Genomic DNA, 72,089 nt, shown 5'->3' on the forward strand with positions numbered 1-72,089 from the left:
TTATTTGTCCATAGGTAACAGAATAAAGTAATGAGGTAGAAGTTTGAGGAACATTGATATATTAAGTAATGTAAGTCAAATGATTACAATATGACCCTTCATGTGTTTTATGTGTTTGAATGACGCACTACAGCCTATTAGGAAAACCTAAAGCCTCAGTCACAAAGCTTCTTACGAACAATGGGTTCGTATGAGTCCTGGAGTACGTAGACATTCATGGAGGGAGCAGTAGTTTCTTACGACTGTCTTATGAAGTCCGTATGGCTGCTGCAAGAGTATCTTGAGGCCTCTGTGAGAAAATAACATGATTTTGTGTCGTATGAACACCGTACAGTTGTCATGGTCTTTGTAAGGGTGCCTTGGGACCTTCCTACATCAGACCTATGGCCACTTCACGAATTATTGTGTCGTAAGGTGAATGAACGTCAGCCCTATGTGAAACTCACAGCGCTCTCAAGTCGTTGGTAGGAAGATCTTAAGCTGTTTCAGAATATTTAGGTCAGTATATAAACAGTGGCCGTGTACTCCATCCTGTGTCATGATCATTGCATTCAAGATGGTAATAATGTCCACAAGACTGAAACTTCTCCAGCTACAAGATGAAGAAGAGGAAGATCCAGCGGTTGTTTTGGCTGTTTTGGTCTGACAGCAGCGGAAGAAGAGGGACATTCTAAAGCGCTTGATATAAAAAAACAGATTAACGTAGTTTAATTCCACAGAACAGTGATCAGTCATCACCAAAGTTCATGTGGACATCTATAGTTATGTCCACTTTCACCTCTGTAAAAAATTTAACATAGTTTAATCTGACAGTGTTGTTTTTTTCATTCATTCATTCATTCATTCATTCATTTTCTGAACCGCTTTATTGTCCAGACAGTTGCAGAGGCGCTGGAGCCTACCCCAGCATTAGCGATGTCCACGCATAATTTGATGATTACTGATGCTCATTAAACGACATTAAACTCTGTTAAGCCTTTTTTTTTTTTTTTTTTTTTTTTTTTTTTTACGTTAAAGGTTTTAGAATGTGCATTTTCTGTGTTTGGGATCCTGCGCTGTCTGTGGTGCTAAAACAGCATTCCTGTGACATATTCAGGAAGACTGACCTGTACTGTTAAAGATTAGGAGTCATAATAAGGCATCAAATTAAGAAATTTGAAATAGAAGGTTTAAGAATAAAACAAAGATACACAAGAATAATAGAGGGAACTGAACGTTCAAAACACTAACTGTCCGTCATGCACATTGTCTCCATCAGCATGATCCTCATCACCTGAGTACTGTGGACTGTGCATTATCTCTCTGCAGGTTTGGTGTTGTTTTTAAGCTTATTTGTCTGTAAATAAAAGACTTTAATCTTTATATGTTCTGCACCATGCGTGTGTTTCCAGTCATTCACTCCATCTTGACAGTTTGTATTCTACCACTTTAAGAATACCACTAATGTCGCACTATTGCCGCACTGCACCTTACATCCACCTCAAGAATGCCATGTGAATCTCCGTCTGTGCGTTCATTCATATGAACGCCGTAAAGTACCCCTAATAACACTGTAATGTGTTCTTGAGATCTACTTGCGGTCACTGCAGGAACATGTTGGTCTCGGAAAGGCCTTCTGATCCATGATTGTCATGCGTTGTTCTTACATAGTTCATAAGGCATTCGTTAGTGCGCCGTGCGAAAGGGGGTTTCGTAATGCGTTAGTAGAAAATCTTGGACAAGATTGCTCATCTGGCTACGAACGTAGGAGCAGTCCACGAACACTCCATGAACATTCCATTCTTATGCAGCCGCCTTGAGAAGGTCATACGAAATGGTCCATAAATCGTTCGCACAGTGTTCATAGCCATTCATGATGGCATTTGTGACTGAGACTTCACATCCACCTTAAGAACGCCGTGAGAATCTCTGTCTGTACATCCGTTCATGTGAATGCTGTAAGTGGCCCCTAATAACAACGAAATGTGTTCTTGTGATCTACTTACAGCCACTGTAGGAACATGGGATTCTGGAATGGCCTCCTGATCTACAAACGTCGTGCATTGTTCTTAGGTTGTTCCTAAGATATTCTTTAGGATGCCCTATGAAAGGGGATCTTGTAGCACATTCGTAAAAAATCTTGCACAAGATCATCCACCTGGCTACGAACTTAGGAACAGTCTACAAACTCTCCATTCTTATAAGGCCACCTTGAGAGGGTTGTATGAAATGGTCTGTGAACTGTTTGTACGGTGTTGGTAGCCATTCGTAACAGCACTTGTGACTGAGGCATAGGTCACCAACAAGGCAGACATCAAAGCTTCCATTTGACCTGAGATCTGAATAACAGAAGAAAAATTTAAAGCTCGACCAGATCACTTACTAGAGGTACCAAATAAAACTGATGACAATGTAATGAGCCCCGCAAAAAAAATGAACAGTATTTTTAGAGAAAAGTTCAATATACATCTAATGGAGCCAGTTGGAGCCAGTCCAGCATCCGTCAGCTCTATTACAACTTTAAGATAGTTAAAAGACTTCGGCTCAAAAATGAAGCCAAGGTCCTCGGCCCTTGAATTGATCTCATGGCTCTTGATATTGTAGATGATCACATAGCACATTGTATTTTATGTATTTATTTTCACTATAGAATTTTGTACAATCTGTGTTCCTTTCTAAAACCACAGGACAAAAATACTGTACATATGTTGATATTTACTGCCAAGGTGTTGTTTGGTTAGCTATCTACTTATATCTGTTCATATCAGCCTATTATCCTATCACACCACAAACTATTGTATTACTGCTCAAATTCTTCTGAATTTTTCCAGGCTGATCCCAGAGCTGCTAAAGTAAAACTGTCTCTTTTGATGCACCATGCCTTTGTATGAGCTGTAAAACACCAGTTCATGAGAAACACTACATGTTGCTACTTTACATAACCTCTGCTGACTGGTATAAATTATAGATTTCTCTTGCATGGCCTACGCCTTTCCTTATTTCTGTAAATGTCTTTTATATTTAGAATTCAGTGTGTTTTATAGCTGAAAATGAAAGATGAAAGCTTTTGGAGGAACAGAGCCTTCCTGGGTAAATAAAGAATAAATAAATGGGCTACTGTCTGGATTTGTCGGCTTTGGTCTGATTGGATAACATATGATTAATTGGGTTTGACTAAACTTAATTAGAGTTGAATGAACTGACCTGCCTTCCATTTACCAAATCTGCCATAATAGATTTAAGTGAATGTGTGCTTTAGGTTGTGACTGAGTCAGAGGTTGTTCAGGAGCTTTACCTTGAGAAGGCCCAGCTTGTCTAAGGTTTCTAGGAATTGAAAATGGGCCACTGGAGCACGGCGTCCACCCCTCAAACCTCTGAGAAAGAGGCCCAACTCCACCCAGCCCTTCCCTCTTCCCGAGCCTTTCTTTTTCTTTTTACCACAGTGTGAAAGGGAATACCCTGCCCCATCGAGTTGGCCCCACATTCCTCCATTACAGATGACAAGCTACCCCCCCCCCCCCCCCCCCCCCCCGCCACCTCAGATGCACATACCTCGGCCCTAAAGCCAGTCCTGCCGACTGCAGCCTGCTGTTTCAGATGCCTCAGGTTTCACTCAGGGACAATCCTACCTTGGCAAGGTATCAAATTCATCCCCCACCTTGTCCACACACACACACACACACACACACACACACACACACACACACACATACGCAGTATCCACCTGATGGTCTGTATTTTGCCAAAGTCTTTCTCTGTCCCTCTTTCCTTGTTGAAATCTTTCCAAAACCCATCTGAGGTGCCATGATTGATGGCACAGAGTGTTCATTTCCGATTGGTCCAATTAGGCCAATCGCTCCAGTGAGGCACAGCAACTCTCCATTAGTCTGTCCAGTTTTTTTTTTTTTTTTGTCTCAGACCAGGTGGTAGAGGGTGTTATTGCAGCAATTTTTTTTTCTTTTTTGACTGCAGCATTTTGGTACATTATGACTTCTTAACAAGTACATGCACGGGCACACACAGTGCCGACTGGGAGTTTACGATTGACAGTCTAATCAATCAACACTGGCCTATTTAGTCTATGCTTGTCTTCACAACAAGACGGCTGCCTGCTACTGTTCAGGAGACTGATGTTCACATGAGCATTTTTGGCATTGTTCGAAGTTAGTCAAAGATTAACAACTGGAAAAAGCTGCCTGTGTGTTTAGATTTAATGTCCCTGTCCTGAAGTCTCATTTACATATGTGCTGCAATAAATAAAGTTTTGTTTCATCGGCAAACTTGTAATCACAAGTCAATTCAATTTACAGTGCTGTTAATATGGGGATGTGTGGAGGCATGAGTCAAGAGAGACATCAGATGATTAAAAGAAAGAAATAAAGCCATATAATGACTCAGCTCAACAGTATCAATGTCAATAGCAAGAGGCCTGTGGTATGAGGTGACTTATTTATGGCCAAATGGAAGTGCAATAAAAGCTAAAATGTGCAACTTTAAGCAAAAAAAAGATGATGAAATGTCTAATCTGACACTCGTGAAATCACTTTTTTGGCTTACAGTACTGTATATTGGCACACAGTGAAAATATAATCACCTGACCAAGTATCACAAATACAAAGATGCACTTACATTCAGAAAATGTACTGCCAAAGTACTTTTTTATGTTTTTGTCAGATTTAGTTCTATTCATAGACTAAGTGGAGAGAGCAACTTTTTGTTACCATCCACTGGTTTCTGACTTGCTCTTTTGAAGCCAGGGTTTTGGGTGTTGTCGTGTTGATCCTTTGGAGCTGTAAGTTACCATATTTGGATGAAAGGGGTGGAGTCAAGGGAGTGCAAGATGTTTGCAAGGGGTTGTAGGTGACCTAATGCTAAACACAATTACTGACCTGGTTAAAATGGTAAAATTCATCAAATATTTGTGTCACAAAGTAATTTGCGAGTTTTGTTAGTATAACTTTTTAATCACAGCTACAGTTGTCTGTCAATCAAAGGCTGATGCAGGAGGAATCAAAGCCTTTCATTGGCCCAAAAATATTTTAACACAGCAATAATTGAAAGATGAACTACTAAAAAAGAAAAAAAGAAAAAGTGAGTCTATGGCAGGCCTTTTTTGAAGCAGCATCTAGTGGCCAACAGCAGTATTGCGCCTTGGGATTTTTGAGAAGAAGAAGAAGAAAATAAATAATAACAAACATAGTGACAACAGAAGAGGTAATACTAATGTGGACAGTAATGTTGATATTAATGAGGGTAGTTGTCATAAATATGTCAGTAGTTTTTCACTCACACAGTCGCTCAACTCAAGATCCCCCTACCTCCACAGTTCCCGGTGGTACTGCTTCTCCATCTGGGTACACACAGAGCCTTATATAAAAGATAATATGATGATCTTTATATGGCTTTGGGTATGCATTCGCTAACACCCAGAAAATGGACAGAATTACATATGGAATGTACACCGAGGACGGACAATACGCTCCATCCATATCTGTCTGTGTCTTTAGCGTAACTTGCAGTCAGCATTACTTTTGTCTCGGTTGTTTATTTTGAAAAAACTCCACACTGTTGACTACTCCTCCGCCGCGTACCTGCTGTACTGTGAACATCACGCTGGCGTAAAGTGGTATCGATGTGGTTGTATCAGAGCACTTTTACAAGTACAAGTATAAGTACACACGCTCAGTATCGGACTGATACCCTTTACTGGTATCGGTATTAGTGCATCCCTTAACAAAACCATTATAATGAATATTTTTGTGGTGAGAGCATCTTAAATTTCCCTAAATCTCACACGGTGGAACTTTAATTGGTATTACATTCCCTCCCTTGTATAGTTTCCTCATCTGACACACCTGCATTCATTTTGTAAGAAGTAATTGCTAAAGCAGAGATTAAAACATGATGCTTTGCAGTGGCTGTACATACACAAAACCTCTTTACCGTACCATCAAACTCTGGAGCATTGAGGTACAGGTGCTTTGTTCTCTTTTCATTGTCAGAAGGCAGCATGAATAAACCTCCCAGACCCTGAGATCTCTGTGAAGGCTGACAGCCACCAGCCACCTTTATAAAAAGCTCTGTGAATCTTCTAATTCATGAGTACTGGATAAATCATGTGGATGGAATTTTATATATATATATAAATATATATATATATATATATATATATATATATATATATATATATATATATATATATATATGTACCAGTGGCGATTTCTCATAGACTGCAAGGGAAGCCCGGCTTCCCCTAAAATTACAAAAATTAAATGGTTAAATATGTACGGTTGTGTTGACATTTCATTGACTACAAATGTGTTAGAACACGTTCATCTCACAGACAAGTTCATTCAGAATCAGCTTTATCACAAATCAACAGACTCGATGTTGTTCACTTCTCATACATTCCTGTTGCGCTGTTTTCTCATACTATCTCTGTTCAGTGCATTTGTCTGTAGACGCCGGGCGTCTATGGGGTTCAATGGGATTGAGTGGAACAGTTTTTTTCATTGCCTCAAAACTGGATGGTAATTGGATAAATGCCACGATGTTGTCCCGCCCCCGGACGCTGGGCGTCTCTGGGGGTGAATGGAGCTGTGGGCGGAGCTCGGCCAGGCTGGACGCCAGAATCCCACGTGCTGATGGGAGGATCAGTCGAAAGGCTGAATCCCGTTTAATTGACAGCTATTTTGAGATCTACTCCTTCACTGACACAGTTCAGTTTAATACCGTTGCGTATTCTGCTGTGAAATCATGAGAGAAATCACTACGAAATTACTAGTTCATTTCTTGCACTGTAAATAAAATACACTCATTGTACTTCCTTGTTTCAATTTAACATAATTTCAGCGTTTTCTTGTTTCAGTTACATAATTTAATCATTTCTTGTTCGAGTTTAATATCGTTTTGTAGATAGTTAAATCAATCAAACTGTCGGTCGGAGTGAAAGGAGCATCTGTTGTTTAAAAAGGCTGAAGTCTTACACTTGCAACACAATGGGCCAAGGCAATCTAAGCAGCCCAGCTCTGCTGGACATTGAGAGGACACTGGTCCAGTCCCTGGAAAAGACGCCTACTTGGTACGGTAAGGTCACTGACCATTTTCTTAAAAAGGAACGGAATTTATGTTTTAAATAACTTGACAATTTTTTTTATTTTATTTTTTTTTTTTTTTTATGTAAGCCGACAATGAGCTTCCCCTGTCTGAAAGACGAGCAGCCGCCACTGATATATACTCTGTGGAGCAATGGAGCGTTGCATATCTACCAGCCGTTCCAAAGCAAACACAATAAAACATCCATCTGCATATTGCTGTTGTTTCTTTAGTTTAAAATTAATGACATTTCCCACTCTTTCTTGCAAAAGCTCAACAGGAGCAAGGGAACCTGACTGTCAACCTTGACCACACGTCATCCTCTTTATCTCCCATCTTTTCCCCGTCTTTTCCATCTCCCCCCACAGTACACAACACAATAACTAAAAAATGTCATAAAATTCCTCATCCATCTCTGGTGCCACAAGGAGTGGGACTTGCAGGTCGCCTGAGGACACTTCCATTCATTAAGCCCCCTGCACCCCAGAGGAGGAATTGGACCACGGGCTCCCAAGTGCATCACCATGTCACCTTGAACAAATCCAGATGATTAAGTGACAAGCACTCCCACGTGAAGACATTTTATTTCCCAGGAAACCACAATGCTGCTCCTTCTATACAATTTTCAAGATGCAAATCTTGAAATGTTGTGCTAAGGAAAAAAGAAGAAAAAAAAAAACATGCCATCTCGTCTGTCTTTCAGCGGCCCTGTAAGCAGTACTAATTGTCTTTCATAATTAGCCCAGTGACAATAATTGCTGAACTGATAAAGCTGAGTCCTGTGTGTGTGTGTGTGTGTGTGTGTGTGTGTGTGTGTGTGTGTGTGATTCTCACTTCCTAGCTTTCTTCATCCTTCCTCATGAGCAACCCGATAAAGTGGGTCAGCAATGAAATAACCCATATTTAGCATTTAGATCACACAAGGACAATTCCTCTACAGATTTCCTGGCAAGTTTTCCCATTGTTTCCCTGCTCCACCGCATCTTCTGTGTGTGTGTGTGTGTGTGTGTGTGTGTGTGAGTGCATGCACAGAGTGAGAGCAAAGAATCAGAGGAGGGGGGAGCATTTTATTTTGTAGGATGCATCCCACCAATGGAGCCTCTGCAACCTCACAGACAGAAGCTGGCATGTAAATTTGAGGAGAGCAAGACAAGGAAAAGTTTTAATTAGCCTGGTTAAGTAGGCGCTCGTGAAGCCGCTGGGGCTCACAGTGGGGATTACGACAGATTTATTTAGCCAAAGCTGCAGGAGACGCTGCGATATGATATATTCTAACAACAACAATAGCTCTGTAATCACGCTCCAACCCCAGAACCCTGGCTAATCTATTCCAGTGTCTCACTCATTTTATTCCCTCTCATGTAGAAGTCAAGAGTTTTGCTGTTTTTTTTCTCTCCTTCTCTGCTCCCTCCTCCTCTTCCTCCTCCTCTTTCTCTTCTCCTGCGTTCAACCCTTGTGGGCAATTTAGTGAGGCACTCAGACATGCTAACACAATCAACAATCAGGTCGTTTGCTCTCTCTAATAGGCACTCTGGTTTTCAGTAAAAGAAGCCGTATTGTTTATTTGATTGTGTTCACTGGGGGAGAGTCCGCTGGGGAAGTATTTGTTACATGTTGAAGGCGGAGGTGGGGTTGTACCAGCAAAGCATTGTTACCTTTGTTTTGGAGAGACTACAACAGGAAGTCTGAACATTAAGGCACAATGCAAAACCATAAAAAAGTTACTCTCAATTCAGAGCCAAGCTTTGAGAGCTTTGTGTAATTTTGGGATGCTTGTAGTACACTTGTTGAGTCAGTACACTCAAAATTTAGCCACCCCAGTGTCTTGAAGGGCACAAGGCTTTTTGATAACTTTATTCACATTGAGGTTTATTTAGACATGAAGTACATTTACAGAGAAGCATTCATAACGAGTGCATTTTTTATGATCAATCATTTGTATGATAATAGTTGCATCTTATTGGCCTTGATGTGGTATTGAATTGTGCACATGAAAAGCAGGATTGTGTTTTTGATGTTCAGAATAAAGTATGTTTTTTTGCATCAAGGCCCAGAACTCAGACTTCTTTACATCTTCTTCCTATCCACGTATGCAAAGTGAAATCAAAGAAATAAACACAGCAAGGCAATGTTTCTCTGTGGTGAAATGTAACCACTGAAAAATCAAATAGAAATCCCACGATGTGAAATAGGACAAGCTAGTTTCGATGAGAGCAATACGTTTCTTGAAAAAGGCAGCCCATGTGGGAATACGACAGACCTGTTGTTTTTCTTTTAAGAGTTTTTGACATGTTGTCACCTGTCCAAATAACGATCAAAACCATATGGGACCACACACACACACACACACACACACACACACACACGCACCCCCCCCCCCCCCCACACACACACACACACACACACTTCACCACTTGCACACAAAGAGTTGTGAGAGGAAGAGGTATACACAGTAATTATTGACAACACATAACACCTGTTTCTATTCCGCATGGGTAGAGCACTTAGAAAACCCAAATGAGACATGATGTTTATCACAAAAAGCCTCCAGAAAACGAACACACAGTCATCTTTGTACAGGATGGATGTGGATTTGCAAGACTCTTCTTTTTCTGGCAAGGTACTGGGTGTGAAGTAGGGAATAAGATACAGTGTAGGTGTTTTAAAAGGCTAAAAACAATACAGGGCACTGAAATTAATTATTTAGCATCAATGTGACAAGTTGAGCTCGATGCTGTGTGGGAAATAGAGACTAATTACCTGAAAAAGGTTCTGAGTATTAATAAACATATTGGATTTTCTCACTATTTTTATCACCATGCAGGGAATGCATCTCATCATAATGAGAGTAAATGTGACAGATGACCGTCAACCAACTCATGCCAGCACCAGAACCTGTTTATGGGCCATCGTTCAGTAATGGCAAGGTCCCAGTAACAGCACTGCCTGGGTAATGTGGCAATACAAGTGTAGCAGCCAAATGTGGAAAAAAATGGCTCACATGATACTCCCAAGCAAATAGAAACTAAAGGTAAAAATGGACGCTATTTTTAAGATTTCACACACTGTCAAACGTTATTGGATGCATTCTATGTTTAATAGTGATTAATAGTTTAACAAATTCTTCATTTATATAGTCCATATTTATTCATTTGCAACACAATCACATTGCGAAGATTTGTTTCTGCATACAATGTCTAATCTCAACATTATTTGTCAATTACTGATACTTTTTTCCTTTTTTTTAGCAGCAGGAGTTGGGGTGAATATAAGATCGAAATTAATCTGTGGGTAAAAATGAAGGACTTGTACAAAGTATTAACACATGAATAAAAGAAAATATTGGAATACTTTGAGTTGATCAGAGCTTCAGATCACTATAACAAGTTTATAGGGTTAGTCAAAAGTATTAAGACAAAAGATTGTGATATGAACAGTTTAACCATGGATGGAAACTCACCATCTGACCTGCAGATAATTAACTTAGGCTTTGGTGAGGTTTATCTCTGAGTCAATGGTCCTGGTTACCTTTATGTATTTACAATATTTAGACATTTATAACAGTTAATTAGTTTAATGTTCGCCCACGAATATTTTGCACGAATACTATTCACTATAGTGGCGATGGAAGTTTGTGACTGTTGAAACGCTTCATATTCATATACTTTAATATATTCATGACAGGCCATTGGACAGAGATGACATGCCCAGGATGCCTTCATTAGTATTGTGAAAGCTTGTAAAATATGATCACTTGTGACCCTAAAGAGTCAACATGTTGATGACCAAAATGCTAATTCAGTTCAAAAACCAATGGGAGATGTCGTGGTGGCTCCATCCATTTCTTATACACAGCTTATGGTTGTCTGCAAACAATTTACCTGTACAGTCATGCTAAAATCAAGCAGTTAAGATCAATCTAAAAATGTTGATATGAAATGTATTTTTGTTTCAGGAACATAAAATGGCCAAATTTTGTTCTGGCATGTGTGTTGTGGTTGGACTGTTCAAAAGGAACTGCTAAAAACATCACACTGTAAAAAGAACATACTTCAAATGACTGAAAAATCATTTCCAGGTAATGTTGATCCTCCTTAAAAAGCTGTCAAATTCTCACACACTTACACACACATACTTTATAAACTCACATCCGTGTGGAAGACAGGCCACAACACAGATATGCTCCCGGGAGAATAGTGAAGCTCTGCAGGCAGACCTCACTCCCTTCAAACAAGCCACAAAGGAAAACATGAGCTTAAAGTAAACAGGAGGCAGACGGAGAGGGGGGGGTTATACAAGACAACCACAATTTAACTACACTGTAAAGTCCTCTGTATGGGACTAGATATATGTGCAGTATGTATGTACAATAAGCACAAATCTATGTCCACCTTTATGTTTTACATGTTCCCTTGTTGTCTAACATCAACATGTGTGTGTGTTTGTGATTCTGTGTGAGCGTGTTTGTGCTCACCATAACAACCTCACAGAGACTCACAACAGCCTCCTACATTGCTGACAATACAGTGTGTGTGTCCATTACTGCATATGTGTATGGAGAGTTAGGATTACATATTTAAAGTGAGTTTGGGGTGTATATCAGCCATATATTAAACGGAGAAAATAGGAGACGTTTGGCACAGTTGTATTGACTTTACACTTCATCTGTTGTAACTGTGCATTTCATTATAAAATGTTACCAGCCACTAGGTCACTGTTTAGTTACATCTGAGCCATTTTTGAAAGGTCGTATTTTATGTTGCATTTCAGCTACATGCCAAGCACAGAAACTAGAAGTTGTTCCCCTTCATTTGATGTCTAATACATGAATATTGTCCTTATATACCATCTATTCTAACCCTGACGATTAGCCTCATGGAAAGAGCAAATGTTAAAAACAAAGGTATTAAATTAAATCGTTAACCTCCGTCTCCTCTTCCCTGTCCTAATCAACATCTCTGATCTGCTTTTGTGGGTGATATCAGCAGGAAAACGTGGACAGTGGACACACTGGTCCAAAATCACACCCCCACATTCCTCTGATGCCTCATTTACTCACAGGCCTCATTTCATCACAGCTGGCCTTTTTAAGAAAAGAAACTCTTCCCAATTTGTATTTTTTTGACTCAACACCCTAAATAGCATGATAAATGACATGACATCTGGATGGGGCTTGACCGTAGGAAGCACTTTTCTTGATCTCAACAGTTTCATGTGCATACGCTGCACATTTTGGCTTGAGTATAATGCACGGAGGTGATTTATCAAAATGATGAAACTGGAGGAAAACAGCTGTTACCTTTAAGAAGATGCTGGCAGTTTTTGATTCTTTAAAAGCTACGAAACAAAACTTATTTGAATTTCCAGTTTATTTATGAACAGGAAGATAAGGGTTCTCTTTTGGCTATTTATGGAAAGAAAGGGGTGGTATTGTGGAGAGGGTGGGGGAGGTGTATCTGAAATAACAAAAAAAAAAAAACCAAAACAAAAAAACACAGACGGGACAGACTGAAAGCACACACAGGGAAACTTACAAATTAGTCTCCGCTGAGGATTCTGACATGCCTTCTGAAAATGAAAGGCCACGACAATTAGCATGAACCTCCTGTCCCGGCTCAGCCGTCTGCCAAGCCAGGCTGAACTTGAGGGGGAGCAGGCATTTTTCACACTGTTTTAACATTTTCCCTTTTCTTTTTAATTAACACCTCAGTTACTTGGGGTGTTTGGGTTTTTCCTCAGAGAGGAAGTGTGCAGTAGCCTGTTTTCTCTTCTGGAAGATTGTCACACCTGTTCAGTCAGCAGGTGTTTGAGTCATCTCCACTGAAGGAAGAAAAAAAAAGGCAGAGAAAATTCCAGAAATAGGAAGTGCAGGAATCTGAGACGGGAATGATTTGATCAAAAATGACATAAAGTATGAATGCACTGTACAAATCTGGTTTAATTTGTCAATTTATTTCTAAACTGTTGGTTTTTGTCAGGAATTCATTGTTTTCCTTGTGCTTTTACCAATATTTGTAACGTTTTTTTTCCTCCCTCTCTTTCAGGCAGGCAACAAAACAAGTCAACACCATTGTCAGGTACATTAGCTATTCAGTTATTCTCTTTTTTCCTCCTTGCAGAATGCTTGAATGTCTGAATTTGAATATCGACCAGGACTGTCACACAGCTTTCAGGTGAACGGAGAAGTAGCAGAAAATATACAACCCAATAACAGTCCTTGGCAGCTGCTATATTTTTCTTTTGTTTTCCAAACTAGAGATGAACACATATTTCCACTGTTAACTCTTACGCAGTATCATTCCATGTCAAAGGAGTTGTATTGCCTTCATTAATCTACCCCCACTTGACAGTTATTTGGTCCAAATGTGATTTGCAGCTTTTGGTTTTGATTGCTGTCGAATTGGGAATGATTTGAAAGCATTATGCCTCTCTTGAATCCATAATGAATTTATGGCGCTGTTATGGAATATTGCAGTGATGGGATTTGTGTGCTTTAATATTCTGTCTATAGTCATATACAGGCAGGAGACTAATTCAAGATGATGCCTGTTCTTACTTTGCCTTTCAATTTTCTTTTTGTCTCTTTTTCCTATTTCGGCTTTTGTCTCTTGTCAGTCCATCTCTTTAAGTTGCTTCCCTTCTATATATCTAATCCTCTAAAACGTCTGTCACTGTTCCAGCACATTCTCCTCCCTCCTCCAATTAGACATATGAAATCATCCTCGCTGTATCAATTGGTGACTTTTACACCCATTAATTTGCCATAATTATTTCATTTCAGATTGATCTGACTGTGCTATCACAGATGGTGTGCTTGGTGAAACCCTGTTCCCTCCACTGATCAAAGGGAGTCATTTTAATTGGAGCCTTTTCAACGCTAATTGTTCTCTCTGTTGTAAATCAGTGTCTGTTAGTCTCCCCAGGTCTTTGTTAGCAAATTGTCTTGGCAGTTTCCTTGTTTCATCTTGGATTGAGTTTTATTGCGTTGCATAACTGAAAGATTGACTATAATGATTGTGATGTGCAATCTGATAATTTGAGGATTTAGACACAATGCCTGTCAGTTAATTTAGCAGCAGTTTAATCTCAGAATTTGCGTATTAGAAATATATATGGGTAAAGTGTAATTTCTCCATTTAGTTCCCTGCAAACTTTCAAGACAGAAAGCTAAATATACAGTGCTAAACAAATATATTAGACCACCTCCCAATGTAAGGTTTATGCCACAGCTGCCTTAAATTAACAGCATTGTTAATTACTAATATGATTTTTTTTTTTTTTTTTTTAAATATACATTTCTGTCATGGTTAATACATCCATATGTAGAAGCTCTTCAATCAAAATGATATTTTTAATGCTAAAAATATAATTATTATGTGTATTTTTTTATTCATTTAGTGGTTGAATGTAATGCTTGATTAATTTCTGACTTCTTGGAGAAGCCCAGTGAGCCAGCTCAAATTTGGGAATAAAAGGGTGAATTCAGTCTGAAATTCCTCATTCCTGTTCAAAATGGTAAAACCTCCACATTACATAATTTCATGATTATATTATACAATATTAGATTAAATTAAGTTAGATTAGACTTTACTGATCCCAAAATGGGTAAATTCAATGGTCAAGGCAGCAACAAAATAAAGTGCAAGAAAAAGTGTACAAGCATAAAGATAGTGCAAAAAAACAAACTATATGAAATTAAAAAAAAAAAATACTCATAGTAATTAGAAAAACTATACAGACTATATGCATATTTACAACAGAGAGGAACTGCAAAAATGTCAGACAGTATAAATGAGATAATGCTGGGTGGCCTCTGAGATAAACAGGTAAAGGAGGTCTATAAATCTTTTAAGCACCATATTTTAGAAATTAACATCATAGGCAACTAAATTGTAACAGCTAGAGTGTGTTATTGGTAGTTTGAATGTTAGCGAAGGAAAGTCTGTCACTTCATATTGACACGGAACCTGAATTGTTTGTCCTTCATATCTGTCCAGATGGTAGTATGATAAAACAGATCTTTATAGACACGTGTCAAAAACAGTAATTACCTCAATATGGAAATGAGCATGATGACCATATAATGGATGGTGGTTTAAAGAAAAGTATCTGTGTTTCCCTTTCGAGTGTGTGGGGGCCCATTTATAAACTGTCTGAGGGACAAGGATTCAATACATCGCTGGATGAGGTGAGGTAAGTCTTTTTTTCTTCTCTCTTCCTCTCCCTCTCTGTTTTTGTTGCACCAGTATTAAATGCAAATATAAACTTCAATGTGAATTCTCGAGATTAACGATGAATACTGGTTAATGTGATGTGTACTGTGAAAGTAAAACTAAAAGAAAGAGGTGTGTTGTATGTCACGTATGTTAATGCTGTTGCGATGCTATGTTGTTGTTGTTTTTATTACACCCCTTTTTTTTTTTTTACAACTTTATTTATCATTTTTCCATATCAACACTGACATCATTAAAGCATTTCTTACAAAAGTTGTGAACTTGCCCCCCCCAGTCCAGGTGGCATCCCCACAAATACACCCACATAAACACAGACGTATCAAATGGGCAAACAGAACACCATAAGAAAAAAAAAAGAAATATACACAAATACAAAAAACAGACAGACAAAAAAAAAAAGAAAAAAAGACTCAAACCAATCTGTGTTGATCATTCTGGTCATACCACCAACATTCTATACCCCTGGCATAAGAGAAAAGTTCCAGCAGTCAGAGTGTAGGCATTGAAAAGACTAGGATGGCAGTCAAAGAGCAAGAAAGAAAGAAAAATAAATACATTAATTAAAAACAAGGAGTCAGGCAAAAGACAGGCTCTTGATATTGCACCCCTTTTTTGTCAATTTTATTATTATTAACTACGTAGTTTACACAATATATGTGTGCATACACATTAATTTTTGATGCATTCTTTTCAAATTTTTCTGCCTTTTTAAATACTTTAACTTTTTTGTCATGTTGAAAACTCAATATTGCTAAAAAGAATTACAATAAATTCTGAAACTTGTGAAAGTAAATAGTTCACAGATAATCCATCGCTGTCAAACCAAAAGAAACAAACATATCATGCAATTCAGAAAGAACCTGTGAAAACTGAGATTCACTGCAAACCAAGATAAAATGCATCACAATGTGCCAGCTCCCTTTGTATGGTTATGAATTAAGGAATGTTCATACTTTTAGTGCAAAATCAGCCCCTCTCTATAGAAATAAGCCTTGTTACTACAATTAATTCCCACAGGGTTAATTCAATACATGGATGCTGAGATACATTTTTGGAGAACAGTGTATTAATTACATAAAGTTCACTCTCTATCTCTGTCAGTTTCTTCAAATTTCCAAGTTTGTGAGATTTTGAGTGTTATTGCATTGTGACATCAAGGGTGAAATCTTCAGACTTCCAGTTGTGACCACCAATCATACCATTATAATGACTTTACTGTTTCCTTTAGCATCTTTAATGTTTCCTCCCAGATACATATACATGACAATATTATTTTAAGATTCTGATATAGCCTATTTTGATGGACACAGAATGCATGCTTCCTCCTATGGTCCAGGTCTTTGAATATATCTGCTCTCCACCCCAACCATGACCTGCATAAAGTAGCCTTCAATGACAAATCATATCATGTTGCAACTAAATCCAGGTTCTAATCACCATTTATAGAAAACGTAAGGCAGACAGCAAAGCATCTTTGTTTCTTGATGTTTCCCCAAACAGCATTGTGTTTTGTAAGTTGTACAGCTGTAAGTCAGTAGTATACTTTCTGGCTTTTTGTTCAAAGCTCTGGCCAACAAAAACAGCACCTGCCTCTGAATGTCCATCATTGTCCCATTAACTTGTGTCTGGTGGAGCAGACTCTTTAAAGTGACCAGAATGTGTGGACTTTAAGCTTCTACTCAACCAGGCCTGTTGATGTATGGAGATAAATGGACTCTGGCCTGTATTGTCCTGCTGACACGCCCGCATTCAGTTTCATTGGTCTTTGTGACAGGCCAGTGGTAGAGAGATGCAAATGAGACAGGGCATTCAGAGGAGGGACCCACCAAAATATTTTCATGTTCCTCATTAAATATACAGCTAAGTAGAATTTGTCTTCCTGGTTGTAAAACGTCAGACAAATATTGAAACTACTAGATCTTTTTGTTTTAAATTAGCTGGGTATTAATTCTTTGTGTTTGTGTCTTGCATGAATGAATTCTGACCTGTGACCTTCCATAATGGGACAGGGTGAGGCTTTTTCACTTTTAGGATTAGGTTGGGGGTTGGAGGACTGCCTGGCCGAAGGCAGGAAGTGTAAGCTGATACACATCAGACCATCATTTAGATCAGAAGTGACGGCTTTTCACGCATGACTGCAATGAAAGCTACACTTCATATATATATACTTGGTAAGGCCACAGTACAAAGATCATTAAAGCTGAAATAATCCTGCCGTCTGACTTTTGAGCCTGTATAACACAACTAAAAATCTAACCCTACAGACCAGCTGTTCAGCCTTGTGTTTGCAAACTGCTTTGTGTGCCTGCATGTAGATATCAACAGCATGAGTGTGTGTTCCTAGCAAATTCACATGTGTGTATAGGTGCTTTGTGGCATGTGCGTCTGGGAATGTATAGTAAAAGACTTCTCAGCTCCAATGTGTTAGCAAGAGAAAGTGTTTTTTGGAAAATCCCAGTTGGCCAGTTGGTATTTCTGTTACTATGAGAGCTCAAATCAGTGAAATCTAATAGGCCTTTAACTCCCTGTGGAATACTGAGAAGGACTCAACAGATTAAGACCTGTTGACTGATGGCAGCTTAAAATATAGTGCCATTACACTCCCATCTCTTTGGATAAGTGTTACAAAAATGATACCAGAGAAAAAGTGGAGGAAAAAGAAGATAACATATGTAGTTGTAGTACCTGGCTCATCCATTTAACTTGTCCTGAATCGTTTTAGATTTGTAACAATACAATATAAAAAAGTTAAAATGATGCGTGAATCACGCTTTGTCTTTGTTTTTGGATTTAGCTTCTTTGTTTCAAAACCACATCAATCCTCATTTTCATGTGATTATACACTAATGAAAACATACAAATGAATATTATTTTCCATTTCTGATATTAGATCCTCCTAAATCCTCCAAAACCTTAATACAAAATGACAGGTTGGTCTGACATTAAAACATTGTCAAACACAGTCAGAAATGGAATGCATACTTTTCCAAACAATATTATGCAATTACGATGTACTTTAATTTTGATGCAGATGTGTTTTTCACTCAATACACAGGGCACATTTCTGTTTCTGGGTATTTCTATTCTCCATGACTTGCTTTTCATTAGTCAGTTCCAATTATGGTCAAATACATATAAGCTTGCAGTGAAAGCAGCAACCAGTGCATTTTGGCATGTGTTAATGGGCTTCTTTTCCACACATGGCGCTACAGCAATGAAGTCGGCCAAAAAAATCGTAAATATTTAATACCACATTTGATCCCATATTCCCAGAACCCATTAATAAATGAGACCTTTTTTTAAAATCTTATTTAGAAATATTTAGCAGATGAATTTAAGTCAAATTGTTTGAGATATTTCAGGATAATTTGCTGTGGTTTGCAGAGACATCCGGAATTCATGTCATGGTTATTTACTTTTGATGTGAATCTCCCACAGACTGGGAAAAAAAGAAAACGTCTTTGAGCAAAGCAGAAGCAGATTCCTGTCTTTACCCCCCACTGAGGCCTAACTTCCCCTCAGGGCTCAGCTCCCGACTGTATATGGTCTGGCCTCTCTCAGCATTCATCAATCCAAGCCTGCTCTGCTGCTATAGAAAGTGTAAGCACTCGGATATTGACCATCTGAAAAGTCGAAACGCTGTGTTCTGCCAATAGAGTGACAGACAATAGATGGAGTAGATTCTATATGTGTGTATCTGTGCTGCATTCATGCCCACAGTCATTGCAGTATTTTGTGGGACTGTATTTTTATCAAGCTGTGAATGTTTCAAGCTCGCGGGTTACAGGAAACCACGAGTCAATGATCATGCCATACATGGAAACCAATTGACCTTCCATGACTCTGCATCAAAGGCTACATTGACTCTTGTAAATTATTCCACATCTGCCTGAGTTTTACTATAACAACCAACTGTAAAGACATTGATTTTCAACAGTCAGCAGTGAATAAAAGAAGACACTGTGTGAGCATAATGGAGAGACAATGGAAATGTTCCTCTTAACGTAAGCCTAACTCTGAGCCAAGGTTGAGGTTAAGGTAAGGGTATTACAGAAGAAATGTAAGGCCAGTATGCATGGATTACCCTTTATTTGAAAGGGAACATGTTTTTATGTTCTTATTTTAACATGTATTTAACATGTGGCTCAGATTCATCAGTTTAAACATGACTCAACCTTAACCCTAAAATGGGTTATAGTGGAGAACTTGTGGGTGTTAGTAAAGGGCTACAATGAACTCTTTCGTTATATTAGAAACCTTAAAACCCATAGAAAATAAACCAATTGAAAAAATAGAAGAGATGATAGCGAAATCAACAATAGAAGAGATGAATACCAGCACAAATCAGCATGGAAAGTACAAAAGCAGACTTTTTTTTCCCTGTTTTATTTTATTTTATTTTATTTTATTTTTGGGGGGGGTGGGGGGGGGGTACATGGATTGGAGCACAAACACCATCTTGAGAACCATCTTCTGTGTTTTGGCTTCATTAAGTGGCAGCAAATGCCAAGATGTATGGAGGAGAAGAGGCCTTGTCCAGGTGCCATGCCAATGCCCTAAATGGTTAAGTGCCCTGAGTGCCAGTCAGACCTGGCACTGAGACAACTGGCAGTGAGGTGGTCCTCCCTGAATTACATTACTGACAGCGAGAAAATGAACAAACACCAGACAAAGATTATTTTCACTTAAATGGATGCTTGCATTTTGACAGTAGTTACAGGAGAGGGTGTGTTTATGGCCTTAATAAATCTGACCGTGGCCTAAAGTGCAAAGTTAAAGCTATAATGTATAACATTTGTGTAATAAAACATTTAGAAACAATTAGGCCTATGCTGGCCTCTCTTTTGTTCATTTGTGTACTAACATTATATCAGATGAGTCCAACAATGTCCAAATTCTGAGAAAATTTTTAATTGTATTCGATGAAACAGCCCATGACATTTGATTCAGTGGTGTCAAACATGAATACCAGAGACAGACTTGCAATCAGTGACTTCCATAAGCCAAGGAAATTGGTACACTAATATGTTAATGTTAACAGGTAACTTAACGTTAGAAAGTCAGCTCATCTGCTGCCAGACTCACTGGCCACTATATTAGGTACATCTGGTACACCTAATGAAGTTACCAGAGTGTCGATTTTTATCTGAAATGGTGAACAAAACAACTCCCATGATCGCACGCGCATCACAATATCTGTCTTGATTGAGATGGCTTTTGCTACTTTCACAAAAACAGTTGATGGGCTTTATGTGGGGAACATTTAAATCACATGACTTATCAATTTGCTCTCCAGCAACTTTGCATATGTTCACCTAAACAGTGGAAACGTGAAGAAGTATAACCACCTTCTGACAACTTCAGACATGCTACTTTATTGGCTTCTAAAGGGCTGTAGAAGGCAGAAATTAGGGGAAAAAACATTTTGTTAGTGTCTCTCCTCTCTGTCAAACCAAAAAGACAAAATATAGACAAAAGATATGGTCTAATTTCACGTAGCTGTGGAAAAGGGAAGCCAAAATGTCAGAGTTATGAGAGTTTTTACATTTTCCTGCAAACCTCAGAGTAGAGCAGCAGAGTTGACTTGACATGTAACAGTGACTGGTACTTAAAGTTGTCAATTACATATTGAATTAAAGACTGCTTGATATGCGTTAAGATAATTATGGAAATTTTGCCAAATGACACTCTGAAGCTTTAATGGAAACTTGCCTAATTGCATTTTCTGTTCTCACTGTTCTGTAGGCTTTATGGAAATATGGATAATGTGAACAGTGTTGTTGCCTTCAAACAGTTGAGCAGAGATGCCTGTCTATTGATTATTCCAATTATGTTCACCCTTCAAGTTTATAATGAGAACAGATTAAATTAGTTACTTCTAACAGAACAAAACAACCTAACCTAACAACCTAAACTTTTCTCAGTTTTCTATGCTCACACAGCAGTGAGGCTCACAGATGGCCAGTCGTGCATCATTAGTCCTATAGTGCTTGGACTGCACTAGTTTGCTAAACCAAAGCAATCACCTCCAGCCCACAGCTGCACGGGCCATGGAGTGTCTGTGTACATTTGCGTGTGCTTCTATAATCCACAGGTGCACAGGCCCTGCTCCGGACGGAAAAGAGCATTACCCCGGGGCCATGGAGGCAGGCATAGAGGCAGAAAAGGGGCAGGCCACGGCTGTTTCAAATGCAAATAGTCTGCCCTGTTCCTCACAAAAACCTTCTTCCAGTGGCACAGCTTGTAAAATATAGCACCCTATGGCTTCATTCAAAAGATACACCCACCAACCAGGGACTGCAGGGCCACATGGCCCCCTGAAACCACTCAAGCATATCATGAAGAAAAGTGAGCTCTTTTTCAATGACAGTAGTCAATGAATACACTGAGGCACATTAGCCGAACAAGGTCTATGTAATGTTTTACCTTTTGGGCTAAATGCTCCAATGCCCCATTATGCTGTATATTAACATGTTACTTTTGTGATTACATTCATTTTGATAACACGAAACAAAAATAATGATTCACTGGAGGGGATATCTGGGGACAACTTTTGATAAATAAAAAAGTAAAGTATGCTGTTGCAATAATAAATATAAAGAATGGAAAGCCTCATGGTTTACAATAATAAAAAAAACAAACAAGACACTTAAAATTTTCGATATGAAGAATTATTGAATTATTGTATAATCATATTCATGCTACTTAAAAGTTGAAGTGGTGGGGGAAAAAATCACCACTGAACAGACCTCATAGTCATTATCAGTGATTTAGTGCATGTATCACATTTGTCCATGTCAGCAATACACTTTCAGAATTTTATCGTCAACTATAAATTAAGGATAATTAGAATTTAAAGAAGCAAAGAGTAAATAAAAAAATATCGGATGATAAAGGGTTTCTACGCTGGAACTACATCAGTACCTGGACATCAGTGAAATTCTGGAAGGCTGAGGCTTTAGCTGCAGTATCCTCTCCCTTGGCTGAAATGCTATTTTTCATTGTGTGGATTAAAACATTTCCTTACAAATTTGTTAATGCTGCCTACATCCAAAAAAAGGCCCATATGTTAATTAAACAGATACTCTTAAACAGAGAAAAATCACATTTTTTCCCCTAGTGATCCTCTAATGATCCCTTAATCTTCAGCTTCTAAAGTTACAGATGAAACTTTGCCAGCAAAACTTTGTGTTCAGATGTTTTATCATTACTCACACAGTACTGTGACTTCCCAACATTTAGCACTCAGGAGGAAGTCCAGGCAGTGTTTACACATCTGCAATGGCTATCATACTCTTGCAGTCTATGGCTTTGTGAAATGTGCCTCCATGTTTAGGACTCCCTCGACATGCCACTCACTGATACATAAACGACGGGAAAATGTTATTCTAGGCATGCGAGAGAGATAGTCAGTGGCTTTCACATATACATATATGACACATATGCACACACACAAACAGATTGTGGTTAGGGTATGCTGCCTGTCACACATCACATCATGAAATATTAGTACTGTACAGACCATGACTTAAAACTAAAACAGCCTCTCATATGGTTAAACTAACAAGCTACCAGTGATACACATATATGTAACATGGTCAGTCATACACTGTAACTCACATACATACAAAGAGAATCCTTTTACTGCAGCAGTATGACTGTCATGAGACAACAAAATGATGTGAGTCAAATCTGATGGAGTACACAGATGCCTCAACTCTATCTATCTATCTATCTATCTATCTATCTATCTATCTATCTATCTATCTATCTATCTATCTATCTATCTATCTATCTATCTATCTATCTATCTATCTATCTATCTATCTATCTATCTATCTAAAGGCTACAACCAACTGTAAGATTTCAGCAGGGTTGTAAGTCATGCTGTGTGACATGGACTAGTACACCTGGGTAAGAAATGTTTGTCCTGTGGCTGAATTTGTGTCATCCTCAAATGCAATCTAAAGGTCTACCATTCAAATAAGTCACATGTGAACATGATCCAGAAATGCCATTGTCTTGTCTGGGCCAAATCTCATTAAAAATGAAGTGAGATAAAGTGTAAAATTGTTCTGTGGTCATAAGAAATTTAATTTTAAATTCTTTTTGAAAACCATAGACTCTGCTAAAGAGGAGAGGGACCATCAGCACTCAATGTTATCAGCACTGGGGCTGCATAAGGGCCTATGGAATGTGCACCTTGCACATTCATATGTAATACATATACAAGTATTTACTAGGGCTGGGCAAGTTAACGCGTTATTCCCACGTTAATGTATTCATTATAACACTGACAATTTTTTTTTTTTTTATCTCCCATTAATGCCGTTTTATTCTAACTCATTATTCTGCCCCTGCTTGTGTGTGTGTGTAGCGATTAGCTCGGCAGATAGACAACAGATTTACCAAGAAAAGCCGGATGCCGAAAACTTCTGTCCAAATCTTTTACTTGAGACTCACTGTAAAACTGCAACATACATACAAAATATGTCTTAGTTCTGTTCATTGCCTTAGTACATTTACATGGCATTATAGATTTAAATGAATGGGAAAAAGACCGCTAGCTCGATGCTAGCTTGAATGGGAAAATCCATAGACACACTAACGATTAGCATTTACAGATTAACTTAAGATTTATGTCTTTTTATCCAGCAACAAAGGTTCACATCAGAGATATTTTATACTACTCATTCTTACAACAACTGAACATAAAATACTCACAGGCAAACGTTTTTGGGGCCATACAAACAGAGTGAATGAAACGTGTCTGTTAGTTCCTTCTTATGGCCGAACTGGCTACAGGAACACCGCAAGGACAAAACATACGTTAGTGTAACTTATTCTGACCACTAGAGGGCCCCCTTTGCTTGCTTTGAACAACTGAACATCACATATTGGGCTTATTAGTATTAGTACTTATTAGTGGGCTTAAGACTCCTGTCAATCACTCACAACCGGAAATAAACTGGTGTGGACATAAACATGGAGAAAAGTACTGGTCTTTTCCATGGACATTTTCATTTTAAATGTCTTCAGATGGTGGGGTTGAGAAGGACACAGTTGTTTGTAAGCACTGCAATGTGGAATTATTTTTTATCACCAGAGTACTTCAAGTCTGAAATATCACTTAAAGGCAATACATGCTGTTGATGCCGGCAACCAACCCCCCATAACTATGCCATTAATCATGATTAATCGCAGAAATCCATGCGATTAATCGCAATTAAAAATTTTAATCGCTGCCCAGCACTAGTATTTACATATACATTCATATGTATACAAATCTTAGAGCAACATATGCTCCTATCCAGACAATCAATGTGTACAAAAATAATTTTCAAATAGGAGGTTTTGTTTTTCAGCCATTGGCACTACATCATGAATTGCTCAACTCATACATGTACTTAGTGGTTGTGCTTAGTGAGTAGTGATGGGCAATTAACAAACGAATCATTCAAAATATTCGATTCATTTAAGTGAATGAGTTGAATTGATTCGCAAACGCAAATGAATCGATTCATGAGCACTTTGCTAATATTTTGTTTATTATCACATAAACTAGTCAGAATCACTCATTAAGTCAGAGGCAGAAGTGCTGTGTGACGCACCGTGCAGCAGGTAGTCGCCACGGCAAGATCTCTGATTATATTGCAAGACTAGTTGCCAGTGACGGACAGACCGAGCCAAAGTAGTGAACTGCCGAATGAAAGAGTGGCCCAGTAGGGCTGAGTAGGGCTGAGTCGCTGAATCATTCATGAAACGATGACTCGCTGAATTGCTTTGTGAGTCACTGTGTCTATTGAACCACTGAACAAGACTAGATACTCCGACCATAAGTAGACAGGACAAAAGCCATATTAGATCATGAACAAACAAGTCGAATGTAGCAATCTGAAGTCCACTGTTACTACTATTAGATAGATAGACAGACAGACAGACAGACAGACAGAAAGACAGACAGACAGACAGACAGAAAGACAGACAGACAGACAGACAGATAGATAGATAGACAGACAGACAGACAGACAGACAGATAGACAGACAGACAGACAGACAGACAGACAGAAAGACAGACAGATAGACAGACAGACAGACAGACAGACAGACAGAAAGATAGACAGACAGACAGACAGACAGAAAGACAGACAGACAGACAGACAGACAGACAGACAGATAGATAGATAGATAGATAGATAGATAGATAGATAGATAGATAGATAGATAGATAGATAGATAGATAGATAGATAGATAGATAGATAGATAGATAGATAAAAAGTCAAAAGCATCAACTATTGACTACTATGTTGATATACTAGTGGAAAATCTTTAATAAGTTTTGCAATTTTCTAAATACATTATTCATAGATGGACAGAAAAGAGAGATATTTAGGGTTAGACTTATTGCCAGTTTTGCTTGTCAAGTGACACAGTGGACTAAGCATACACTTGGCTATTTGGCACTGCCAGTTCACAACCAGTGCCTGCTAGATATTTTATTGGTGAATCAAATGAAACGATTCAGAATCGATTTGCAACAGATGAACGAACCGACAGAATCGAGTGAGTAAAAAGAATCTGACTTCCTGTCAATATTAGTGAGTACATGTAGATCAAAGCAGCTTAAGACTGTGAGATGGTCTAACTAAATTGACCAGTCCTAGGCTCTCTTTGGTTCTGACTGAGCTTTTATGAGATGTTTCACATCCTCACATCTTATGTTTGATTTGTCAGCTCTTTATCTTAGCTGTCCAGGGGATGATAAAGAAACTATTTAATCTATGTCAACACTTATAGCTGAGCATGACATGAAGTGATGTAGGAACTTAAACACCATTTAAGACAAAATCACAGTAACCTGCAGGTAAAACACTGATTACTGAAACAAATAATAAGTATTTGAGTTAAATAAATGAAGTTAGCCTCTTCTGAGCCCTACCTGGTGTCTCACTAAAGAGTAAGTTGTATCCTATGCTACACTATTGTTGACTGTTTGGACCAGTTCTTGTGCATCATACCTAGTAGAGTTGATACTGCTGTCCCTGTGCTGATACATTTAGCAGTGTCCACTGTCATTTCAGAAAAGGAAAAAATAATCTCAATGGATTGTTTGGTTTGGTTTTATTTGTTAAACAAATCTGTGTCATCTTGGATGGAGCTAAATGTAGGATAATGTCAGGAGTCAAAATGCAAAACAGTATCAGGAGGAAGATGTTTTGGTAGAACATTGTCACATGGGGAAGTGAGCTGTGGTATTAAAATGGACTGAATCAGCCCCAAAGAAAACAGCACATAAAAAGATGTTGATGTCTTTAACAAAGACTGTCATTTTCAACATGTAGTTGTTACACTGATGTTGTTGCTGTTCATTCACCTGGTGATGGGAACTTTCGGTGAATGATAACTGAAAGAGCCGCCCAGTGGAATGATCATTCCAACGGAGTACATGCTGTGAGCCAGACTATGCTGTACCTGGAGGATAACCATTAAATAAACTCCTGGAGCTCAGTTTGTTGATGAAGTCCATCAGTAGAAATGTGAAAATGCCCTTTATTTTAATAGACTTACAGAAAAAAAAGAGTTTAACTCAAAAAAACTGTATGGATAAGGTATAAGTGTGCTGAAACAGACAGAGATTTAATTCATTTAAAATTAATGCAGACACAAACTGCACTGAGGTTGATTGAATGATAATTATAAAGTGGGTTTGTGTAAATAAGTAGAAAAAAAAACAGGTAAAAGAGTTCTGTTCCTGTATGAAAGTGAATTGTGTGTGGGAGGAGTGGGGAGACTGCGGGTCGGTGACTGTGCATTACAAACTGAGAAGATGGCATTTTAGTCTGTGACAAATGAAGAGGAGCTCCTCGGCCATTTGACTGGAGAGCGAAAGGACCTCATTATGTTAAAAGTGACTTTAATACAGGTCATCAACACATTTGAAGCTAAGTGCTTTTCAAATTTGGTCTTGAAAAGCTGATGTGTGTGTAAAATACAACACCCTCCTATGTTTATTTTCTGCTCATCTGCTCTTTTTTTTCCTTCAGTTTGTTCAGTTTCAATACAGAAAATCACTCTCCGCATGCATTTTGTTTACAGTTACACTCATATATTCACAGAGAAGCACTGCACTTATGTTCCTGTAAATACCTTCACCTTAGTAGTGAAGGATGAGTGAAAGGCATGGGGGGAGGTAAGAAAAAAGCTATTCCAGTTAGACACCTGCAGCAGACAACACACTGTATTTGTCTTACAACTGATGGCAATGTGTATGTTTGACCTTTCCAGTACACCTGTCTTTAACGAGCCACTAATTAATTAAGAGTCCCATTAGAATCTGTAAACTTGCAATTAGTAAGCCCTTCTGCCTTAAATAAAAATATTTAGGTCTCTTGCATCACACTAAGATACTCAGCAAACATTGTGAGGCAAATGTTACATAATAACATATAAAAGGGTGTTCTTGATACAGAAATAATATCAAAAATGTTATGCCTTTCTTTTACAAACTTAGAAATGAGTTGTTAAAAAAAGGCACAAAATTAAAGTGTCGTTATTTTCTATCAAACCCTCCAGTTTATGATGACAATCCAGCTTTTTGAAGACCTTAGACCTTAGAGTTGAAGATGCTTTTACCTAACCCTAGCCAGGTGAATGTTTTCTAGTTTCTTTGTTTATCATTTGGTTCAAACTATGTTAAATCCATGAGTTTAAACCTGGCTTAAATGTAAATCCTAACCCCAAGAGGTGTTATAACCTACAGTCTGTGTATCTGTGTAAGGAAAAAAAACATCCTGAAGTCTGTAGTTGCAAATACACCAAAACTTGGAAAGGCAAAATTTTTATAAAAGCAATAGTGACATTATGTGTAAACTTGAAAAAGCAATGTCTATTTGTGCTCATTGTGTCTGCACCAGCATGTTTCCTTAAGCCTGAATACATCACTGTATCTGATATTGACTTTTCTTGGGCTTACTGACCTATCTCTGGATAAGCTGCAGAATCTCTCCACCCAAACAACGGGTCAAACATTGACATTTTCTTTTTATGCTCAACTAGAAGAAAAAAAGAAAAAAAAAAAAAGATCAGCACAAATGGTCTTCCTCCTGGCCATACCAATCAAAAACAGAATAAGTTCTGTTCTTCCTCAAATCATTAGTAGATAAAGCCCCTCTTTCTTGCCCTTTAATCAAACAGGCCATAGCTTGACATGGCTGGTTAGCTCCTCGATAGAGTGCTCATTGTGCCCGTGTTGAAAAGAGCTATAGAGGAGCCTGTCTGCGAGCAAATCATGGGATCACTAGATGTGGATTCCTCCGTTCCTCCCCCATCTTTTCCTCTTTCTTTTCCATCTCTCATCCCCTTTTGAAAGCTATCATGTTTAAGACTTGAGCATGTATTGCTAATTTATGCCCAGACATCAACTCCGGCCTGCACAGAGCACGCTACCAAAACCCACATAACATGTATTAACAATGCATTTGCAGACAGTTGATATTCTTGTGAAATAAATATTTTCCTTTAGCAACTGGTCCAGGTACATGCCAAAGGGGTTTTTACCCCTCAAAACAGGGTTAAAAAACAATAGGCTTTAAATGCAATGGTTCTTCATGCTCTTTGTCTACTGTGTGATGAACCCTCAGGGGCCACAGCTCTGGAATATTACACTCTCTGACTTTTTTTTTTCTGTTTTTCTTAAGATGATCCAGAGGCAGATGTGCTAAGCTCAATTCAGACACAGCTGGAGATGAGACAGAAGAATATCAAGGGGTTAAAGTCTGGTGAGATGGAGTGGAGGAGGTATGAAGACCTAAGGGGATGGGACGATAGCTTGTGAAGGAAATAAGAAATAGCAGATGAGAGAAACAATGAGACACGAGCAAGTGCGAGGCAAAAATAACAAAGATGCTTTGACGCAAAGCATCGTCAAGCTTTCAGGCAAGGCGGTGTTATAAGGTGAGAGAACAAAAAGAGTTGGAATAGACAAGGAGGGAAATAATAACAGCAAGGGAGGGACTGAGGCCTTAAACTTAGAGCTTAAGAGTGTGAAGATGGATCGAACTGCTCATCTTTCCATGATGCATGTGAGAGAAGAAGAGACGGTTGAGAAATAAGACATTGTGGTTTCCCTGATCTAAATATAAGTGTGCGGTTAGACCCACTAACTGCTGTGTGTCTCTATCAAGTGTGTTTTTTTCTTCCTTTTTTGGGAGGGGGACTACAACTTAAATAGCCAAAATGTCACAGTAAACACTCAGTGAAACACTGTATTGCATACATTTTTCTAACACTCCTGCATGGCTTCATATAAGACATTAATGGGATGCCTACTTTATCATTTATTGAACATGATTCTACAAGACAGAGCACTTGTTTTGAAAAGCAGAGGTAAAACTTTCTAAATATAACAACATAACCCATATTTCAGTCATTTAAATTCATAATGCGGAAAAAAACTATAAAAGGGTTCCTCAGGAGAGAAATAAACATTTACATATTTTCATTTCTGGGATATCCGTCTGTTTCTTTATTAATTACCATTTTAATGTTCTGATGTTTAAATGAGCTTCATAAATCCGTCTTCTTTGTCACCATTGTAATAATGATGTAGAACAGCTATTTATTTTGGGCTTCTATTCCATGAGTGCATTTATTCTCCTTGATGTCTTTTTGTAAAATATTTTCACATAGTTATTACATTAAAAATGTGCATTTTAATGTGAAATCAGCTATACTAGGAGAATAACAAGTGCATTATGTTTGTCTTCCCTGTCATCCTATAAGCAGAAGTGGGTTTTCTTAGTTTTGATTTTAGGGGGGTGGCCGTAGCTTAGGAGGTAGAGTGGGTCGTCCAATAACCAAAGGGTTTGGCAGATTGAATCCCGCTCTGTCATGTGCCGTTGTGTCCTTGGGCAAGACACTTCATCCTCCTTGCCTCCAGTGCTGCTACTCACACTGGTGTATGAATGCATATGAATGTGCAGTGGTGGTTGGAGAGGCTGTAGGCGTTTCCATCAGTCTGCTCCAGGCTACATATGTAGTTTACCAACACCACAGTGTGAATGTAAGAGTGAATGAATAATGGATCCACTGTACGTGCTTTGAGTTTGCATAAATAAAAAAGTGCTATGTAAATCTAATCCATTATTATTATTATTATTATTATTATTATTGTTTTTACACACATTACTACCTACATGCCGCAGTCTTTTGTGGTTAAGCATCTGACTGGTCTGACAGAGCTATATCATGCCGACAGACTGCTCAATAAACCTGACAAATCATAGGGCGGTATTGATATCTTGAATTTGTAAGTGAATAGATTTACACTGTAATCGATCATGGGGAGTGAAAAATAGTTTTAAGTCAAAGTGCACTTTGAAAAGTTATATACAGTTTACGTATGGTACAGCTTAAGCGGGGTACACACATAAGGATTTTCAAAATCTGAATAGATTTTTCCATTTGTTACAGACCCCACACATGAAGACCAAAAATCAGGCATTGAACAGTTTTGATCGTACTGTGTGTGGTGTGCTCTGATAATCTCAACACAGCACACCTCACACAAAACCATTTTGTCTCACCACCAATCTAGAATCTAGTCCCCCAAGAAAGAAATCTCAAATGTCAACTCAAATTTGATGTAACAAAAACGAACACCCCCCCCAAAAAAAAGGGTGGGTAACCCACAAAAACATGCGGGGACGGGTAAAAAAAAAAAAAAAAAAAAAAAAAAAAAAAAAAAAAAAAAAAATATATATATATATATATATATATATATATATATATATATATATATATATATATATACATATATACACATAAAAAATAAAGCCCTTAAAAGTAACTTACTGTGTAGTCAATGTGTTTAATCACGGGTTGGGTCAGGTTGCGGGTCTAAGGTACGCAGGTATGGGTAGGTGTGGGTTTGCAAAAGTGGACCCATGCAGGACTCTGCTTGGGAGTTGTCAGCTTTCCCCACACACATGAAGATTTTTCATCGTAAATATTGAACAAGCGCCATCACTGCTGAGGTTGGATGCAGTAAGACAGTCATTTTGAATTTCTTAAAAGATACTGAGGGCTATGGAACAAAAAAGTCAAGTGTTAGACCCAAAAGAATTTCACTGGCACTGAGCTGGAGGATCTGATTGGCTGTCCGTCAAGACAAAATAAGGCCATTACTGGTGCCAACTGCAGCCCAATAACCATCAGACACCATCTGAGAAGGGCTTTAAGAACAAAAAACATCTTCAAAGGCCTCATCTCCGTCAACGCCACAAAATTGCCCGTCTGGACTTTGCAAGAGAGCACCAAACACAGGACATTGAAAGGTGGAAGAAAGTTTCATTCTCCGATGAGAAATTTTTTTTTACCTTGTCAGTGTCTTCCAACGTTACTGGCATGGCAAAGAGATCCCACTGGAGATGTTTTCTGTGCGGCACAGTGAAGGGGGCGCCATCATGATCTGGGGTGCTGTGCTCCCCTTCAGGCATTATGTTAATTGGACTTTTATTTTGAAATGACTTTTATTTTGACGTTTGTTGACATGCCTAAGTCATATCCTGTTGGTCATCTTGGTTAAAGTTAGATGAGTGTTCTGCCTCATCTTATTGTGCACTTCAGAGATGCAATGTCGTAAGTAAAAATATGAATAAGTTCATTGTAAAATTGATAAGTTAAAGTTAGAAATGTTAATTACATTTAATAATATTTGTTGTGTCTTAAAACTCTTTCTTTTACATGCAGATGCACAGTTTAAGAATCACAGAGGCATCTAAATGTTGATAAATTGTGTTTGTATTTGCAGTTTTCACTCCGCCTTTGTACGAAGCTGTAAAGGGAGGAGTTAATTGTCACCTCATCAAAATGCAGTTTTAGTGCAACAGTTCATATTCCCATTTCCAGGTGGCTTGGCTCTGGTTGTAGATAAAGATAAGAGGAAAAGAGGTGACTGAACAATGCATCTGTTACTGTAGATACAGGGTCAAAGTAGCTTGAACACAAAAAGCAAAGAGCAAAATTACATACACATACACGGATTAAAACACCTGAACAGCTGCAAGACATGGGAAGGAAGTTATCAGCCCACATTCCTCACATTTTTACTGTGCAGCCTGGTAAAGGAAGAAGTGGAAGTGGCAACCCAAGCTTATTTGAGGGCAACCCCTCTTAACAGAAAACATCTGTCACTGCTTCTGCAAGTCATATGTGTTGCTTTAAGCCATAAAGGAAAGTGAAATTGTGGGAAATGACAACTTTCAAATCACGGAATAGAATTTTGTCATCACCATTGAAGTTATTTGCATGTGCTTGCATTTAATTTTATGTATTTTTGTGAAGGAAATAGCGATGAATAATCATGCATGCCTTTTTCTGCAGAGTGAACTGTAGCCTAGAGTGTATGAAACACACTGACTGACAGTTTGTACAATTCCAACTGCATTCCTGTCACTCCTCTCTCTAAATGTGAAGAAAGCATGCCAAAGTGCATCTTATAAGTGAGATTTATGAATATGAGACTACATGCAGTGTATACATAACAGCTGTTGCTGTCAAGCTGTGCTGATTATTTAATTGTTATGTACACAGTGACAAAGATAACGCACCAACAAGGTAATTGAAATGTTATCCCAATCTTATCTGAGATGATTACTTAAACACTACATTTCTAATGCATGTTGAATTAGGCAATTACATGCGTTTAACAAGAGCTGGTGAGTGAGGGAGAGCAAGCGAATGAGGGGGAGAATTAGCAGACAATGGAATGGGAATATTAAGTGTTTCAGCCAGTGAGTGTGGGGTCAAAGATCACACAGCGCTTATAGGCATATTAGCCACTTGGTTATGATAAATTATGACTGTGTTGCTATGGTGACCAGCACACTCATAGTCTGGATCGAGCTGAAAAAAAAAAAAAACTATGGCCGTAAAGAAACAGGGAAGTGAAACTAATGTAGTACTCTGACATGATTTGGAATTAGGTTAAAACTTAAGTTAATTATTTTGTCTTGTCTTATTTAATTTTACATATTAAGACCCACAGGATAAATAAGAACAAATGTTTCATTCTAGGACCAATGATAGAATTTTCTAGTTAATAGTCAGCTGAAGTCCAACCCTGTCTGACTTAAGAAAAAATACAAATGGTGGTCAAGGGTGAGAGACAAATACTTTCTTTGATCCTATTTCAACTGAGGCATCGTTAATACTTCTGATGTTTGTTCAGTTCTGTTCATTTTTTATACAGTGCCAACCAAAATACATGAATATTTCAACGCAGTTTACATATTAAGGTCAAAGCATTAAAAATACTGTACTATGAAGAGGAAACCCAACAAATCCTGCTAGAGCAAGCCCAAGGCAACCATGGAGAGGTATTTTGTCAAACAATTTTTCGGCTCATTTTACAAGTCAAGAAAATTATAGTTTGACATAAAGACACTATTTACCATTTAGTTTAGTGTGAAACAGCTCAATGATCCATATCTGTCATCTTGTGTGATACATATAATTTCCAAAAAGGCTGTCATTTTGATCATTTTCTTCCTTTAGAAACAAGTGAAAAAGTATCAAAAGAGGTGGTCATGTTGAAGCTGCCTAGACACTTCCAACGGTTGTGAGCTGACTGTGGGGAGACAAAGGATGATTTGACTTATGCAACTTTTTGGTGTGTTGCTGTTATAATTTTCAGCCTGATACTTCAATCTCATGAAAAACTGATTTCTTGACTTGTAAAATAATATCTTTACACTGACATAATATGTCTAATTTTCAGCATTCAAACTGGAACAAAAATGTATTTATTCCTTGTCATTGATTTCTGTAGATATTGTTTCAGTAATATCCCATGGGGTACAGGGGAAAGGGTTACAACTTGACCTCGATTGGACAATACTGATTACCACATACTGAGCAAAACATGTGATCATTCTTCATGAAATCCATGTACAACAGCTGCCTCCAGCCTTTTCTATCAATAAGGCCTTGTGCTTGTAGAATATGGTTGTGCAAGAATAAGGCATTAATAAGCAGTTTCTAATAACTATAGTGTGAAAAAAATTACCACAGTTTTCTGATACAAGGTCTATGATTCAGGTTTCATTTTTGCTCTGGGAGAGTTAGAAATTGCTGCAGGACAAGTTAAATATTTGAGTCAGTTGCTGGGGTATACATTATCCTTTTCCTTCACTTTTTCTATGGTGTCATTTTGGAAACCTTATCCAAACATGGGGAAGTGTAACGGGACAATGTGCAGGATTAAGGCATTAATCAGTGTTATAAAGACCCAATAGGCTGATGCAATATATTTGAAGGTGAATGTATGCACCTTAACATAAAGTGTTACTGAATAATTTGCTCATGATTTTATCTTCATGCTGTAGTTGTAATTAAAAAAAAAAAAAAACCTTACAAATGCAATCAAGAAGACAAGCACCTTTTTCATTCCTTAAAAAAAAAGTATCTGTGTGTGAATACATCTGTCAAAATCTGGATTCCTCATGATCTGCCATATTACAGTGATTTGCCACTTACTTGTCAATTAGATGCTAGCAGCTGGACGCTGATTTTTGGGAAATCAGTGGGCGCTTGTCGCCATAGTCACGTCACCCCCCCCCGTGAGCTCATTAAGAATGTGAGGAATGACTGGCTGATTGGCTTAAAATACCCAAGATGAACAGCTTGGACCAGGAAAACAAGAGAAACATGTGGATGGAGATATACAAAGAAAAAAAGGTGTGGAGTGAAAGGGAGTAATTAGCTGAAAGTGAGAATTTTAAACCTTCCGCACTGCCCCATAGGAATTTTTTAACCAATATCGTGTTGCCTCTGAATATTTCTATGTTAACATGCAAGTTTGTACATGTACATACACACGTCTGCGTATCACATGTAATGTTTGCCATTATCCACCCATCACAGTGTCCATATGTCTACACATGCACACACACAATGGCCCAGACACATATGTCACATGCTTTATAATTAGCTGATTGAGCGCTAACTTCATTACCATGGGTGCGTCTTCTGCACACAAATCAATTTCCACCATCTAGTAACGGCTTAGTGTGCAGTACTTGCTGTCAATGGCAAAATTAGCTCCAATGCTACAGGGACAGAGCACGTGGCCAGCCAGCTGTGGGAGGAAGGGAGTGTAAAGTATGATTAGGAAATGCGATATGTTGGCCCATTTGCATGCAGTCTGCATTTTCTGTGTGTGTGTCATGTACATCCGTGCATGTGCTGTGTGTCCATACCTGGCTGTTCTCCTTTCATACTCGCACACAATGCTTCTGCCTGTTAACACTGGTATTTTAACAATCTCGTTTGACTCTAATACAGACTCTCAGTCATTTCCTGTGTCTCGCATCCCTGATCCCCCCTCCCCCTAAGTTCTTAGATTTTACTTTTTGACCCCACATAAGTGGGTGTAAGACTTATACAACAGATAATAACACAACAAAGCTGAATTTCTCTGAATTTCTCTGATAACTGTTTCTCGTAAGGCAAGTGTTTGCTCCTTATTCAAATGTTTTTTCTGTCTCAAAAGTCTATCTTCCCATGATGACAACGTTACAACCCTTAATGGAATGACTGTGTTAAAAAGTACTGTAATCTATTTCCAAACCCAACTCATCGACTCATACTACAGGAAAAACTCAAGTACTCTCAGATTTTACATAGCATCTTTTGTACAAGGTAGCAACACAAGGTGCTGTGAAAACACAAATAAAACAGTGTGTATAAGGTGCAGCTAAAATAATGAATGAAACACATGAAAAGTAAAAAAGGAGAGAATGCCAGGGTTTTGATTAAAAAAAGGAGGAAAAAACAAGACAAATTAAGAAGATGCTAGGCTAGAAAAAAATGTCTTGAGTTTTGTGTCAACAAATTGCAGTGTCCTCAGGTTCACTGAAGACGGATCCACGGATGCTGAACGCAGTATCTCCGTGTTTTACTCATATCTAACTAGAAATAACAAAACTAAAACTAAATATCAAAATAAAAACTTCTTTTATCATGATATCACAATAATAATACAAAGAAATCGTGCTGTTTATACACAAGTAAAATAAGCTGCAACTGAAATAAAAAGTAATAACAATTAATAAGGAGTAAAAGAATCCCACAAGTTTAATAAACACATTGTCATTCTGAACATGTCAACATGTTGCTGTTAGCATTTAACATTGCAGATAAAGTGCAATCATACTTATTTCAAGATCCACATTTAGGAGTCATGTTTGTCAGATTTAACTCTGACCAGAGGATGGCACCACAGGGGGCCCTGACAGTGGATGGTCTATCTTGTAGCCCTAAGGCTAACATGTCACACACATGCACCCACAAGGAGTCCCACCAGGGAACAATGAAGGACAAGAAATGGAAATGAAACAAAAGCCAGGTAACAATTAGATATCCATGTGACACATTTAAGTCTACATTCAGCAGTAAGGAGATGGATCAATTCCAGATGTTAACACAAATCCAGAGGTTTGCTGAGGATGTGCAGCCCTACATAAACAAGAGACAGAGAGGTAGATGATGGTACATGGGAGGATGTAAACCCTGAGGGGAAAACCACCACTTAAATTTATTGACAGCTGTTAAAACTGTCAAACCTCAAGATACAAGAGGAGGATATCTCTCAAGTGTTGAATGCGCATGTGAAGGCAGTGTGGGGTAGAAGCAGGAAGCTTCTTCCAGCTCCAACCCAGTCCAGCCACTGGGGCCCCAACGCCACCGCCACCTCGATCCTCTCATCACCCACACTCCCCCCTCCCTTCATTGACGATCTTCTCTGCCACTGGACAAAAGCTGCTTCAAGTCAAGCATGAAAGCAGGGGAGGGGGTGCTGCAAATAAATTAGGGGTGTGTTGGAGAGAAAATAGCAGGGGGCATGAACTGCCAGCTGTTGTGCTCAGCGCTGCACTTATGGAGTCTCTTCCTGGAGGAAAGAGTGCCAACAAATCCATCTTGGACTGGATCACAAGCCCAAGATTTAAGTCAGGTGTTGTGGTGTTGTTGCATCTTTTATGAGCCTCTCTGCCCAAGGCTCTATTTGAATCTACCGCAATAAGACACTGACAAATTATTGTGATTTATACCTCTATGATATAAAGTCTACTACATAAGTGATGCCCTGAGGTGCTACTTTTAAGCTTGCTTCCAGGGAGATCAGAGCATAAAGCAGTGACCCTGGAGTCGGCCGAGAATTAATGCCTTTATCAAGGACACATAAGCACTGAATCCACTGTTGTTTCAGCCTCAGCCTTGAAAGAAAGTAAATTATTCCTTGAAAGAAGGATTAACTATAGGGCCAAAATTAAACAGCTGGATTTGCTGCAGGACCTGTAGCTTTATTAAGTCAACACAAAGTTCCTAGTGTCGTAAAACTGTTAGTGAGAGGGTTGGGTTCTAAATACTCATCTACTCTGTTGTTCAGCTCTGCCCTCTTTCTCACACTGCTCATTGGTGATTTATGATGTTTGCCTGTACTACATTAATACTATGTTTCGGTGGGTGAGGTTATCCAAATTTTAGCTCCCCTACCCATCCTCTAAACCAGTGTTTCCCAGACTTTATTGGTGGGACCCCATATTTAAAATGCTCCCTTACGTATAAACTGTGTTTCGTTGTGTACAAACTGTGATCATCTCAGATAAGATTAGTATAACATTTCACTCTGACGTGAATTTGCATAATTTAACATTCCTAACAATTTTATATTATAAGGCCCACACTATTATTTTAAGCAAATGTTCTGAACATTCTCAGGTCACTAGCAAACAATTTTAGAGCTAAAGATTTATAGATTTATATTTGACAATCATGCCCCTTCCACACTAACATTAATATTTTCTTCATCGTTGTTTTTTTTTTTTTTTAGTTCTGTTCACACTACCTTAAATTTATGAAATATCACCCACATAACAATATACAGTTTAATGACAACAAACTAGTACAAACACTCAGAGAAACCATAGTTAGTGTTGTTCAAACTGTGAATACCATGGATAATGGTGGACATAGCAGAAGCAAAAGCTTTAATCTGTCATGAAGGTGAGCAGCAACAACAAGTTCAGTTGTAAACTTAAGTTACCTTAAGTGTTGGTTCTGGTTGTTGAACTGTACTCTTTATATGATGTGGATTTGTTCATAACATCGGTCCGGTCCATCTCCTACAGGTATCTGTACTGACCTCCATCTACTCATACATTGGTTTATACACCTGGATTTGATGTTTCAGATGCAGCTTCATAACAAAAAGCAATAACAGATATGAGCAAAAATGGGGTGTGATGCCATTGTTTCCCAATATTTCCATTTTCCTTGTCCAAACAGATACCAACAAATCAAAGTTTTTCAAAATCTACACTAAAATGCTGCGTATATGTGGACAAGAGCCCCAGATGTAGAGAAAAATAAAAGTTTTTGCAAAATATCCAAATTGGTGTGGACAGGGTATGAGAAAGACTAGTTTTACTTGAACACAAGAGTGTATAATAAACAAACTTAAAAAATAAAAAAAAAAAAAAGAGAGAGAGATGAAAGAGACTGAAAAAAATTGAGAAGAATGGGAGGAATATGTTAATTTTTATGGCCTGCTCTGCATTGTGCACTGTCTTCTGTTAATGTTACATTCTTAATTAGTGTGGTTCCACTCAAAACCTGTGGCAACATGGGCTGGTTCACTAGATGGAACCAAGAATCCAAGAGCCATTGAACAGAACCAGTTCAAGATCCAGAGCCACTCTCATGGGAAAAATACCTGTCAGAGGAGTTATCAGGCTTGTTTCTTTCCCCTCAACAGGAAAAATAAAAGGCAATAGCCTTTCACACTAGTTTAAGTGTTAGTTACATCAGAATGATCAGAACAAGAACATACATTTGTAGACATCTTATGAATGAATTGCAGACTCTTTTATTTTTTCCCAATGCTGAGCTATCTGATAATAAATACACTGTCATATTAAAGATGACCAATAGTCTGGCTGTTGACAGTGACAGATAAATAGCAGCTCATTGTGAAGTCCACTCAGTTTATAAATAGAGTAATATGATCTGGGATCTGGTTGCATAGATGAAACTGTAAAGATTATTAAAAACAAACAAAAAAACCTCCTTTTAACTAGTTGAAAAATAAATTTTGGATGGGTCACAACTTCATGAGCAGGAGAAAATGTTTTCAGAACCATTTCAGAAAACAACACACATCCCATCCAAAGTTCTACAGTAATATTATTGTTATGTATGATTATGTTTTATTGGTTTTTCCTCTTTCTCCATAATGAGAGCACATCTGATTACAACATAAGAGGGTGTGAAAAGGCAACAAGCCAAATCAGCCCCCTGAAGTGATATGTATTGGCTGGGGAGAGGTGCTTTTTCGGCATTCTCTCCTCAGCTGTAATCAGAGGGAGTGGCGCTCTGACTGTGACTCCCACCACCAGAGGCTAATGGCTAATCAAATACGAGAGCTGCCAACTCTCTATGGCTTACATTACCTGCCCTGCACTTTCTCATTTTCTCTTTTTGATTTATTCAAAAGATCAAAGCTCAAAATTAACATGCATGCTGTTTCCTACGGGTAAGTGTTTCTACTGTTGCTACTTACCAATTAGGAACATAAGACCTTTAAGTAAAGATGTTAGAATCATAACTTTGGTTGGTATATGTTATCTCCAACTTGTCTTCCTCTTTCTATTTCTAATTTCTTGCACTCAGTGATGCTCCTGCCATGCAGCTCAGGAGGTGCTTTTTTTTTCTTTCACGCCTCTTTGTCTCCGGTCCTTTGTGATGAGCCACAGTTCAAAGGTCAAAGTTCAATGGCTCTCTGACCTGAGGATCTTTTGAAACGCCACATCCCATCAGTCCTTTGGAGCATTCTGGAGGAGGATTTGTATGATCAATCAAAAGGATTTCACCCTCCCAGTGTCCCAAACAAGGCACTGTCCCACCATGAAGCCTTCCAAGATGACAAAGAGTCAACACGACAAATTAACTCTGGAACACTTGTGGATTCATTGTGATACTACTTTTAATTTTAATATATTGATACCAATTAACAAAAACTTACAGCATTAACCTAACAGTTTGTAGTTTCTATATATTTTACATGTTTTTAAATGTTCAATTCAGGATCCCATGCACATCTGTTATTAAAACTGCTATGTAAATACAGACAAGTGATCTCAATAATATACAGTCTCATCTTTAATTTCATAATTGTGTCATAACAATATGTATGCTATGGTAATTCATATGTCAGTGTACTGGACAAAGACACTGGTTTAGATCTGGAGTTAATCTTTGAGTATTAGGATAGGATAAATGCAAGGGTTGGATTTCCCCATGGGGCAATAAAAACACATTTTAATGTGAGCATCAGCAGATTTCGTGTCCCTGTAACTGTCTGATGCAAGTACATTATACAGATTATGTTCACACTGATTACATGGATTAGTAAGTAAAGATAAATTTGCTCTCTGTGTCAACTACAGAAGGCAAACAAATGACAAAGTGATAAAGACTAATACCTTCTAACATGAAGCCATGTAGTAAATGAAATGTGCTTAAAATTTGATTCTAGCAGCTCCTTCATTGGATTGTGAGACTACATATGCTACCTGTTTTGGGTTCATCAACATCTAACCAAAGTGTTCACAGTCTGGCTAATCTCAAACTAACTTGTCAGGGTTATAGGTTAATAAATACATGTTCTGCTGCTGGAACTGCTGGAGTTTCTGTCCCAGTTGCAAGACAGCCTGGATTCACGATAATTTGGCTCTTTTACTGTCAGGTTGTTTGTATTTAATGCCTTCCACCCAACAGATGCTTCTGTGGCAGTATATTTTAATGGTCTAGCCTTGCTCCGGGCCAAGGAGGTTGGATGAAATTGGAGAGTCTGGTGAAGACTAGAGTCAGTCTGTTAAGGGAAAAACTCATTATTTATCGATAAAACTGAGTTCACAAAGGTATAAAAATAAAATAGCAAATTGATAGGGTGGTTAATAAAATATCAAAAACAAAAACACATTACTTTCATGGTTTTCAGAACCACTTTATGCCATTTTACACCATTTCACATGTGCTGATTGCTTGAATTCTTTTTCTTTTGTTCCTTTTCAGGTATTCAGCGGTCTCCCTCTGACCAAAACACTTACACACACTGAGTGGCCCCAGGCCTGGCATGTGGGGCACAGTAATGTGGTGAACAAGTTTCAGGACACTCCCTGCTGGTCTTAGTCTGCGGTGCCGACTGCCTGTCGGCCAACCTCTGGCCACCATCTGTATCCCATTAAAGCCACAAGAGGGCCATGGTGCAGAACACATGAAAAAAAATCAACTGTGCTCCCCTCAAAGTCATCGTGCATTATTTAATTACAGAGCACACTCCATAAACTTCATGTTATTAACACAGTGGGAGCACATAAAAATATATTGGATAAAGCAACACTGAAGCTCAATCAGCTATTGGCCTGGACAAATGGGGAATTCAAAGAAACAATGGTCTGTCACTTTCACAGTATTCTCATGGGTTAGTTTGTGCAATTAGTGCATCCTTTGGATGTCTAATGGTCTCAATTATTTTTCCGCCTTTTTGATTAAATGTATTAGTTTATACAGGAGATTATGGATTATGCAAAGCAGTAAATATGCAGCTTCTTTTTCTTGTTACATCCACTGAGCAGGTAATATGATCATTCTCATTTGCCTGTCACCAGGATTATGCAAAAACCACTGAGCTGATTTTCATGAAAATTGGTGCAAGGTGAGGACATGGACCAGGGATGAACTGATTACACAACTGTAGTTTGAAATTCAAAATTATGCCTTTTATTATAAAATGAGAATCTGTCACGTTTCCACTGAAGCTCAAACAGGACCACCTTTACCCCTCATCAGGACAGTTATGCATCCAGGGTAAAGATGCATTACCATCATAGGTTAAATTGGGCCAGAGCGCACCGGAGCTCAGTTCCACCTCCTTCCACCATGGCGCTGCACCCCTAGTCACGTGATAACTGTGATGTTTGTGCAAAGGGTCAATAGGCTGCTCTTTGATAATACAGTACACCATTGTATGATTAATGTGCTTCACGAGCTCCAGCCTGTGAATATTTTTGTCTTGAAATATGTCTCCAAACATTTATGCCTATCTAGGCTCTACCGCTTTGGCTGTGAAAACTGTACTGCTGAACCATGACTGCTCTAAACATTAGAAGAACACTGGATGATCTCAGACAGCTAATGCAATTTGATCACAATGATACACATGACTGAAGCTAAGCTAATTTAGCCTCAGTTTAACTGTTATGTTTCATCAATGGTGAAACTGCAAAAAATAGAACAACTTGTTATTAATTAGAATATGTTTGTTTACACTATCCAATGGCACCAACTGACCTGACTGGCTTAATAATACTGTGGAAGGAGACTCAATGAATGAATGAATGAATTCCTACATAGGTATGCATTCTCTGAGTGCACTCCTAGTTACATTTGTACATTCGTTAATGTATTCAACTTTCATTCTTCAAAGTGAAAAGTGAAAAAGTGTTTTGTTATTTGACATTTTTGTTCTGCCAAAAATAGAAAAGAAAAGAAACATCAGGATACATCTTTATTCAGTGAAGATTCTCACATGTCTAAGATCATTGTGCACTTCCTGGTTCTAAGCACTGCAAAAAAAAGTCTCTGTGCCTGTGTGTGTGGAAACTTTATACCAACAGCCAGATGACTACAGAGGGGATTAGGGGTCACAGGTTTTGAGGCCTCACTGCCTGCCCTTAATCAGCGCTGAAGGGGACATACCCAAATAGCTAAAACTATCCAGATGATGACCTTTGACCTCAGCATTGCACCCACCAATCACTGAGTGGAGTGGACGTTGCCTCTGGCTTTAGAAGACCAAACGCCTCTGTTGTGGCCTCAGATTGGAGCAGTGTGTAGACTTGGGGACCAACCATGCTTACACACACACACACACACACACACACACACACACACACACACACACCTACACACACACACACAGAGACGCTGTCTATTTTCATCTAGCACTTTTCTTTACTTGTTTTCTCTCACTCCTCTCTCGTGCTACCCCCTTCCTCCTTCTCCTTTCCTAACAAGCAATAAAGCTTTTGTGCTTCACTAGCTCCCGCAGGCTGCTCAATTGGGGAAGTTGCCTGTCTCTAACACTTTATGTTGTTTAGGTTTGCAGAAAAATAAAACATAACCTGCCACCTGCCTGCTCGTGTGCTGAGAAGCGGGCCAAACACAACAATTAGCCAGCACAGAACTGCTATAAAATGCTATTATGAATGTGTGTTTGTGAGTGTGTGTCAGGGAGAGAGACAGAAAGAAAACAAAACACACAAACACTTGAGATATATAAGCACATTTCCACTCTAGATGAATTCATTGCATGAGGGAAAAGCATAGTGGCCTGACCTGAATAAATTCTGGATGGGTGTTCCTGTCCAAAAATGGAAATCAGCCAATTGATTTCAAGATAACAGTGTGCATATATTCTGAAATGGCTTTTATCACTGCCTCTGAAAGTCACATAAGGAAATCTAATGTCTCTGTAATGTAAATATAATGCACTAATCCGAAGGTGCAAGGCAGCTTGAAATCTCCTCAAGCAGGCGTGCAGAGGCTCCTAAATATGTAATACCGTTAAATCAAATTATAATTCCAATGTCTGACCAGAATGGAAACATGCACCTCGCGTTGGAAGATAATTCAACAAGCACACACAGGGAAAAGCAGATTAATTTGCACCAGAATTATCCAGTAGATTGTTTCAGAGAACATTTCCATTTTTCTACAAATTATTCTGTTTCTCCCTCTGCAGCTTTGCCCGCAATGCAGAGCAGAGTCTATCACACCTCTTTTGTCAAACTAAACACATTTTTGTCATTTGCTTTGGCAGAGAAGGCCTTGTACATGACATTTTCACCACCATGCCAACCCCTGCAGCAGACGGGGGCATGCAGCTTTTCATGGCACTGTCTGGGGTTCGGAGGGGCACAGATGGCCTGGATTGGTTTTGATACTCAGCATCAGATTTTGTATGTGTGTGTAGTTGAGATTGCGTCTCTGACACCGAGGGCACAAAAGGATTTGTACACATAAACCTCCACAGTCTTCACATCAAGGCTGCATGTCAGTCAGTTTTCCTTTAGACTGAGATCATGATGGAGCAACCCTGGATCAGCTGAAAAGCCCTTTTAAAGCTGCTAATGTTAGAGTGTTAGAGGTCATTGTCAACATAGAAAACTTTGTTTGCTGTTTTTATTTATTTATTTTTTTCCAAAGAGTTTTTTTGGCTATGTGATAATAGACAAAAGACAGAACAAGGGCATAGCAAAATAGTGCATATGGCAGTTATTCTTTTTACATTAAAAATCTTTTTTCATATATATACATACATATATATATATATATATATATATATATATATATATATATATATATATATATATATATATATATGTATATAAATTATATATATACTAAAGAACAAGGGCATAGCAAAATAGTGCATATGGCAGTTATTCTTTTTACATTAAAAATCTTTTTTCATATATATATATATATATATATATATATATATATATATATATATATATATATATATATACATATATAGTTCCTAAAAGCAGTGTTTGGAAGAAATAGAGTTCAAAGATGTCATTGTATTGTATTGCATGGATATGAACTGAACTTATCTCCAGCCATGGACTGACGCGTCACTGTAAGTGTATGTGACCACTAGAGGGGGTGTCGGTGGTGATGAAAACTAACACCAAAGTCAAGTTGGGGAGCATAACAATCATAACAATCAGTCAAACATCGTGACTAAGTGATAAAAATAGAAACTAGAAAGCACTCAGAGAGCGCAGACTTCCGCCAAGGCAGATCACCCCCCACACACACACACTTCCCCGATCACCATCAAAATTTTATCATTTGTTCCTTGTGCCAGTATCAACATTTCCTGAAAATTTCAACCAAAACCGTCCATAACTTTTTGAATTATCTTGCTAACAGACAAACTCCAATGAAAGCATAACCTCCGCTGATCCCTGGCAGAGGTAACAATACTGTCAACTGAGCACTGAACACAGCTCTAAAGTAAAAAAGTGAAGTCTGATGCTGAAACCTCAACATTTGTCTACACTGGAGAGTTTGATTATCTAGCATAGAAACAGATAAAGTCACTGTGATATGTTATTGTATTTGTTAAGCTCGGTGTCGTTTGATCCATAGTTAAGACCAAACTATGACACTTGACAATTCAAAATGGATCTTTAGTGCACCTATGGACAATGCAAAACTGAGGTGTTTTGGGGTTGATGCAACACAATGAAAAATACTGTGACTAGGATGAAATTACTAGTAAGTGAGTCAACAAAACCAAATTATAGGCCGGGGGGGTGTTAATGCATAATATGCAATTTCTACTTTTAGGGGTCTCGCAACTAGAAAAAAAAAAAAAAAAAAAACTGCAGTGAAAAAGTTCGATGGTGTCATGAATCTGTGCAGGATCATGGGAGTTGCTGAAGATACAGACAACTTCAGTCTCAGAGTGAAGCTTTGCTTATAGTTACAAGTGTTTGAAACTAGATTGGGAGGCAGGCCTTTCAGGTATGAAGCACATCTTACTTAAAACCAGCTCTCAGGTTGGGTCCAGGAGGCATGCACCCCTACTTTTGAGACTAAACTTAAAACTCTCTTTTTTGACAATATCCAAAGTTAGAGCTAGTTCCTTAGTTCTGCTGCCTAGTCCAAGGCTGAGGGGTGATAGTAATGTAACACTCTATAAACACTGTCAATACTTTTCTCTTTCCTTTTCCACTATTCCCAGCTGGTTGAAGTTAATGGCTAACTAACTGGAGTCCAGTAATGCCTGAAATTTCTTCCTCTGCAAAGGACGTTTTCTTCCCTGCTCTTGGTTGGGTTTACTCTTCATACTACCTTGAAATAATAATGTATTGGGATTGGAGCTTCATAATAAAACTTAACTGAATGGTTTTCAAGAAACTTTACTGATGAAAATCTATCTGATTTAAATGATTTAAAATCTAATCTGAAATCACTCAGAAATCAATTACAGACAAGGTAACAAACCCCAGTTGCACAACTGTTGAAACACTTTCTTAAAAACCTATATCTGTGATCTACAAAATGTGTTCATTTAAGTGACAAAAATACAAAGAAGACATCTTCAGTGTTTTCACTCACTGATGTAATTATATATTTTTTTAAAAAGTAAAATAATTTAGGTGTTGATGTCTGTAATACATTGTCAAAAAGTTTAAGACAGACACATTTACTTTTTTATTTGCTGCACGTTGCAAAGTGCAATTTTTATCCATTCACTAGATAACACTTCAAGTCAGTGAATATCAGGAATTTGTTTCACAGTTAGTTTATTTCTACGATGATATATGGCACATGTCTTTAAGTATATACCAGTTGTGTTTTCCCAACAATACTACCTGTTTTTCTGCCCATCACTTTAGACTGTAGAGGTTAAAAAACAAGGGCGAAAGGTTTTACACAACAATACTGGAAACACCACACAGTCATACATACACTTCCTTAGGGCTGGTCATATGCTTCCTGTCCTCTGCACATCTAGATGTCTTTTGTGGTGAACTTTGTGTCTCACCTCCACAGCCCACTCACACTCCCACACACAGAAACAACATGCAAAGAGCTGCACAGATAAGCAACAAATAAGCATCCCTCACAAACACACTAGGGCTTGAGTTACCACATTACAGTTACAATTGTTTATGCAAATACATTTTGAGTGTGATTATTTACAGATATTTTATTTCATTTCAGTTTAAGTAAGAACATTTCCATGATCTATGCACTGGTACAGCAAAAGACAAGTGATCTAGAGAAAGCAGAGAAATGGACACAAAATTCAAGTCAGTGTTTAGCAGATGCACCTTTGGTTATAATCACAGCACTGAGTCTTGGTGGACATCTCTCAATAAGACTTGGACTTCCTAACACTGCATTGCCTCTGCTTGTTTGCAAAATTGCTCAAACTCTGAGGTCTTATAGGGAACATCCTTGGCTACATTTTTATGGACACATTAAACTTAAAATTCAAGTGTAAGCTATGCATGAAACCTCTGCACAAGTTCAATTTACTTGTAAAAAAAAAAAAAAAAAAAAAAAAAAAAAAAGCCAGTAGATTATAGATGAAACACAGTGACCATGGACAAATGCAAGCTCCTGGCTTCAACATGGCAGTCCAGAACCAATGAGTGACATTGTGATGTTGTTATCTGTAGTCTAGACTTTAATCTACATCCATACCAGAGATATTACCATTTTTGGCTCACTGTATGCTATATATATTTGATCACAGACCTGACAGAGGTCATGCTGTGTGAGATTATAAATGATGGTAGTGTTTGCTGTAATTATCAATATCACTCTGACGTGGTGCAAAAGTCTGTCAACCTGGCATCAGTAAACGTTTTAATTTTAGTATAGTGTTGATATTTATGTGCACCACACCACTTGCTTGAACTTCTTTAATCAAGTTCATCTTAAATTAGTTACTTTTTTCACAAATAAGTTGACTTTTCATTGAGTGCAATTAAGGACACTTTCACAAAAAGTCTGTCAGGACTTCATTCGTATGCATTCTTGTGTTTTTGTGTGGAACAGATGGGAGCTGGTAGCCCTGCCAACTTGAATATCATTCAGAGAAAACTGTCAGATTAAAATGACACTTCAGAGCAGCTTTCACAAACCACCAACATGCAGCTGGGACGTGCGCTGCGCTCACATTTAACAGATGTGTAAAACGAAAGATAAATATGGGCTGAACTGTTGACCTAACATAGTTACCAATCACTGACCGAGTCGAACATAATGTTGTCCCATCATGAAGCAAACATGAGTATAAACTAAACACACGATCACTTATCTTTCCGTGTGCAGTCTGTTTATTGTGTCATTAGTTAATAAGGCTTAGGTTTAAGCTTAGGTTGTGGGGAAAAGCCTTTAGTAGCTGTACTCACTGTCATTAATAAAGGTCCAAACACTAACCAGTGTGAAGACTGTCTACAAAATGTTTAATGTTAATGTTTAATTTTTTGGGTCTTGGCCTTGGATATGGTTAGATGGTTCATTAGTGTCCCTTTAGAAGTTTTCAAAAATTAAATGAAGTCTGGCCTAGATGGACTGAAGTTGGCAGACATATGCCTTAGGTACGGACACACAATAAGGCTCTTAGTGCCATACCCAACTGGAAATCCACCATTTTGGTAAGAACTGGCAATTTCTGTTGTTTTTAGTTGTTGTATGTTAACACTCCGTAGTTCACTCATAGAAATACTCTGAAATTCAAAATTTCAACCTTAGTGTGTTATTGACGGACTTAACAAGACTTTAATTCTTGAATTTAAAAAAAAAAAATGTTATTGTCACATTGAAAATCAGGATCAATGAAGTTACCATATCTGTGCGTATATAAAAAAAAACATTTAATGTGAAAGGAATGTGCATTTTAGAACATTAGAGCATCACTTTTAGAACATTAGACCAACATAAGTGCAGATCCAGACACCTGTCAACATCCACATTATCCCTTTAAGCATGACATCATTACTTACATTAGTACCATTACTTCATGGTACCTAACAAGGCACTTACGCTCACTGTTCATGCAGAGGTGAACGTTGCAGACCCTGTAGACCACATTTGACCTGACATTGTTGACTCACTGTCCTCACTAACTGTTCCTGTAACTGTCTTATGCATGTGGAAATTACCCAAAATAGTCACTTGCTTGATGAAGGGTTAACTGTCCACAGTGAGAGAATTGACATGAATTAATTCAAACTGGATCAGTTTAATATAAATAAGATTTTTTTAAAAACCCTCAAAATGGAGAGTTTTCATATTTTCATGGTGTTGTTTTGAAAGCACCAAATTGGGCATGACACGTGTCATGTCCAGACCAAGGGGCTCAAGGATGAAGCCAATGTAGAAATATCTTAAAGCTGTAACCTAGCAATACTGCTGGCAGTTGCTAGGACTGGCTTCAATTGGCCAGAAAAGGCCCTGGTTCCTATAGACCTATACTGTAGTTATGGCTAATACATTTCAGCAACAACATTGAAAATGCCTTTGTCAGTCAGAATCTTAGTGTTCACCAATGACCCCTCCTACATGGCTTTGACCCCTCACACTGATGCAGCTCCATTCCTTTTATTCAAAGTCAATTCTGGCTACTAAGAGCCATCTTGATAACAAAAATATAACATAACGTGTTGCGCACTTTTAATACCCCTCGGCCAAATATAGCAATCACGTCATTGGAAAGACATGTTGCCATTTGACCTTGAAAAAGTAGGTCAAGGTGAGTTATTTTCAGTAGGCTTCTGCTCCATGCCAAGATGCATCCACAGCATAAATTTGGTGCCGATATCTCAGTGCATTCTTCAGTTAATGCAACCACGTCATTGAATGGACAAACAGACAGACAACAAAACGATACCCCTCTGGTGAAAGTTGGCAGAGGGGTAAAAACTATCAGCGCCAGAACAGGTCAAAACCAGTGGGTGTCACTGTCCTTCAATCCGATAGCTATGTACAGTCTACTGCAACATTTCCACAATGTGGTACTGGCTCGATTCGACTTGACTGTGCCTTTTTGCATTTCCATTACATAAAAGAACCTGGAATCTGGTACCCGGTACTAGTTTTTTGGTATCTGCTCCGCCAAGGTTCCAAAGAGGGGGAAGAGATACTAAAACGTGATGTGTAAACACTGCAGACCACTGATTGGTCAGAGAGTGCGTCATTGCATTATCAATGTGCAACCCGCCATTTAAAAAAAAAGCATGCAGAAGTTTACAGTAAATATTCCAGTAGGTTAATCCACATGATGACAGCCTGCAAAACTACACTGTGGCCGGTCGAGGAGGTTCAGACATTTCTGTCCTTGGTGTCCAATGAAAAAATTCAGCATGAGCTTGACAGGACAACACGCAACCAGCAAGTTTATCAGCAACTCTCTGAGCAGACAACACAGAAGTTATACGCCGCGTTATGATGTCCAGGTATTTGAAGGTCGGTAGTATCCTGTAATGGAAACCGTCTCCAGGAGTAGTATCTGGTACCCAAGTCGAGTTGAGTCGAGCCGGTTCTACGTAGTGGAAACACGGCATATGGTCCAGACACACAAAGGACTCTTGTGGAGACATACCCTAAACTAGTGATGTTACAAGATGTGCCGACGCCTCGAAGTGCGTGTCGAGTAATGGAGGGGGCGTTTCTGCGAAGCGCGTATCGAGGCTTGCTTCATTTAGGGGAGGAGCCGTAAATGATGACGTCCGAAGCCTCGCTGCCCGGCTGTACCACATGACTGCTTCAGGAAGTGGTTCAGAGGTGGTTCTATGTGATTCAGGTTTGACAGCAAAATAAACCCCTCAGGCTCCGTTCAACATGTGGGTTTATGATTGAGAGTTAGGGTCAGAGCAGAGTTTGAACAGAGTTTGGATAGTTTGGATACCAGAGTTTGGATAGCGTTTATATAGTTTGGAGATAGTTGGAAGAGTTTAGAGAGAGAGATCATTTGAAGATTTTGGAGAGTGAGAAGAGAAGGATGAGTAAGAGGATGGAGCCAGTGAAGAAGAGGATTTCCCCTGTGTGGGAACATTTGGATTTGATAACTCCTTATAAGGTAAACTAAATCTAACATTATTTCAGACACATAAGGTTTGCTTATCTGGAGTACTGGGAGAGACAAAAAATTACTGTACCCAAATTTATGTAATCTTGTTGTGTATTTGTGCGTCTTCTGTACCATGTGAAAGGGTGTTTTCAAAGGCCGGGGAGGTTGTGTCAAAAAAAAAAAAAAAAGAAAAAAAAGAAAGAAAGAAATCAATTCAAACCAAAAACTGTTGAGAAACTGATATTTCTGAATAAAAATAAATCAAATCTCCCCTGTCCTGTACATCATTGTCCAAGTTACACAGGCATGTTCAGTGTCCTCTTCCTAGTTCCACAAGTACTTTCACTGTCTTCTGCCATCTTAAGTCCATGCCATTTACCTAAAGTGGCAAAAAAAAACATTACACAACCTCCCACATTTACTACCATTTGGGGGAAATTTACACACTCAGAATACATTCAATAATATTTTATTATACACATATGTGATAATTTATGTAGAGAAATTATTTGGTCATACATTTTTTGTTATTCAGAGTCATTCCACAGAGCCATAACAGACCCAAAAATTCAATGCATCACACATTCTGTGGTTCAGATCCAGCTGCCTGTGATTCTACACATGGCCAGTAGGTGGTTTCATGTGCACATGAAGCCTCGAGAAATGAACCCTTTCTCGAACCATTTGGCTCAAGTGGTTCGATGACATCAGTGCAGAATGTGTTCCAGTTTATCTAGGATTATTTCAAGTACTTTGTTTTGGAGCTACTGGTTCTTTTATCTGCGTTGATGGTCATACACAGCTGGCTGTCAGCTAAAGTGTTGCCACAAATTTAGTTGCGCAGTCCAAACTGATAATAAAGTTTTGGAAATAACAATACCATAATAAAATTTTGATAACATTCAGCTAATTCTTACTATAGTCTCACTGCCTGCTGTTCAGAAAACCTGTGAAGTGAGTGGAAAGGTTGCCAGATATCACTGCACCTGTCATGATAATGCACATGTTAATTAAGTGAACTGCAATGGGTTGGAAATGTCAGTCAACTAAAGAATGTATAAAATGTATAAAGTATAAAATTTACTTATATTGGTGTGGGAGATCTGAAGAAGTAACTTTTTTTTTTTTTTTTTTACTGAACAATAAATAGTATAGAGGAAACATCTGTCTCAATGTTGTATTTGTGGTTTTCCTTATGTATGTTGCGTTTCTGTGTTCATTTCATTTCATTATTTCATTTTAAAAGGTGCAAACCCCCAATTCTTCTCCTCACTTTCCACAGTGTTGGCAGGAGCTGCCATTTTTGTGCTATTTTTCTTTCTCTTGGAGTGTGGATAGGGGTGGAGGGGGTCAGTCATTGTTTTTCAAAGCATAATGCTAAACCACAGGAATGTTCATACAGATACATGGCAGCACTTGACAGCCACTCGGCCCTTTGAAGGAAGCTCTCATCCAATTCCACTATGTAACAGAACATTCAGAGGTGTAGTCTGTGTGCATTTACTGTCCATGTACTTTTTGCAGTAGTTGAACTCAGTAACACATTAATGCTCACATTATTATGACCATAAACAACTACTAGCCTATAAGGTCTGACAATATGGTTGGTCAGTTTTATTAAATTATAAGGAACATACTGCAAAGAAAACCAAAAGATAATTAATAACCAACAATGTCCTTACTAGAATAATTATCTGGTTATCGAGGGGAATTGTTAGTTAATAGCCTGTTAGTTACAGAATACGGAGATACAGAAAAAGTATTCATAAGAACATTATCCTGACAAACAAAGACTTAAATTTGTTAAATACATGTATACAAATGATTAAATAGTTAATGGTAAATATGTAGACAGCAGCATAAAGCGTTACCATTGATTTAATTTAAATGTATGTGAAAGTTCTGTTTTTTCTGTGCCAGTGAGTAAAATATTTTATGAAATCAATCCCTTTTTCTCTATGATTCTTTACACACGTGCAACATAGGAAATCCACTTCACTCCCACTTAGCCCTGAGCTCCGTGTTAGTCCATCATTAATACCAACATAAACGCTCATAATTGCATGCAAACATGCGTTTATGGGTTCCCACCTGTGTCAACAGTCTGTCAGTTTATTTAGCTTTAGCTTTGGGCTAAAGGGTTAGCCAGTTTCATGTCTGCAACAAAGCTGTATGCCTTGAGGGTCCAAGCTGAATAAAGATTACATGTGTCATTATATTAAGGAGTGGCAGCTCTTGTTCTGCACATGGTAATATGGGCTGACATACATTTTACATGACTTTCACTGGCCTGGCTACTACTCCAAGGTTGCTCACTTCATTTAAAGCGTGGACAGAATTAATTAGGTAAATGTCTCAGAGGTTAATCATTTCCTCTCTCTTTTTTTCAGCAAAGTGTTTTTTTTCCCTTTCTACTGTGCTGACAGGCTTTGTCTCAGTATATGTGCAGAGTCAATTCTTTTCCTTTGTCCTACAATTTGTTCTTCCTTTCTCATCTTTTCTTTCATATTATATGTATTTTAATCTAAAAGCAGATAATTTTGTTTCTTAAAATATTCATTGTGAATATATACACTGGTAAAGACTCACACACTGATGAGAGGGTGGTCTGGAAAGCCTGAGGTTAAGTTGATTAATTAACATTGATATAGATTAATTAGCTGTGGCGACACTTTGATCTATGAAATCACCTCCATATGTGTTGCCAGCTATGGGTTTAACACCAGCCTAGTTAGTATATGTGGGCAGCATCTGCATATTGGACAGCAGTGTTTTAAACAAGATCTTTCAAGTGGAAGGGATAAACAAATTATGACGAGAGCATTTTCTTACATTCATACATATTTCAATACTGATTTTCACTGACATATATGTGTAATATCTCATAATTTTAGATGAGGCTACACTTATTAAGGATGTAAAAACAGTTCAGAATTAGATTCATAATTAGCTTTAGAAGTCATTAATAAACAAGTCTAAGGATTATTAGTATTATAGTGTGACCTACGAGGGCTGTTCAATAAGTTCATGGCCTCACCCAGAAATACTGGTTGTTATAATACAGGATGTTACATTCTTTCGTGATGGGACAGTGATGCTTGAACATCGATGGACCAAGTGCATTGCTGTAAATGGAGATTATGTTGAAAAATAAAATATAAATTATCAGTCTGTGTTGTTCTGTTCTGGGTGAGGCCATGAACTTATTGAACGGCCCTCGTATATGTGACAGTAATATGTGGACCAGCGTTAATATCTACTTAGTTAAAAAGCTAAAAGGGACAAAACAAACACTATTCTATCACTTGTAAATTTTTTGTGACCACTTTAGGGGAGAGTGAAGGGGCATTCTGTTCAGCATTGGGAGTAAATGCTACAGACTGAACCTTTAATTTAACTTCATATTCTCTTACAGTACGCCGATAGTACTTAAAATCTGATCAGTATTAAATGTCAGATGAAGCTAATCAATGAGATCTGACATTTAACATTAAATATTAATATGGGCTCAGTATTTGGTAGGGAACAGATCACTATTGTCCTTTTATTCCACTGTATTACAATTATATAAAATTAATGACATAACTTTATTAATGCACTAAATATACTCTTTAATTTACAAATCTCTAAATACTTGTACCAATAAATCCAGAGAATAATTGTCAAATGGTGAGTATACACAAATCAACATCAATCAGTTCTCAGACTAATTCATGTTTACAAGTGTACATTTAGTGAATGAAAGGCCCTTTGTAGAAAACATTACTATAAAGTTTGGGCACAGAGGTTTCACAGCAGGTCGAGCAGTTAATGCATGTGTTTTCCATTTAAAGCTGAGTGTACTCAAATTCCAATCGTCATACCTCCTCTACTGTCACGTATAGTCTGAAGTCTGAAGAAATTAAAGTTCTAGATGAGAAGCCAACTTCTTTTAAAACCTGGAAAGGTAGTCAGAGAGCACAGATCTTTGTCCCAGCCAACAGTCCACTCTTCTTCTCAATCCACAGTATTATTATGACATGTGAGTTCCTCCTTTTAGTCTGTCCGCAAGTCTAACTTTTACCATTGGGTGTAACAAAGGTCTTAATTTGTCCAAATTTGTCAGTTGGTGTTTTTTTTTTTTTTTTTTTTTTTTTTTTTTTAGTGACTGTTAGATACACATCCTTTGAAAGTAAAACTACAGTACTATCCTTTGCCTCTTTCAATAAATCCACTCCAAATTGAAAAGAGTTCTTACTTGACCTAAGCCCTACAGCTGTTGTTCCAAAGTTTCTTGAGTTCATGACCCATCAGTTTTCTTTCCTTCAAACCCAAATTTACTTAAGTATATCATGAGTTGTTATAATTACTGAGTCTTCCATCTAAACAATACTGAGAAAATGCACTTTGCTGGAATAGGAGCTCATAGAGTACAGAAAAAACATCAACAATTGCCACCAAGTGATGTCAGGGTTAGCTAATGTTAGTTAACTATCAACACACAGCCACCAAATAACAGACACATCAAACGATTTAAATGCTAACACAAATATGCTAGCTTGCATTTTGTTATGTGTTTTATGTCAGCTTAACCTGTTTACACCATTTTGTCTAATTTTACTGTATTTTCATGTTGTTACATCATTTTGATCTTTTCTGCATCATTTTTGTCTTGTTACATCATTGTCATCTCTTACTGCATCTTTTACAGTGTTTATGTGTTCTGTCTTTTATGTCACTTTCATCTAATATAATTTTTGTCTTTTATGTGTTTAATGTCATTTTGTGGTTACATCTTTCACATCATTTTTTTTCTTTTACATCATTTTTTGAAGCTTTTACATTGTATCTGTCTTGTTGCATTTTTTTTTTTTTTTTTTTTTTTTTTTTTTTTACATTTTTCATCATTTCGATTAAAAAAAAAATCTTCTTCTGTCTCATAAGGTCTGTAATCGAGTTTTTTGTCTTTTTTTTCATATGTACATGTCATTTTTGTTTACATCTTCAGAACTAAGGCCTTTATGCTGTATTTCACATAATTCAATTAATTTTTCCAGAGATCCCTTCAACTGACAATGGGTGACCTAATAATAATAACAGCATTGTGGCCCATTTTGGATTTTGACTGTAAGTTTGATAAAGGCAGTCCCTACCTTGAAAAAGCTGTCCTAATGTTTTGTGTAATTGTCCTGACAAAATTATACAAATATCAGATCAGCTTCTTGGTAGAGTTGGTAAAGCAAATGTGTTTTTCTTCATTAAAGGAAGTCATAAATAATTTTGTTTCAACTTGTACAAGGTACCAAACAAAGTAGAAGTAGCTCAGCTCAGCTACTGCTCTTGACTTCCTTCCATCCATCTCCACAGCAGAGAGGGTCTTCCACTGCTGGCGTCATTAAAAATCAATATGGCTGCTTATTTGGAGTTTGAACTGTGTGTGAATTGGAGAAGGGGGGAACTCTGACAATTCCCCAGTGCTAAGCCCTCCAAGTCACATGCGGTTTGTCAAGCTTTGTCAGAGGACAAAAAGGGAGAGTGAGATAGGGAGGGAGAAAGAGAGCCAAGGTGTGTGTGTGTGTGTTGTGTAAAGGCTGAGAGCGCTGAGGATGAGTGGGGAGGCATAGCTGCTGGGGTCGCCATGGCGATGATGCTAGTTAGCTAGCTAGCGCTCGGGGGCCCTGGAGAAAAGCGACAATACAAGGGACTTAGCAGCAGCCGCGGCTCAGCAGCCGCACTGCATTAATGAGATTTTTCACACTTATTATACACACACTCCCAGCTAGTGGTGTCGAGCAGTCGAGTAGTTTGTGTTATTGCGTACACACGCAGGCCACATTTCCATGAGCACGTATGTTTGACAACAAAATTAGGAGCAGGGCTTGATTGTTTATGAGCAGGCACACAAATAAATGCATATACAAACACGTGTGTGAATTCTCCATCAGTTTTTTTCTTTTCTTTTAAACCCTGCAACCCAAATGCACGTGAATTACAACACGAGGTAAACAAACACAGCAAATAAAGACAAAATTATAGGCTGCAGGTTGTCAAATAGACCATTGTGCATCTTCATTATATTGTGTTGCTCCATCTTGCTTCAACAATTACTCCTGTGTTACTCCGCCTGTCTTCAAGTTTACTGCTTAAAGTACAAGAAAAGGAAGCCTCCAGTTTGCGCTTAGAGTACACATCTCATTCTTAAGCAGTGAGGTATTTTTTATACAGATTTGTGCAGAATGAATGAGAAAGGACATCACTTTTTTTCCAATATACTTTTGACTTTGGATAGGTTTTTTGATATTTTAGCCTGCTGGGCGATAAAACAAAAATTAATCTTATGGTGGTGTTATTTTACAATGTGATATTATTTAGATTTGTGTTTTGTCGTTAGCTAAATCATGGTGTTTGGGTTTTTGTTGTTGGGAAAGGGGGAAAATAGCTCAGACTGCAGTTATTTTTGTTACTATGATTTCATAAACCAATAACTAAATTAAATCAGAATAAAGAAAAACTGGTGATAAATCACAAGATAAGTGACATTGGTGTCAGCTGAATTCACTTTTTTGGACAAAATACCTGATATAATCCATCCAACCTTTGAAGTTGTGATTATAATGAAGTCAATTAATAATATTCACATAATCATTGTGGTTGGAAACACACATAAAGTTGCTCCTTCTTTTATTGATTTTCTGATAATTGGGTGAAGATGCATGCTACATTTTTATGAAAATCTGCCGACTGAAATGCGTAAAATGTTCTTTAGTACAGTATCAAACTCTCCATATAAGGTCAATGTTCATTATTTCTCAAATTCTTTACAATGAGTGCAGGAGGAGAAGTAACAGAGCCTGTATGACTCACTGTCAAAGAAACTGAGGAGAAACGTACTGGGAGGAAAAACAATCGTGTGCAAAGGAAATGAGAATCTCATTGTACAAAGAGAGTGTTCCTCTACTGCCTGGCTGCTGGCTCACACATTAAAGCAGCTGTCAATTGATCAAATATTTGCATTTTCCTTTCCTTTTCTCCCTGAATTTGCAATCATGTGTATTCTCACACACACACGCACACACACACACACACACACACACACACACACACACACACACACACACACACACACACACACACACACACACACACACACACACACACACACACTGCAGACACTGGAAAGAAAAAGTACAATGAGTGTGCACACACACATACACACAAACACACACACACACACACACACACACACACACACACACAGACAACTACTTTAAAGATGAGTGAGGAAAACACACACACAGCACCATCTATTTTCATCATGCACCTCTCTCCACTTTGGAAGTGGGGGGTCTTTTTTGCAGTGCTGATGGTACATGGCCCCTCAAGGGTAGCAAAGGGCAGAGGGCAAAGTGTAAAGGGCGTGCCCTTATCACCGTGGCAACATCATTCTCAGGGGGAACGTTCCCACCAATCTGAAGAGGCAGAATTCACCTAGTAATGCATTATCACTTGGAAAGTTACATTTACAAAATGTGTACAGCAATTACTCATCCTGCTACCTTTGCATTTCATAATTGTTTTTAATAACTGTATTAATATCTGTTGTGTCATTTTGTCCTCATTTACTTCTACCTGATCTGACTTTAATTCATGCTCTGTTGTAAAGTCAGAGGCAATTTACCAGATAATAATTAAGTTTCTAAGTGAAAGCCCAATGTTCAGAGGGTGAATATTTTTTAATTTAATGAAACCTTAACCCTTAAAAGGTTTTCACCCCCCCAAGTATATTTAAGTATGTGTTGTTCTAAAATGCTCAGTAACTATCAGTCAGCTCAAATAATTCAGGTAAAATGCAGTTTCTAAGCTGTTCAGGTATCACATGTAACTTTTTTGGATGAGGTGGGTCAAAGTGGCTAAACTATTATGTTCTGTAGTGATGATTAATCATGAGAACCCATGCAGTCTGGCAAATGGCAGTGGATGTAGACAGTTATTTATATGTTCAATTTATGATATAATTTGTTGAAACAGTTACTTTTTCCTTGGTGTTTTCTGTTCTCTGATATAATTACCTTTATGTATGCTTCTAGAGTACCTTTCAAGGCACTGGACACACCCAGTCATTTATCAAGTACAAGTTCTTATTGTTTATATGCAACAAAGTTGGTAATTTAACATTATGAAGATTTCATTTGACCAAATAAAAATAAACATGTACAAATGTGAGCACAAATGCTTAATATTCATCAAACAGTTGCCTAACCTGTGACATACATGGTTAAATATCCTATAGATATTGAGTTAATGTATGAAAAACAATAGGTGTGTCTGTCATATTTGTATTGTGATATTCTACACTGAAAAAAGTTTTGGGGAAAAAAAAAAATTGTGAAACACCTTTTTCAGACAAATTCTGAAATAGTGAACATTTAACTTATGTGCTTGGTCAGCTGACTGCGTAGATGGTCTGATAGTGTCACATATGTCTAACAGTTTATGATGAGGAGACTAAATTATTCCTCATGCATGAAAAAATACATCACAGCCATTTTAGATGGAAAACAACAACTTCTACTCTGTCTGTATGAGTCATGTATATCATTGCCTACTGGTGACACAACACAGCCTAAATTACTCATTCCAAACCAGTTTTTAGAAACACATTTCTGTTTTTGTCATGGTTCAAAAGTTCCTGTTGACATTTTGTGGAAACAAAGCGAATGAACATGAAACATCAACTTTACCAACAAGACAATGGCCTGAGCACATGTCCAAACTCTGTTAAGAGCTATTAGAGAGAAACCAGTTGACTGATGTGTTATTTATCATGGAATGGCTTATCCCGTCACCTGACATAAATCCTATTGAAATGTTCTAGGGGAAACTGGATCAGGAAGTCAGAAAGAATTTTCCAATAAATTCCCAAGACCACACATTTTACAAGACACATGGTGACGTATTTTTGTCTAGATGTCAGTTAGCGTTAAACTCTTAGAGCTGCTAAAGGGGGATTTTTCCATGAAAATAACATTTAACGGTTTATTAAGTTCTTGTACCAGTATGTGTATACTTGTGTATTTATTTGGTCAAAATAAATATTCATACCAATTACCTAGTTTGTTGCTTGTAGAAAATAGTAACATGCATGTGTCAAAATTGAGAACACTCCAAACTTCTGATAGGCATTGTACAAAGTCAGAAAATTAAATATAGTAACATAACTGCTTTTCTTCAGAAAATGAAAAGATAACATCATAAAAAAACAGAAAGGTTGGTAAGGAAAGGTCTGTTATAAATTGATTTAAATATTCATCAGTCAAAGAAATCAAAGTGCAACTTCTCTCTAACCATAACCCTTGACCCTAAGAACAAAAAACAAGCCAATAACGTTCTACCTAATGAAGCCACATTTGTGATGGCTTCTTCTGAGGATTCTGAAAAATACATCAAATTTATAAATGAACGATCTGAATCAAATGATGTTTGACACAAGATGTTGATTGGTAGAACAAGTTAGAAAAATGAACTAAAGACAGGAGAATCACACCATGGAATTTGTTCTGGATCTCTGCGGGTTGTATTTTTTATTGTAAATGACGCTCATTTAAAGGTTAATCTTGATGAGTCCAAATGAAACAACTCCCTGAACTGTCAAAGATCTGAATTATTAAACAACTTTGGATGCTTTTCAATCATTTACTCATCACTTGGTGACATCTAAGTGAATACATTGTAGATCTGAGGGTGAGATAAAAATAAATAAATAAATAACTTAAAAAAAAACACAATTATGGAATACTGTTACCAAGTGCTTTATAGCTCCAAACCAAAAGAAGAGAACTGCATGATGAAGAGAGGATTTTAGTGCTTGGTGAAGAGGAAAGTCACTGCCGAGAGACTTGTAATCAGTAAAACAGCTGTTTACTGCAACATCCAGAAGGTAAATGTGGTCTGACGCCACCAAGATCCACAAAGGAAGAGGCCAAACATGCATTTCAACAACACAGCACAGTCATCCAGCAATTATTTCAAAAGCTTGTACTGATTTATTTGTAAATTATACCTTGAGAGGACAGTATTCTGATTCAGTGGACTGTTGTATTTTGGCTTGTAATTTGTTGCTCATCCATTTGCTCATCCATATGAAAGTAAGTAAGTAAGTAAGTAAGTAAGTAAGTAAATTTTATTTGTAGAGCACTTTTCACAGAGTCACAAAGTGCTTGTAACACTAAATGGTATTATTAATTTGTGACCTTTGGCCATACTGTAACTACCAAAAATAGGACCAATGGCCCTGTAGCTTACCGGCCAAATTAAAAGCTTTGGGAAATGTATCCAGATAGCATTTACTATCACCCAGTTCTGTGTATTTATTATATTACAGAAATAGCCCATGTTTTGGTCATATTCCAATCAGATCTGTAAAAAATTCAAATTCCACCTTGATATCATTGATACTTACTGATTTATGGTATCAATCCACTTCCTATCTCTTATAATGGGAAAATTTTTCAAAGTGGCACCAAATCCAGAATCAGATCCGGATGGAAATAATTTAAATACCTTGTGATGACATCATCATAAAGAAGCTGTATACCAAGTTTGAAGTCAATCAGAACTGTAGTTTTGGAGAAGAAGACGATTGAAATTTTTTCCCCATAAAAGCCCATGTTAAATTTTCCATAAGTTCCCGGATCCAGAAGAAGATCCTGATCAGCATGTGGCCATGTGTCAAAAATAAAGGAATGTGCTGGAATTGACATGTTAAAACTAAACTAAAAACCCCAAATCTCTCCAATAATGTCATTTAGATTAAGAAACACACATATAACTTATTAGTCCTTTAGTTTGGTTTACTGAAGTCATGAAGTAATGTTTTAGTTTTTGTTCATTTTAATGACAAATATCAGCACCATGGTTGTGGTCTTTGGGTTGTGGTTCTACATGTTTGCATATATGGGTTTATGTGAGTTCTCAGTGGGAAGCAAAGGTTTCCAAAAGAAAAAATCATGTACCATTTCCAGGACAAATAAGGCATATTTATTGTTTGTCAGCATTACACTCTCTGACATGTTTTTTTGCAGAAACAGACAGAAACATCCTCCATTTTGACAAAGCAGTGACTGACATTTGATCTGATGAACAAGTAACTTGACAGTCTATACTGTATAGTGCAATTTAATTATATTAGCTGTTTTTCCATCCTGTGGTATTTATTCACATTTTCAACTGTTATGACAAAAAAAAACTGTGGAAAAATGTGAATATCATTTTTGTGTTTGGGAGAGGTACAAAAGTTTTTTTGTATTTATTTTGGCACTTAGCAAAGAGGAAAATCAGTGCTGAGAGACTTGGAATCAACAAAACAGCTGTTTACTACAACATCCATAAAGGTAAATGTTATCTGACTCAACCAAGATCCACAAAGGAAACAGAGAATACATTTCAGCACCACAGCACAGTTATCCAACAACTATTTCAAAAGCATGAACTGACTTAGCAGTAAATTATATAACATATACCTCAAAAGTGATAGTGTTCAGATTCTGTGGATGCAGTGTTTTTGTTAGTAATTTGTTTCCTTTTTATTTCATGATATCAAGGTAATACTGAATGCTGGATTTTATTGTACTACATTGTGTCTTTGTGTGTTTGTACTGGAGAGTAGGTGTTTACAGCCTGTGTAAGTGCCTGTGTGTCCGCACATCCATGTCTCACCTCCTCCTTACCCTGCTCCACTGAGAGATGAACAGATGGACACAGTTGGGGCGGGGAGGGGTGGAGGTGGTGGTGGTGGGGATGGGGTGGGGGTCTATTGAGGCACAGAGAGACAAAAAACAGGGAGGAAGGACTCTATCTCAACTCACTTCCACAGTAACATGAGACGCCATGCTGAGCCACAGACGTATTAGACTAAGAGGTGATGCAGGAGTGTCTTCCATGGGGCATTTGCGTGACTGAGGGCTGATGTAGAATGCAACCTTGGTAACAAAGGTGACATTGTGGTGGAGAAATGACACTGGAAAGGTGAACAGGTAGCACTGATGAGATTTGTACACGTCAACAGCTGACAATAAAGTAGGACAACAGGTATATGTGAGGAAAATTGATGATTTCTGCTGATAAAACAGGCCTTGAATAATTACATTCTTCTTATGCATGCTGCATTGAGCTCTCTTTATGCTTAGGCTTTGCAGAAAGTGAAAATGACTTGCCAGAAAATGCAGCTTTGGCGTTGAATGCAATCATGAGTAAAATTTGAGCATCCGACTATGAAGAAAAATAAACTGCAATAGGTGACACCTCGAAAAGGGGCAGAAATGTGAAAAATCTTCAATAGCAAATGACTTAAAAGTGACACATCAGATAACAATGGATGAGATGTAGAAGGTTCACATACTGCAAAGATTAGACCTGCACCACGGTAAGAAAAAAAAAGTGTTTTAAAAATAACTTGGTAGGACACTTTAAGGTGAAAAAGCTTAACAAACTAGTAAAATTCCCCAAGAATAAACCTCAAAACCTCAAGTGGCCTGTTTGAAGTGACAGTCCTGGCCTCATCACATGTGATCAAAGATTTGGTTGACATTTCCCATATTATCCATGATCCCTGACTTAATTTTAATTGCATTTGGCTTAATGGGAGTGCACGTATGCCTGTTAAACTGATTTACATAACCACATGGCTTTGCAAGAAAAGTATGCTTCATGAGGCCATTTGTAACACACAGGCTGACTGAGCCAAAGAAAACTAGAGGAAAGCACAACCTGACACTGAGTTCAAACGCAAGTGGACAAACTGATACATGGCAAAATCATGAGTATGTTCATACCTGTAGACAGATCTATACAGTCTCAAGAAACCAGAAAAACATGTCCAGTTAGTTTCTTTTTCTTTGTCTCATCTTCTTATTATTTATTACAGTCACAACCCAAGCTTACAGTATAAAGAGTATGCACAGACACAACTTCCCCAGAATGAGCACGAAAAGAAAATACACATCTTCCCTCTGCAGCTCTCTGCTTCACAGTCTATATCAGAAGACTAAAAATAAAGATAAATGAACTTGATGTTGAAAGGCGAAGCTGTAGAGTAGAGCATGTGGAACTTAATCTGAACAGAACTGTTCATTTCAGCTGTCAGTCACATTCAATATTTTACCACCTACGTACCTGTCTGAAAACACCTGCAGCCAAAACCTTCTGTCACAGGACAGGTCATCTAAAGCCTGAAAACACACTTCAGAGAAGGATTCTTGGGTTTTAGGATTCTTGTTTCTTCTCAGACCTGTCAGATAATTATGGAGTTTCACCCAACGATGTCAAAAACTATGAAGCACTTTTATTAACCCTTTTATCAACTCTGGTCCACACTCAAACGTAGTATTTGGCAGTAATGCATCTTTTAATGCTGGATGGTGACCCACTCACCTTGTAGATATAGGTAACTTATAAAGAAATGGGAACACAAATTTTATTTTTGGTTGTTTATGCACTAATGAAATCATTCATCTGAATATTATGTTCCATTTTTGCAATTAAATCCCCTAAAAATCACACACATTGATCCTTTAACTCTGATTCAAAAAACAACTTTTTTTTTATGCCTCTTTCACTGCAGGAAAGACAACTGATAGAGGAGTTCAACTGGGCTTTTCCAGGTCTTTGCGCTGCAGACCAAACAAACTGAATAATTGCATGGTGTGTGTGCCATTAGTGAAGGTAATATTTTCATGTAATTGACAGTTTGTGTGTATGTTTGCCTAACATGATTTTTAGCCTGTGCAACATTAGACTTCCTCTGAGCTGAATATCTACATATTCTACTTGTGCAACACCACTCTTGTGAACAGAGAACTTATATCTTAAGAACATAATCGAATGTGTTAAAATGTCTGGCAGATCATTACAAGCTGATTCTGCTTTATACACTGTGATTGTACATAAATGTTTACATGCTTGTTTTCCCTGCATGGCTGTGTTTGCATGTGGTTAAATGGACAAACATATCCGGCCTGCTCTCTCTCTCTCTCTCTCTCTCTCTCTCTCTCTCGCTCTCTCTCTCTCTCTCTCTCTGCCTGGAAGTGTATCTGATGGGTTTTCCCTGTGACTGTGTCAGCTCCACTTTGCTCTGACAATTTCCTCAATTTGAGTAGGAATTAGATTTACTCGTCTCTGTTCACGTTAGCCTTTCATCAACAAATGCAGGCCTGCAAGATCAGGTTTGGCATGAGCAGCAAAGGTAATATATGGTCAGGTCCATCATTTTAAACTTTTTTATGTCTAGTAATGACAAGGCATAAATCTGGAAGAAAACAGGACATGTTGGATAGATGTCACTGAGCCTGGATGAATCATTTGATATACTCTTGATAAAATATGACAGACAAATTGTTGTAAAACTCAGAATTAAATAGTGTAGAATAACATGGGAGCCATGTAAAGAGGATGTGTTTTCTTTCATTTTTCTGTTCTCCAGGGTTTTTTCAGGAGGTTTTTCTGCCTGGCATGATACTAAAGAAATCTTCTTTTCTCTGACATCCAATAATTTCCTTATGTGTGCAGCAACTTGAAAACATTCTATGATTATGATCTCTGCATACTTTTCAAACCCACCTCATGCAAACCCACTTTGGTATCCTGTTACCAAATTACATCAAGCACAAGCTGAGCCCACGTCATCACTGTTCGCTACAGAAACCTCCACCAGGCCCTCTGTCCTTATCTCATTTTCCACAGGGGGGAAGTACGAGTGCTGAATTGTTTAGCTCAGTCTCTACAGATAGCTATCATCTCTGACACAATTTGCTCGCAGCACTGCACGGGAGCCAGGATGGATGCATTAAGCAGTGTCTTTTCATTGATGAGCAAAATAAAACTTTATGCTTGACAGTGTGCCCCAAAATGGGTTCTGCTGCTATACCTGCAGGTCTATCTGAACTACACTCATAATCCATCTGACGCCATTTAAGCATGGGACAGCGTGGAAGGTTTGCCTCTGGTGGTGACTTCCTTCTGTGCCTATGTTTGTGCATGCATGTGATATTTATGTCTGTGTGGGTAACATTGAAAAAAAAGATTTTCAGATTAGGCACATCTGTCTGGTTTGCTGTAAAACATGACTCACTGCAGACACCCTATTATCTGCTTTTCATTTTGAAACACTGCAATCTGCCAGTCTGAATTTATTACAAAATGGAATTGATTTGCACTTTCAAGACACTTACATTTATATTAAATAATGTTAAATCAAGATAAGAACAAGTATTGCTACATATATGCCAGATCTTGTTTAACTTTCTCAAATGATAGCAAATTAATATACTGCCAAATTAGCACTGATAATTAGGTAGGAGTGGTTGAAGTGGCATGTCATATTGATTAGTGTGAGTTTCCTGGCAGGAAGAAAATGTGTGGGAAATCGTCTAATTCAGGCTAAATAGATACCAGAAAAACCATACAGTTGATTTACACACTCAGCGGAATTGTGTGGTGATTATACACTGAGATTATTCTGTGGTCAAATAATCAAGGCTATTTTCTCTCATGTTCACATTCTCACCCTAACACTCTGCTGTCTTCTCTCACTGTGTGTGTTGCTGCAAATATGTGCTAGAACATTTCATATTGATAAGTATGTCCCACAGTCAATCATCTTTTGATCACATTTTCATTACCACTATTTTGTTTTAGTGCATCATACATAAACCATATATGTCTACACACAAGTAGGTGCAGATATACATAAGGGCTCCTAGGTCCATTACAGATCTCTTTTAACAGCACACATAAATATGCAATAAAGAGCAAGAAAGCAACAAGCACACAAACCCTCATTTGCGCACACACTGATAGAAATAAATGGTAGTGGATGGTGGATTTCAAACAGATAGGCATGAAGAATTAAACTGATCATCATTTAGAAATGCACAGCTTTTCAGGACATGGCTCTCCTTTTTTCTGGCTCCTATAAGACGCAGACATTGGTACAACATCCAAGAAATAAGACCATTTTAGTGTATTGGCAGAGAAAGAATGGCTTTGCAGCTGCTTATGTTCTGCTTGGCATTTGAAAGGGGTGTCTGCACCTTGTTGAACACAGAGGCCTCATCATGATGCCGGCAAGGCTTGTTTTGGGTGCCGCTTTCACAGCTACACGGTTGCTTTGAGTTTGTGTACAAGCACAGATGTGCATGTGTGCTTGTGCATTTGCAAAGAAATGTGTTTAAGGTGTGGGTGAGACCATAGTGGCTTGACATATATTCACACATGTGATCTTACACACTCACAGGATGTAAGGTACTGTATGTGTAAGGTGAAGATGCTTACTTGCATTTCTACAAGTTGTTTCAGAAAGTAAAGGTTTCCCATGAAACTGTATAGAGCAGAGCATACATTTGTATGCACTGACTTCAAATGATGTTTTCTGTGAGGCACATATCCAACATATGCGCACACACTTGCTTAAAATATGTCATACAACATATGCAAAAGTTATTTTATATAGTTTCATGTTTTGAGAGTTTACCCTTTAATGTAAATATTATTTTACATGTTAGTGCTTAATGTTTACATGCTCACACTTGAACTCAAACTCAATTTAGGACTTCACTAAATTGTGTAACTTAAAACAATACATGGCACTTATAAATCCCCAAAATGGCACTACTTTATAAGGGTATGATTATTATCAGTGATCAGTGTTTTGTGCCTGATTTTGTGTGTCCCTTAAAATATATGAGCACTGATTGATTAACTTCTTAATGAGGGTACACAGTATAAAATGCTATAGTAAAATCATTCTACAGCATAGTTCATTAATAGTAATAGTTGTCAAATGAAAGCAAAGAAGCAGACCATAAACTGAAATGTTTAAGTGTAGCCTTTAGAAGTAGTAAAATAAAATTGAAATGATCCAAAAATATGAGTTTTATGGTCTAGACAATGACGTAAAGACTCTATATCCGGTATACTGAGAACCTTGATGAGTTGCCCAGATCATCACCCACAGTAGTCGTCTGCCCTGGATCTGTCTGGCTGCTCACGTTCGCAACATTTAGTTGAGCCACCTTGGCCACTGCTTATCTTATAGATTTACTGAGAATAGCCCCATAAAATCCTATATCACCTTTCAAACTGTTATCATACACCAGTTGAAATAGTAGTCCTTTAATGGGATGTATTAAATGGCTAATTGAAGTGTAATGTGCTAAGGTTTTATTTCCTTTGTAAGTGATGGTGACATGTGAGAGCATAAACCCACAGACCATTAAATGAGCTCAGTGAATTAATTCTATGCAAGCGCATGTGTGGATGCATGAATTGAGTGGCTCTAAATGATTCAGTATTTAGAAGACACGTATATGCCTGTGACATATTTTGCCCCTGTGTGCATACAATACTCTGTCTACCTGGTGGGACTGTTTGTGTGTTTATTGTGTACATGTGCAGTATGTGCCCCTTTGTATATGTGTGAGTCAGCCTGTGTGTGTGTGTGTGTGTGTGTGTGTGTGTGTGTGTGTGTGTGTGTGTCAGCAGTGCCGTCCCACAGCTAGTCAGTGCCTCCCCCTCATCAACCCGCTAATCACTGTGATTAGTGACTCATTTCATCATTACAGGTTTCATACCACACACTGCTCACCTCCATACATAGCTATTCCTGGAGAGAACACACACTCACACACACACACACACTCACACACACACACACACTGAAAAAGAGAAACACAGTGAGGCCTGGCTGTTGATCACATACTCCTCCACCTTCACCCCTGCAGTCTGCAATCCATCACAGTGCCGCTTGGGGAGAGCAATGGAGAGAGGAGAAAAAGAACAGAGGAGAGAGACAAAGGAAGGAGTGACCATGTCTGTCTTCTACCTTGAGCTGGGCCTCTTTTAATCTCCTGTGCACATACACAGGAACACACACACATAAACGGAAAGAGATATGTAAAACCAGAAACCCTAAAAGGTAACCACTTCCTTGAGTGGCAGCATGTGTGTGTGTGTGTGTGTGTGTGTGTGTGTGTGTGTGTGTGTGTGTGTGCTTGCATGTGTGTGTGTGCATGTATGTATATGTGGCAATTTGCACCAGGCGCTACGTGAAGCTGGGATCAAGTACGTGTGAAGGTGCAACAAACAAAAATGTTCTATAAAAATGTGTTCAGTATTAGAGGACACCTTAACACACACATAGTGGCTGTAGCTGTCATTATCAATGCAACAGCAGTGAGGAAAAAACAACAAATACTTAAAGGTTAGCAAAAACCTTGCAATAATGTACAAAATATGTACAGCATATTCAGTATAAACGAATCCACTCTTGATGAAAAAAATACACATTGATGTCAGTTACACTTCTCTGTAATATCTGCACCTACCCTTTGCTGAAACATGAAAAATATAATTTGTCTGTGTGTAGAACTGGAATTCAATGGTAAATTGGAATCAGGAGCAACACAAAGCTATGATCAACAATGTTTATGAATGTGCAACAAACAAAAATGCCCATGCACACACACAAATAGTTGCAATTGTGTCATTCCCATCGAGTTTTGGAATTAGAATATTTTCAATGAAGATTCTTTTACACACTGGTTTGACTTATTCTTTGAGGATTGATTCATGAGAAAAACAAAGCAGACTTGAAATCTTTTTACCTTAATCAAAATTGGGCTCCATTTCACTTTTTTAGATTATTTACCCCAAGCAAGTTTACGTTTTGTTTTGTTTTTTTTCTTCAAATTTGTTTCAAATTTTATGAAAACATATTTAAGTGCACAGGGGTTAAGTGCAAAAGTAAGTGCTTCAAAATAAAATATCATCCTGTTTGAAGCCACAGTTTCAGTCAGCCTTTCACACCTGACCACTCACACCATTTGGTCTGTATACATTTCATTCAGTTAAAGCGTCATTCCAAAATGAATCAAAACAATATTTTTTTTTTCTTTTTGTTTAGGTCGAATTTTTTAATGTTTCCCCACTCTGGATCCTTTTGCATTAGTTCAACTCATTCGAAATTGTCCAAAATTTTAAATAGTTCCAGTTAATTCTACATGCAGTATATGTGTCAGCAGAAAATAAAATGCCTCAAATGTATTTAAATTCAGATGAATTCAATCCAAAAAAAAAGTTAAGTCACTCATAACAAAGGGATTCTGTGCAGTGAGAAAACAGTATGACTGTGTGATTGTGAGCATGTACCTGTCTGCATGTGCAAAAGCATCAGACTGCCTTTGTGCATGTTTCCTTTGTTTCATTTCCATAGTTTCATCACTCATGTGGTGTGTCACAAGCTGAGCCAAAACACCTAGTTAGCCTTCTTTGATAGCTGATCCTACATCTGTGTTTTGCTGCCACTTTGTCCAACCTGCTCTGAATGAACCAACCATGCAGGCCTGCATGTTGAGCCGAGTCCTCCCTGTGAGCCAAGGGGCTGTCGAAATAATAATCCCACCCGGGGTCAGAGTACATTGCCAGTCTTTTTTATGAGGTACTGTACCCCCACAGCCTTTCAAGGGGGGAAAAACCTTTAGAACAATGGAGATTGTTTCCTGCAGGCTCTGAAGCAAATAAATTCTGCCTGTGGGGAATTTTGAAGGGCACATGGCGTTCTCACCGTGCTCCTGTAACTTCTCAGCGGCAGATAAGTGTTAAATTCTAATGCTCTCAATCCCCGCTGTGTATCTGCTGCCACAAAATATCCAAACGTGAAATAAAAACGTGGTTCAAAGGAAATATAATAGGTAAGTATTTAGAGAGCTACTGTACAAATCAGTGCTGGAACAGGTGTAGAAGAAAGACATTAAGACAAGGGGGCAGAGTCAGACTGTTGGGACAGGCTATAGGGTTGTGGTGAACTAATCCTAACCAGACCTGCTGTGTCTGTCTTCAACCAGGAACACCTCAGAACACTTGTGTATGTGTGTGTGTGTGTGTGTGTGTGTGTGTGTGTGTGTGTGTGTGTGCGTGTGTGTAGGAGGAGGAAGTGGGGACTGTTCTACATCATGTTCCAAGTTTAAAAAAAAAAAAAAAATCTGCAGAGTCTGCAGACTCTCCCCTTCACAGAGTGTGTTCATGTTTATGCTCTTGTGTTTGTATGTGTGTGTGTGTGTGTGTGTGTGTGTGTGTGTGTGTGTGTGTGTGTGTGTGTATGTGTGTGCGTGTGTGTGTGTGTGTGTGTGTGTGTGTGTGTGTGTGGGTGGGTGCACATGTGCTTTGTCAAAACCTCCCAACATATGGGCTGTTTTAACAGGTAACCCAGTGGACTGCATTACTGGGTGACAGAGATGCACGATGAAGCCTCATCCATCTCCAAATCTGCTGCAGAGAAGGGGAGTGCAAAGATGCAAACTGGTGCGAAGCTTGTTTCTTTTTTGTGACAACTAAATGAGTACAAGTTGAGCTTAGAGCTGTTTCCACATGTGGCATTCAATGAAAAAAAAAGTTAATGATGGGGGTTTTATTTATAAATGGACAATGGAACAAATCACAAAAGTTGTTCTTTATATTCATGCAGGGTTTAGTATTTTTTTTTTAAATGTTCAAATGTTTTTGTATGTTCAGCTCAATAGCCAAAATTCTCACGCTTCTTTTTTGCCATTACTTGGAATGAGTCTTAATTAGACTGCAGATTTAAGAAAACACACAAATTCACATACAAACAGCCCCAACAGCAGTTCTCATTCCTCCTCCATTGTTGCTCCCACGCTTACTTTTCCCTCCTACACAGTCTCCAACACCATACGAAGAAACTGCAAACATGTCAGCCATTTAAAAACATGGACACGTCTTGGTGCTCACCGTCTCTGGAGTAAGAATAGCTGCAGTCGATGTAGAACAATTCTTCAAGAAGAAAAATTTGTGATTTTCAAGCTGCAGAAAATAGCTCCTAAGGCTTCCAAATGATGATGGATGAAGGATGATAGCCTTGGATAATTATAAATGTCACGGATAGCATTTTTAGGCATTTGTCATTTCTTAAAGAAGTGATATTTTGCTTTTTTAAATGGAATTATGCATTTTAAAACATTTCCCTGTGGTCTACATAAACTGTAAATGCTATGCTTGGGTCTGAATT

General features: G+C 38.1%; 1 long non-coding RNA gene across 1 annotated transcript; it reads left to right on the plus strand.

The window, feature by feature from the left end:
• Nucleotides 1–21,044: 21,044 nt before the first annotated feature.
• LOC115428851 (uncharacterized) lies at nt 21,045–38,514 on the plus strand. The gene is made up of 3 exons (XR_003936701.1): nt 21,045–21,075; nt 31,344–31,353; nt 38,382–38,514. It is a non-coding gene; the product is annotated as an uncharacterized LOC115428851 (long non-coding RNA).
• The last annotated feature ends 33,575 nt before the right edge of the window (nt 38,515–72,089 follow it).

This window comes from Sphaeramia orbicularis, chromosome 11 (assembly GCF_902148855.1).
Source record: "Sphaeramia orbicularis chromosome 11, fSphaOr1.1, whole genome shotgun sequence".
NCBI classification, from domain to species: domain Eukaryota; kingdom Metazoa; phylum Chordata; class Actinopteri; order Kurtiformes; family Apogonidae; genus Sphaeramia; species Sphaeramia orbicularis.